The sequence below is a fragment of the Cucurbita pepo genome, chromosome 10, assembly GCF_057944985.1.
Source record: "Cucurbita pepo subsp. pepo isolate OVF chromosome 10, ASM5794498v1, whole genome shotgun sequence".
In the NCBI taxonomy this organism is placed as follows: Eukaryota; Viridiplantae; Streptophyta; class Magnoliopsida; order Cucurbitales; family Cucurbitaceae; genus Cucurbita; species Cucurbita pepo.
Genome location: NC_141807.1, coordinates 15,934,980 through 16,007,068, shown reverse-complemented (window position 1 = coordinate 16,007,068; position 72,089 = coordinate 15,934,980). Strand labels below are relative to the sequence as shown.

Here is a 72,089-nt window from a genome sequence, read left to right as displayed (position 1 = left end):
CAGTTCATATTAGTTAAGCTTTTTGCAAAATCACAAGTTAAAAGACAACAACCATGAACCTAGGTCTATTAGTCAATTCAAAGACAATTTCTTTCTCCATCTTATCGATAATAATAGTTCAACTAAATCCATATGATGCAAAGAAACAAGTTTACTACTCATAAAAATAACTACCTAAATTATGTCCTAAAAATTTGAAAACATAAGTTGTAGTTGATAATTATACAAAAATTTCCCTAAATCCATGAATTCATGTCCAATTAGTCAATCCTAAAGATTGTAACTAGCATATAGTAATTGAAGCTCCACATGAAGTAATTTAAAGTTCCCCTTACCTAACTAAAGTTCATCTCATCTTTAATGAAGCACGAATTGCACTGAAGTTCATGAAATGCTTATAGACTCCAACTCTGAGTACTATTAATGCAATTATGTTTCATATGAGTTTGTCATAAATGAAACTAAGGTGCATTCAATACAACTTTATTTTCTTGTCATACGAGGCAAAATAGAAAAATTAAATCAAACAAACTGATGAACTGAACCGAATCAATCCAACCAAAATTGATTAGTTTGTTTATTTTGTTGCGTTGTTGGTTTATTTGATAACCCTGGTATATTATAACAATTCAACTTTTCGTTTTATAGCCCTCCAACTACTAAGAGAAAAATATATTTTAGTAGAAGCTAAAAATATTAGGTGTTTAAGAAAAGGCATTTGGTTTAGTGGTATGATTCTCACTTGGGGTGCCAGAGGTTTTTGAGTTCAATTCATGAAATGCCCCTATCTCTAAATCTTTTCTTATCTAAGCATTTCATATTCGAAATCAACCTAACTTCATATTCGACATTTTATACTTACCATCATGCTCTTAACACTCATAGTCTTCATATTCGACATTTTATACTTACCATCATGCTCTTAACACTCATAGTCTTCATATTCGACATTTTATACTTACCATCATGCTCTTAACACTCATAGTCTTTCTTAACATCCCATCCCAAGGCTTTATTCTCCGAGACAAATTCTACATCCGAGGACTTCACGTGTTTCCTGCAATACGACAAAATATGACCTTAATACCTAGGCCTAAGGCTTCATACATATGTTTCAAGTGGTATAACAAGGGCATTTGGTCTAGTGGTATGAAAGTTCGATTCTCAAAATGCCCCTTCAAGAGATTGTAGTATGAAAGACATTTACCAAGTAAATAAACACATGAAAATAACACAAGTGACACATATGTAAACTATGTTATTAATATTTTATTTATATTACATCTTTCCTTATTTATGAAATAATGAGCGGAGATATTTTTCATTTTCACAATTACTGATGACCGGAGGTTTAAGATTTTTTAATGTAAGAATCGTGGGGATGTAGCTCAGATGGTAGAGCGCTCGCTTCCGATGTGGAAAGTACGGAGATCGATACCTTGCATCTCCAAATGAATCGATCACTAAACTTATGAAATAATGAGTGGAGATGTTTTTTCATTATCACTAAATATATTATTCCATCTTTCCTTATTTATGAAATAATGAGCGTAGATATTTTTTCATTTTTACAATTATTGATGACGGGAGGTTTAGGGTTTTCTAATGTAAGAATATGGGGATGTAGTTCAGATAGTAGAGCGCTCACTTCTGATGTGGAAAGTACGGGGTTGATACCTTGCATCTCCAAATGAATCGATCACTAAATATATTATTTCTTGTCAATTTTTTCTTATTTACGACATAATGAGCAAGGATAGTTTTTCATGTCACTATTATTGATGACGAGACGTTTAGGATTTTGTGACATAAGAATTGTGGGGATGTAGCTTAAATGGTAGACCGCTTGCTTTGCATGCGAGAGGTACGGGGATAGATACCACGCATCTCCAAAATAAAACTATCTATTATTAAATATATTATTGAAAATTATTTCTTTTCAATTTTTCCTTATTCATGACAGGTTGAGTAGCGATATTCTTCATTTTCACTATTATTGATGATGGAAAATTTAGGGTTTTGTGATGCAAGAATTGTGGGGATGTAGCTTCGCTTAGCATGCGAGAGGTATGGCTTAGCATACGAGAGGTACGATGATCGATACCTCGCATCTTCAAAAGAAACTATTTATTATTAATATTTTATTTCTATTAAATATTTCCTTTTTTATGACATACTTGATGGTGTTAATATAATACATGCGGAAGCAATTTGGATCTTAGGCACTTTTAGAACATCAATTATAGTAAATAACTAGCATGTTCATAAGTATTAAAACTTAATGAGTTTAGATACTAACCTTTTGTAGTTCAAACTCCTTTTTCCTCACGAACCGGTTTCGAACCACCACTAGTGTCTTCTCCACTATCCTCCGACTTTAGAACGGGATTGTGGAATCCAGTGAGTGACTAAACTTGGATCCACTAGATGGAATCCAGTGTTTGTGAGAGGTTTTTCTCAAGGTTTTTCACCAATAAGTAGAAGACCTTCCATGTACCATGATCACTCTATTTAAAGAGTCATGTTTGCATGTTAATGCAAATTTGAGATCACCGAATTTTGACACTCAAAATTTCACTCAAATGTTTGGGATTATGTGGCAAGCATGCATGTTTGAGTTAACCAAATTTTGACACTCAAAATTCCACTCAAACTTGTGGGGTTTATTTGATGCAAGTTTGGTTAAACCAAATTTTGACACCTCAAAATTCTACTAACATGTATTTTTCCATTGAATGAAGTCAACATTTTGACTTTCTTCATTGTAATTGAACAATTAATTTGAATAATGAATTTCAAATTAAAGTAACATTAAATGATTAATTAAACTATTTAATTAATATTTAATATTAATTCAAATGTAATCCCAATCAATTCCGACACATAATTGATTAAGATTTAAATATCTCATATTCTCTCTTTTTGTTTAATTCGTAAATAAAACAAAAATGCGGTTAAATATATCGTATATATGTAGCGCATATTCCCTAATTTGAATTCGAACACTTCAAACTCACTCGTCACACTGTTCTATGGTTTAGTCCGATATGAGCTAGCAGAGGGACCTAATGGACCTATAGATCATGGGCTCCAACGATCCAAGATTAACCGGCTAAACTCATCAACCTTGTAACCAACATTCGTTAACTACTAGGACACTCCACTATAGCCTAGTAGTTGCACTCCCCTCACTATAGATATATTTCTGTCCATTTGATATAACCATGATTAGTAAGTCGATCCTTCACAGGGTGTTCGTAACTAGAGCTGGGTCAATTTACCGTTTTACCCCTAAAGTTACTTCTTGTTCCTTATGTCTCACTGATCCTCTAATGAACAATTGGTTTGTGGTCCAACCAGTAAACCGAATCCCTCTCAGGACAATGAGAGGGTGGGGCCCCTTGTTCAAGACCTGGAGTCAGTGCTTAAGGGAACTACCTTTCTTCTATCCCTAAAAGTGGGTAGGAGTGAATTCCATCTTGCACCCCACGTCCCCAGCCATTCACCCAGTCTTACCCCTGAAATGGGAGGCCTATTTAGTCGGCGAACTAGAGCCACTCTCACCCGTGCAAATCTAAGGATAATTCTGAATAAACAGGAGTTCATGGTTAGCTCAGGATTAAAACCGAGTTACCTAGGTTATCGAATGAAAAGAAAATCAGTCTCAACAGTAAACGACATTATAAAGTGAGAGTGGTTTTCTTCATGGTCCGATCTTATGCAATACTCATTGCATAGGACGCCCCCACTCACATGTCTCCACATGTACAATTTAGTGATCACATTGTTTATGTCATATACAAAATTGGGCCGCATCCATAGTGTCCCTAGAATAAGGTACTCAGCCTTATCCTTATACTATAAATCATTTTGACCATATACTTGAATTTGATCCACTCTTATGTCTCTACATATAGTTCAAGTAATCATACTATAGCCAGAGTGTTCTTAGTTTATTGGATTTAGATTAATGATCGTAAAGTTCACTTTATTCAATAACAATCTTTACTGAATAAACAACAATAATAACTTTATTGAAAATAGAATATGTTTTTGTTTACAAACTATGAGTTTTAGAACATAAAACCCAACATTTGCATCGTCCATGAGATGCATTGCGGCTAACGTAACTCTCAGGTCGTATGAGAAAGTTCCTGTAGCGCTAAACTCTCAGGTCGTATGATAGAGTTCTTAGAGCTACCGCGACATTTCGAGGTGTTCGATCGTGTGACTTTTTCTTCAAAAGAGTCAACATCAAACGTCAGGTCTTTAATTGGCAACCCATCAAGGGGAGCGTCGATTGCATCGATTCCATCAACGGCCTTCCCATGAGTTTATGGTGCATGACCCATTTTTTATATCATCCACCTTCAAGCGCCACCGTCCATGAGATGCATTGTTGCCAACGTAACTCTTAGGTCCTATGAGCAAGTTCCTGTAACCTTCAAGTATTGTTCTACGTTAAAAATAAAGTTTTTTAATTCCTTAGCATCCCGGTTCCCATTTAAGGGTTTGTGTTTTTGGATTTTCAGTTTCTTAAGCCAAACATGAGCTTGGCTTGGGGTGTGGTTCTCTACGACCCTCCTTGTCAAACTCACTCTGGTGCTCATCTCAATCATCTCAGCCATGATGGCGTTCAACAAAAAAGACCTTGAAAATGACCGGATTATCACATTAACCATTTGAATGACCTCAACCTCACTTGTTGAAATCGAACCAAATATGTATGACATAACAATATTTAAGGTTCAAAGTTTATAAAAGTGTTTTTAATCTAGGATACTATTGAACTTGACCATTATAGTGCCTCTCAAACCAAGTTCATAAAAGTCTTTTGAATTTAAGATACTATTGAACTCATCCATTATAGTGCTTCTCAAACCTAGGTAAAGTTTAAATATAATTGGTGACAAAAGATGAAACTATAAAATAAAAGAAACAAGAAAATAAAATTTCATTGTTGAGAATCAAACTCGGGTCTCCTCGATGAAAGCCAGATCTTCTGTGTAATGTCTAACTCTTCGACACGTTTTTTTATGTGTGTGATAGAGTTCTCAGAGCTACCGCCACGTTTCTTGTTGTTCGATCCTGTGGCTCTTTCTTCAAAAGAGTCAACATCAAACATTAGGTATTTGATTGGAAACCTATCCAGGGGAGCGCCGATTTCTTCAATTCCATCAATGGTCTTCCCACGATTTTTTGGTGCATGACCAGTTTTTTATACAATTCACCTTCAAGCGCCACCATAGTTTTGCATCGTCCATGAGATGCATCGTGGAGCAATGTAACTCTCAGGTCCGCTGAGCAAGTTCCTGTAGTTTTGAAGTATAATATCCAAACATATTAACGTATTTGATATTTTAAATATTAAAATAATTGATGTGTATCATAAACATTAAATAAAAATATATATTTGAAATTTGATGGAGATTCATATTAATTAAACATGTATTATGATATTCTACGACATTTTAATATTATTTAAATAAGATATTATATCTTAATGTATTAGGTATTCAAATATATAATTTGACAAAAATTATCATAAGTTCACTGTGTAAATAGAACCTTAAGGTTAAGTCAAAAAGCATCAAACACTAAATACTGTGACATTTTAGGTGATATTTTGCAGAGGAAGCTGATAAGGTCTTCAAAGAGCATGTGGTCATGTTTGACATTTTAGGTTAACAACATGGTGAAAAGAAACCAGAAATTTTGATACTCGTAGTTAACTACAAACCTTTGAATAAGGTTTTAGAATAAATAAGATATACAATCCAAAACAAAAATGATTTGATAAAAATAATTTAGATTCAAATGTTTTTATAAAATTGGACATGAAATTGGGATTTCAATTCTAATTTTCTAAAAGGACAAATATAAAATAGCATTTATGTCCAATTTAGAAAATATGAGAGGAACGTTATGCCATTTAGGCGAAAAAACGCTTCATCCGAATTTCAGAAGATTATGAATGATATTTTCAATCTTTTCAAAAAACTTCTATAGTTTATATTGATGATGTGTTGATATTTTCTAAAACCATTAAGATCAAGACTTTAAACATCTACATACATTCATTAATGTAATCAAAAGAAATCAGCTAGTTGTGTCCATACCCAAAATCAAATAATATCAAACTCAGATCCGTTGTCTTGGATTTTAAATTTATTTGAGCCTTATTAAAACCCATCCAATGGTCTTTGTCTCAAACTTTGGTGATGACGTATCCTAGAAAAGCCAACTTTAAAAAAATTTGAGGTTCTCTCATTTACGTGTCTTATATCCTTCAAGATATCAGGCACATTTACAAATGTCTTGATGAGTGTCTTCAAAATAATACAAAGAATTTATTGGTAAGGGATATCTCTAAAACCCAAAAAAAATCAAGTCATTAGTCAAATAAACTCTTTGCTTAAGTCATATTGACCCAATGGCAGATCTCATAATGAAACGTGACGCATCAAATATCGGATATGGAGGTATCTAAAATTGTCAAAGAGGACAGAGAATCAATTATCATATTTCATTCAAAAGCCTCGAATAATACCATACAAATTACAAAATATTAAAAAAAAAAAAAAATAATAAAGTATTATTTCCATTATACTCTAGGTACAAAAAAAAAAAAATTAAAGAAAATTTAATTAACAAAACTATTAAAATCTATTCAAGAGTCAAATTTAGTTTTAGAAAAAGAAGGGAATAATCTTGTTTCAAAGAAAAAATTATTTTGCTGAATAGAAGTAAATTTTGTTGTGGTTTGATTTTAAAATTCTACCGATAAAAGAAGTTGAAAGCACATTGGGAGAGTTTCTAACAAAGTCTCTCTTCTCTTCTTTGTCTTCTCAAACTGATACTAATCCAACCAATCATTTGCATGGACTCAAAAGTTCAATTACCTATAAAAGAAGTTGAAAACACCTTGTGAAAGTCTGTAAGGATACTACGACTTCTAGCTTTGCAAAATCCAGCGTTGTTGGCGCTTATCAAAATCGGTGCCAGAATAAAGTTTAACAAGTGGTTCTATGGTGTAGTGGTTAGCACTTTCGACTTTGAATCTAACAACCTGTGTTTAATTCCCGATAGGTAATCCGTCAATTTATACAAAATTGGTTCATAGCCGATTCGGTAGGGTCACTTTTGGATCGATAATCTGTAGAAGGGGTCACTAAGATTGAGATCATACAACATGGGTTCATAGCTCAATGTTAGAGCATTTGATTGCACATCAAGAGGTCAGCAATTCGAACCTAGTTGGGCCCTTCTATCTTGGATAGAAATTTGTTACACTTTTTGGACCGACATTATGTCTAAGGGGTCACTAAGGTTAAAATTCTACAAAGTGGATCCATGGCTCAGTGGTAGAGAATTTGACCGGTCACCCGTTTGAACTTGGTTGGGCCCTTTTATTTTGGACAGACACTTTTTACACTTTTGGACTGACACTCTGTAGAAGGGGTCACTTAGGTTGAAATCATTCAAAATGGGTTCATAGCTCAATGATAAAGCATTTGATTGTAGATTAAGAGGTCATCAGTTCGAATTTGGTTGGGCCTAACCTAAGGGCCACTATTCTCGGACAAGAACCAAGAAATCATTAAGAAAAGAGTGTTGTATCCAAGCACCCACTATGAACATGGTTAAAAACCTAGGACCACTATTCTCGGACAAGAACCAAGAAATCATTAAGAAAAGAGTGTGGTATCCTCCAAGCACCCTCTTTTAACTTGTAATCCGTGCTTCGAGAACCCACCGAAAATGGGTCATGACTCCGTTTTTGTTTTCACTTACTCCTCAATCTATAAAATGTCTCCTATTTTTATTCATTTTCTTTTTACTTAAATATCAAAATCTTAAATAAAAAGGAAGAGCTCTCTAGAATATTCTTTGCCAGTAATTTCACATAATTTAACATTTTAAAAATCGGTATATTCGTAATTTCATGTAGTCTTCCTAAGTTTTTCGGCGACATTGTTTGTTGTCCAGCTTGATAATGTGAGTTTGTAACCCATCCGTTAGGGTTCTTGGAATGATTCTCTAGATTATCCCTTCCATGTTGGGAGTTGGGCCATGGGTCTTGGGTGAAGGAACCGTTGGTTTACCGCCCCTAAGAGTTAAGTTGATGCTAGTTTCACATAGTATCATTGTCTTTGAGATAACAATTCTTTTCTATTTTATCTAAATTTTTTAAATATGGGTTCATTTCCAAATGCATGCGTACACCCTTATTGTTGAATAAATGACATGAAACTAGTTTCACATAGTAACGTTGCCTTTTTCTCCTATTGGTGGAAGGATAATAGGTCGATTATACCAATAGGGTAGTTTTAAGCGTGACAACCAGACTAATTTTTTTTTAGTTAAAAATTAGAATTATAACAATCTGCCTAAAACCCTCAGACTAATTTTGCTTCATTTCTAAATGCAAAGTAGAAAAATAGAAAACTTCATGTCTCCATCTTGTAAAGCCAATAAACCAAAGGGCCTAATATAGTAGAGAAATAAAAAAATGTTACCCTCATCTGTGTTGTGCTGTGCCATAAGTGATCCATGGATGTTGACTTTGACCAAATCTTACTATTCTTTTTTCTATATTTTGAAACTATTTTAAGCACTTTTCTCTCGTGCTCCTTGTAATTTTACCTTTTAAGGTTGTAAATATATACGCACGGTGACGGATTATCAGTCAACTGAGTTAGGTGGAAATAAATTTTGAAGATGAAATTAAAGTATTAATTTCGATGTCATCTTTACCTGAGTTGTGGGTAATCTTGTTGAGAAACGGTAAGAATAAGTTTGAAGATAAATGGTGGAGGATTTCTCAAGAATTTGAAAGAAATCTGAGGGTAGGAGACCCATAATCTAAATGCTTATTGTCATCGATTGGGGGATCGACCTTTTTCGATTCTTATTCCGCATTGTTGCTCCTACTTCAGACTTTATAGGAGGAACTTAAACCAACATTGAGAGCTCCAGAATCTTCGTTATTTAGAGATCCAACTTCCTAGATAATTTCTCGAAGATATCAACTCCGATCATATCCTTACCGACCTTGGCTTTGAATACTAGTCGTTGGATGTGATGATCCGTGCGTGTTCATTCTAGATCATATCAAATTTTGGAGGAGATCCGACGGTTGAAATTTGAGTTTGAAGGATTTTGTTCGGATGGTCACGGTAGATGCTCTGATTCTAATTAGAGTGGCATTTCTGTAATTATCCATTCTTCTAGGGGTATTGTGGTAACTTGCCACTTTTCGAATATTTTATTATTATTTTTCTCGAAAAATCCATAATTTTTCTACAAATTGCTCATCCCTTTTTTATCATTTTTCGCTTATTTTGAATATTGAGATTCATTCTAGATAAGGAATTACAAATCCGGAAAGATTCTTGATAATTGATAAAATGACTTTTTTGCCCTTTTCATTTACTTTTTCCTTTCAAATCCTTCTCAAAAGGCCTTTAACTCCTTGAAATCACTTGTTAGGGTACACAAGTGACTTGACTAAGTCCTTTGTTCTTGCTTAATTCTTTAATTTTTTTCCTTTCTATCCTTTCTATCCTTTGGGTCTTTCATGAGTGGCTTATTCTTATGGGAGCTAATTTCCTTCATTTTTTGGATGTTACATATACATACTCGTTACAAACACAAAATAAGAAGCACACTCAAAAGAAGAACAAAAAATACTATATTAAAAATAGAGGTTAGTCCATGGCCCACACTCCAAAGTCCACTCTCATCCACGACCAACTCTTAGTTACTTGAAAAAAAAATGATAAATATGGAGTAAGTAAAACTTAGTAAGTAGCCTACTAGTAGGTTCTTAATCGCGACCTTAAGCTAGGATATTACTTCTTGTTATGTTTTCAGGATCTTAGAACTTAGAGGTCATCATGTCATGTATCATATACTGATCCTGAAAACCTTCCCCTAAAATAACCTTCAATTTTCTCCCCATGAACACATGAATGGTGTCGTCATAATCATGTAATCCTACTGGTAAATCGTGGTGCAGGACATCTCGTTTAGCTGATGGGAAAGGTAGGCCTATCATAACATCCAGCTCATGATACATATTGCAGGACATCCTACCTAAAGAGGAATAGGGGCTTTTTAGTACACATTGTATTGCATATAATGGTTACTTATGGGTATGGATCCTCCTGACTTATTTAGCATGTTATTCACATAGTTCTAGGTACTTGGTACATGGATTATTGATGAACCTAGGTTTATACATAATGTCATGGGTTAGGCTTTAGGAGTTGAGGTTTTAGCTTAGGAAAACATTAGAGGGTAACCTAACGTGGACTCATTCGTGTGAAAATCTACTAGCACTTTCAGGACCTCTTTCCTTCACCAAACTGATGGGTAAACTTATTTAGAAGGTGCAGGAACAAGTTTGTTAATGAACAATGGACTATAGTTCTCGAATTCGAGGTAAACCCATGAACACGATACCCCAAAACAAAAAACTTGTATCTCTCGATTGGGTACTCGATTAAGCTTGCTTCTTGCCCCTAATAGTCTACCCTAATTCATAATTTAGAGACAGATTTTCCACTACCATTGAAACGTCTAGAATTTCTATAATTTCATTCCTGATTTTTCTGAATCTTCTGCCAGAAAAGTCTTCTCCGATCAGAGCTTCCTTTTTTAAGCACCTTGTAATTCTTATTCTATAAAAAATTTAATGATTCGGGAAGTTTATAAAAATTAGAAAATGTACCATTTTCTCAATGTTTTTTCAATTTTACTTGTTCTTTGCTTCTAGATACAACCTAGTAGGGATTATACACTGTCTCTTATTAGAGACCTTGAGTGTTGCAAATTCTCCTCTCCTTTGAAAACTTTCGGTCATCGAAACTGCTTATACTAAAATAGGTCAGGGTACAAGGTTCATATTTGCCTTCTGTTTCCCAAGTGGCTTCTTTTACTCTATGATTCTTTCACAGGACCTTAACAAGAGAGATTTTCTTGTTTCTCAATCATTTGACTTTCTTGTCTATTATTTGAATCGGGTGTTCTTTATATGTTAGGTCATCTCTCAAGAAGAGAGTTTCATGAACCAGTACGTGCGAACGATCTAGGGTATACTTCCGTAGTATGGATACATGAAAGATATTATGTACGTGCGAATGATCTAGGGTATACTCCCGATTCTATAGGCCACAGATCCAATCCTTTCTAATATCTCAAATGGACGGATAAACCTAGGGCTTAGCTTCCCCTTTTTACCCTACCTGATCACCCCTCTCATGGGGTGCTACCTTTAGGAATATATGATCCCCTACCTACAATTTCATGTCCTTGCGCCTTAGGTCTGCATAGCTTTTCTCTCGGCTTTGTGCGGTTTGTATCCTAGCTTTAATCTTCTGGACTGCGGCGTTGGTAATTTGCACCAGCTCTGGCCCAATAGTTGTCATTTTCCCCCCTTCTTCCCAAAAGATAGGGGATCGAAATCTTCGTCCATAGAGAACCTTGTATGTGGCCATTTGTATGGTGGCTTGGCAAGTATTATTATAAGCGAATTTCATAAGGGGTAGGTACTTATCCCAACTTCCTGCAAAATCCATCACATGTACCCTCAACATGTCTTCCAATATTTGCTTAAGCATTTCTGTTTGACCATCTTTTTATGGGTGGAATGTCGTACTACGTACCCAATGCCTTTTGTTGAATTTTCAGAAGTGTACCCAATACCTTTACTGATGAATATTTATTTTTAATGTTAGCAAGAGTAGCTCTGGGAGATTATTAGACTGAAGATTTGAAGGTCACACGTGTTTTATCCACGTTCAACGCACCTAATACAAGTTTATTACTTGACTATACAATCTAAAAACATAACTTGATTATTCAATCTAAAATTAGTGATTATTTCTTTTTTAAACATAATGAATTAGCGAAAATACCTTTACTTATGAATTTTCATTTTTAATATTAGCGGGGATAGCTCTGTTGGGAGAGCGTCAGACTGAAGATTTGAAGGTCACGTGTTTGATCTCCACGTTCACCGCACCTGATTCTAGTTGCATAACCCGAGTATTCAATCTAAAATTAGTCATTATTCTATTGTGAAATCTTAATGAATTATCGAAAATACCTAACGTGTTCTAGTTCACCGCACCTTATACAAGTTGGATAACTTGAATATCTTATTAAAAATTAGTGATTATTTCTATTTAAAATTTCAATGAATTAGCGAAAATACCTTTACTGATGAATTTTTATTTTTAATGTTAGTGTGGATAGCTCAGTTTAGAGAGCGTTAGATTGAAGATCTGAAGGTCTCGTGTTCGATCCACGTTCACCACACATGGTTCACGTTGCACAATTTGACTATTCAATCTAAAATTAGTGATCATTTCTTTCGAAAATTTTAATTAATTAGCGGAAATATCTTTACTTAAAAACTTTCATTTTTAATGTTAGCGGAGATAGCTCAGTTTGGAGAGCGTCAGATTTAAGATTTGAAGGTTACGTGTTCGATCTCCACGTTCATTTTTAATGTTAGTGGGGATAGCTCAGTTTTGAGACAGATTTAAGATTTGAAGGTCACGAACCACACCTGTTTCTATTTCCATAACCTGACTATTCAATAAAAAATTAGTCATTATTTCCTTTTAAAATCTCAATGAATCAGCGAAAATATCTTTACTGATGAATTTTCATTTCTAATGATTGCGGGGATAGCTTAGTTGGCAGAGCGTTAGACTGAAGATCTGAAGGTCACGTGTTCAATCCACGTTCACCGCATATTGCATAATTTGACTATTCTTTCCAAAATTAGTGATTATTTATGTTTAGAATATAATGAATTAGTGGAAATACCGTCACGTTCTTTATCCAACTATCAAACTCGTATAGGTAAGTAAGTTGCAACTTGACTATCAAATCTAAAACATAAACAGTATACCAACTATCAAACTAGTATAGGTTGACTAAGTTGCAACTTGATGTTTAGAATATAATGAATTAGTGGAAATACCGTCACGTTCTTTATCCAACTATCAAACTCGTATAGGTAAGTTGCAACTTGACTATCAAATCTAAAACATAAACAGTATACCAACTATCAAACTAGTATAGGTTGACTAAGTTGCAACTTGACTATCAAATCTGGGATGGCTTTATGTTATCTCGATGGCTTAGTTGGGGAGAGCATTATTATTTCTTTTTAAAATATAATGAATTAGTGGAAATAGCTTTACTTATGAATTTTTATTTTTAACGTTAGCAGGGATAGCTCAGTTGGGAGAGTGTCAAACTAAAGATTTGAAGGTCACGTGTTTAATCTCCACGTTCACCGCTCCTGTTTCCATGTGCATAAGCTGACTATTCAATAAAAAATTAGTTATTATTTATTTTTAAAATTTCAATGAATAATGAATTAGCGGAAATACCGCACTTGGTTGCATAAGTTCATTAAGTTGCATAACTTTATTCAATCTAAAATTATTGATTATTTCTTTTTAAAATATAATGAATTAGCAGAAATACCCTTACTTATGATTTTTTTTTTCAAATATTAGCGAAGATAACTCGATTTTGAGAGCATCAGACTGAAAATCTGAAGGTCACGTGTTTGATCCACGTTCATCGCACCTGATTCACATCACATAACTTGACTCCTGACTATTCAATTTAAAATTAGTGATTATTTCTTTTTAAAATATCAATTAATTAGCTAAATACCTTACTAATGAGTTTTCATTTTTAATGTTAGCGGAGATAGCTTAGTTGGGAGAGCGTCACTATAGATCTCAAGGTCACGTGTTTGATCCACGTTCACCCCACCTAATTCAAGTTGACTAACTTGCATAACCTAAATATTCAATCTAAAATGAGTGATTATTTCTTTTTAAAATTACTTGACTATTTAATCTAAATTTAGTGATCATTTCTTTATAAAATTTCAGAATTTTCATTTTCAATGTTATAGGGGATAGCTTAGTTGGGAGACCGTAATATTGAAGATTTGAAGGTCACCTGTTTGACTATAAATGCTCTATAAGAATTTCTTTATTTATTTGACTATAAATGCTCTATAAGACATTTAGGAAAATGACTCATTTTAGTGCATGGAACAATAAAATTGATGTTTCGGTAGAATTGTCAATACATTCTACTTTCAATGTTGCTAAGTTGAGTCCTTTTGATATAGGTGATGATTTTTCTGATTCGAGGACGAATCCTGAAGAGGGGGATTGTAAATGTTTCATTAATCCACCACACCTAAATGGTGTGAAAGTTATCTTATTTATAATTAAATAAATTACAAGGATATGGAAATAGTAATAAATGGAAATAACAATAAATGGAAAGATACCTATGGTAATAAGGCAAATATCTAATATTTGCCTTATAATAAAATATCAAATATAATGTATATGGTAAACTATAATTTATTACTAAATATCCTTAACACCCCACCGCAAGCTGAGCGTCGGATTTGAACGAACGTGAAGCTTGGATCTGAAAAATTCAAAGAGGTTGAGAAACACTTTTCGTGAAGATGTCAACAACCTGATTCAGAAGAGGCGTAGAGAAACACTTTCTTGGCCATCGAAAATTGCAGAGGGATCGCCATTCAGCGGCGATGCTGCCTTGGCTTCGGCGAGAATATGTCTAACCCATGAAGAGGGATTGTCGCTTAGCGACGATGCTGCCTTGGCTCTGGTGAGAATATGTCTAACCCCAAGAAGTACAAGGGGAAACCTAGAGCAAGGGACAAACACAATGTTGAAGCCGGAAGAGTCGCCACATTGGGCGAAGGAGCCAATTTTGGCAAGAAGGGCAGCCGGAAGAGTCGCCACATTGGGGCGAAGGAGCCAATTTTGGCGAGAAGGGCGGTGGCAACTTGGTTGGCGAAGATGCCAGTGCGGCGCCTAGATTCCAAAGGTAAATCTCTGCAAAAGGTCGATAGGCTTATCGAGATTCTGTATATTTCGAAGAGGAATGCTGATGAAGATCCTAAGATTAGAGTTTCTGTGAAGGATGAAGGATAAAGGGAAAATTGGGAAGAAAATGTAAGAGACTATGTTTGGAAAAGGTGAGATTGTATATACAGAGTATGGCGAAGGATGATTTGGAGGTCAAAAGGATGGAGTCGAAGAGTAATCAATCGGCTCTGCATGTGGCAGCCATGACGACTGCCCCTGCGGCGTCAAAGCCAGCAGTGGTGGTGGAGAAGAATAGTAGAAGATTTCAAAAGCCATTGAAAATAAGGGATCGGGGTTGTTAAACCGAAAGGGCTCTGATACCATGTAAATGTTTGATTAATCCACCACACCTAAATGGTGTGAAAGTTATCTTATTTATAATTAAATAAATTACAAGCATATGGAAATAGTAATAAATGGAAATAACAATAAATGGAAAGATACCTATGGTAATAAGGCAAATATCTAATATTTGCCTTATAATAAAATATCAAATATAATATATATGGTAAACTATAATTTATTACTAAATATCCTTAACAGGGATGATGATAAGAATCACGTGTACATTCTACTTTCAATGTTGCTGAGTTGAGTCCTTTTGATGTAGATGATGATTTTTCTGATTCGAGGACGAATCCTTTTGAAGAGGGAGATGATGATAAGAATCACGGTGTTCCAACTGGACCTATTACACAACCCAAGGCCAAGAAGATTCAACAAGCATTCATACTTCATCTACAAAATTGGATAGACTAGGTTCAACCATCATTTCATGTGTTACAAGTTGATTTGTTTGAGTCAAGACCATTTGGAGATTCAAAAGTAAATATTTGCACGGTTGAAGTAGTGGATGAAGTTGCAAGCATCATTTCATGAGTGGTTAGAAAACTTTATTTATTATTTTAATTTCATAAAGTTTGTAATGCTCAAATTGACTTCGTCTTCTGTCGAGATTTGAAGGGATCGAAATTAAATCATGGCCACTAACTTTTTTTTTTGGGAGAATATAAATACCCATAAATTATTATGGAAAAGCATATTTGTGATCAATGAAATTGATCTCTAAGTGGAGACGATCCCCCTTATAGAAATCTGAGCATATCTTTGTCATTTCTAAGTTTCATGCAATTCTTGTGGTAGATTGCATCTGAGTCATTCAATCAAGCCTTAATCAAGTTCGATTGTGAAGTGTCTCAATTTAGAAAAAGGTTCCAAATCTTGTTTCTCTTGGATCTCATCATCTAACTCTAGCTTTATCTCTTGGTTGATCCAAATTTGGTATAAGAAGGTGTTAATTTCTTTAATACAAGGGTTCTTGCTTCTACAAAAGCTTGGCTTGTTGGGCTGAAGATTATGGTTGGTCTATCATCCTTCAACGGGATCTTCTATCCCCATGACTAGCTCTGATGCGGTCGTTCTTCTAACGCCGATGACACGTCCAGTTGCCGAGATTGGTAATGTGAGTTTGTAACCCATCCATTGAGGTTCTTGGAATGATTCTATCCCTTATCATTTCCATGTTGGGAGTTGGATCATGGATCTTGGGTGAAAGAATCCTTGATTTACCACCCTTCGAGTTGAAGGAAGTGTCAAAAGGCTAGTTTTTTTTTTTCAATTTTTTTCAATTGTATTGATTGTTTTTAGTGATTTTATTTGATTTTATTTCAATTTTGTCAAACTCACTCACGTGCTCATCTCAATCATTTCAGCCTTGTTGGCGTTCAATAAGAGAGACCTTGGAAATAACCTGTAACTATTCAACTGGATTATCACATTAACAATTTGAATCAAATAAAGTGACATTAACCATTTGAATCACCTCAACCCCACTTGTTGAACTTGACCAAATGTCTTAACATAACACTAACAAAGGTACAAAGTAACACAAACAAAGGTACAAAGTAACACTAACAAAGGTACAAAGTTCATAAAAGTCTTTTTAATCTAAAGTACCATTGAACTTGACCATTATATTGCCTCTCAAACGTAGGTAAAGTTTAAATTCGAGTCTCCTTGTCAAACTTACTCGGGTGCTCATCTCAACCATGATGGCGTTCAACAAGAGAGACCTCGAAAATAGCCGGATTATCGCATTAACCATTTGAATCACTTCAACCTCACTCATTGAAATTGAAACAAATATCTATAACATAAACACTTACATAGGTACGATGTTCATAAAAGTCTTTTTAGTCTAAGATACTTTTGAACTTAACCATTAAAGTTCCCCTCAAAATGAGGTAAAGTTTAAATATAATTAGTGAGAAAAGATGAAACTATAAAATAAAAAGAAATAAGAAAATAATATTCAATTTCAAAGAATCAAACCAGAATCTCCTCGGTGAAAGCCAAATATCCAAACAGTTGGACAACAATGAATTTTTGGTGTAGTTGTCCTAAAGTCTTTTGTCTAATCGCTGAAGAGTTTTACTATGATGTTTTGGGTAGTGTCTAACTCTTCGACACGTCCTTTCATGTGTGTGATAGAGTTCTCAGAGTTACCGCGACATTTCGAGCTGTTCAATCGTGTGGCTCTTTCTTCAAAAGGGTCAACATCAAACGTCATGTCTTTGATTGCCAACCCATCCAGAGGAGCGTCGATTGCATCGATTCCATCAATAATCTTCCCATGAGTTTATGGTGCATGACCCATTTTTTATACCTTCACCTTCGAGCGCCACCATAGTTTTTCATCGTCCATGAGATGCATTGCGACCAACGTAACTCTTAGGTCCTATGAGTAAGTTCTAGTAACCTTCAAGTATTGTTCTACGTCAAAAATAAAGCTTTTTAATTCCTTAGAATCCCAGTTTTCATTTTGATTTTAAGTTTGTTAAGCCCACATGAACTTGGCTTGAGGTGTGGTTCTCTACTGCCCAACTTGTCAAACTCACTCGGGTGCTCATCTCAACCATGATGTCGTTCAACAAGAGAGACCTCGAAAACGACTGGATTATCGCATTAACCATTTGAAATTGAACAAAATATCTATAACATAACTCTAACAAAGTACGAAGTTCATAAAAGTCTTTTTAATCTAAGATAGAAACTGTAAAATAAAATGAAATGAGAAATTAATATTCCATTGTTGGGAATCAAACTCGGGTCTCCTGGGTGAATGCTAGATATCCTAACCGCTGGACGACAATAGATTTTTGGTGTTAATGTCCTGAAGTCTTTTGTCAGATCGCTGAAGAGTTTTAGCATGATCTTTTGCTTAATGTCTAACTCTTCTACACGTCCTTCCCTGTGTGTGTTAGAGTTCTCAGGGCTACCGCGAAGTTTCGAGCTGTTCGATTGTGTAGCTCTTTCTTCAAAAGAGTCAATATCAAATGTTAGGTCTTTGATTGGCAACCCATCCAGGGGAGCGTTGATTGCATCGATTCCATCAACGATCTTCCCATGAGTTTATGGTGACTGACCCATTTTTTATACCATTCACCTTCGAGCACTACCATAGTTTTGCATCGTCCATGAGATGCATTGCGGCTAACGTAACTCTTAGGTCGCATGAGAAAGTTCCTGTAGCCCTCAACTCTCTGGTCGTATGATAGAGTTCTTAGAGCTACCGCGACATTTCGAGGTGTTCGATCGTGTGGCTTTTTCTTCAAAAGAGTCAACATCAAACGTCAGGTCTTTAATTGGCAACCCATCAAGGGGAGCGTCGATTGCGTCGATTCCATCAACGGTCTTCCCATGAGTTTATGGTGCATGACCCATTTTTTATATCATCCACCTTCGAGCGCCACCGTCCATGAGATGCATTGTGGTCAACATAACTCTTAGGTCCTATGAGCAAGTTCCTGTAACCTTCAAGTATTGTTCTACGTCAAAAATAAAGTTTTTTAATTCCTTAGCATCCCGGTTCCCATTTAAGGGTTTGTGTTTTTGGATTTTCAGTTTGTTAAGTCCAACATGAGCTTGGTTTGGAGTGTTGTTCTCTACGACCCTCCTTGTCAAACTCACTCTGGTGCTCATCTCAGTCATCTCAGCCATGATGGCGTTCAACAAATGAGACCTTGAAAATGACCGGATTATCACATTAACCATTTGAATGACCTCAACCTCACTTGTTGAAATTGAACCAAATATCTATTACATAACACTATTAAAAGTTCAAAGTTCATAAAAGTCTTTTTAATCTAGAATACTATTGAACTTGACCATTATAGTGCCTCTCAAACCAAGTTCATAAAAGTCTTTTAAATTTAAGATACTATTGAACTCATCCATTATAGTGCTTCTCAAACCTAGGTAAAGTTTAAATATAATTGGTGACAAAAGATGAAACTATAAAATAAAAGAAACAAGAAAATAAAATTTCATTGTTGAGAATCAAACTCGGGTCTCCTCGATGAAAGCCAGATCTTCTGTGTAATGTCTAACTCTTCGACACGTTTTTTTGTGTGTGATAGAGTTCTCAGAGCTACCGCCACGTTTCTTGTTGTTCGATCCTGTGGCTCTTTCTTCAAAAGAGTCAACATCAAACATTAGGTCTTTGATTGGAAACCTATCCAGGGGAGCGCCGATTTCTTCAATTCCATCAATGGTCTTCCCACGATTTTTTGGTGCATGACCAGTTTTTTATACAATTTGAATGATTGATGTGTAAATATCCTTAACACCCCACCGCAATGGTCTTCCCACGATATGGTAAATTATAATTTATTACTAAATATCCTTAACACCCCACCGCAAGCTGAGCGTCGGATTTGAACGAACGTGAAGCTTGGATCTGAAAAATTCAAAGAGGTTCAGAAACACTTTTCGTGAAGATGTCAAAAACCTGGTTCAGAGGAGGCGTAGAGAAACACTTTCTTGGCCATCGAAAATTGCGGACGGATCGCCGCTCAGCGGCGATGCTGCCTTGGCTTCAGCGAGAATATGTCTAACCCATGAAAAGGGATTGTCGCTTAGCGACGATGCTGCCTTGGCTCTGGTGAGAATATGTCTAACCCCAAGAAGTAGAAGGGGAAACCTAGAGCAAAGGACAAAGACAATGTTGAAGCCGAAAGAGTCGCCACATTGGGCGAAGGAGCCAATTTTGGCGAGAAGGCCAGTCGGAAGAGTCGCCACATTGGGCGAATGAGCCAATTTTGGCAGGAAGGGAGGCAGCAACTTTGTTGGCGAAGAGGTCAGTGCGGCACCTAGATTCCGAAGGTAAATCTCTGCAAAAGGTTGATGGGCTTGTCGAGATTCCGTATATTTCTGAAGAGAAAACTAATGATCATCCTGAGATTAGGGTTTCTGTGAAGGATGAAGGATGAAGGAAAAATTGGGAAAAAAATGAAAGAGACTATGTTTGGAAAAGGTGAGGTTGTATGTACAGAGTATGGCGAAGGATGATTTAGAGGTCAAAAGGGTGGAGCCGAAGAGTAATCAGTCGGATCTGCATGTGGTAGCCATGACGACTGCCCCTGCGGCGTCAAATCCAACAATGGTGGTGGGGAAGAACAGTGGAAGATTTCAAAAGCCATTGAAAAGAAAGAATACGAGTTGCTAAACCGGCTCTGATACCATGATAATGTTTGATGAATCCACCCCACCTAAATGGTGTGAAAGTTATCTTATTTATAATCAAATAAATTACAAGGATATGAAAATAGTAATAAATGGAAATAGCAATAAAAGGATACCTATTGTAATAAGGCAAATATTAGATATTTGCCTTATAATAAAATATCAAATATAATATATATGGTAAATTATAATTTATTACTAAATATCTTTAACAGTAATTGTTACTTGTACACTTTTACTCATAATCTTTATATTTTTTATGTAGCAATAAGAAAGGGAAGGATAGAAAAGATACTCATAATATCATTATGACTATGCCATATTTCATTAATAAAAGAGAGTAATACATCCACAAACACACACATATATATTTCGAGAGAGAGAGGGTTTATTATAAGTAGAGATAGCATTCTAGTAGTTGTATTGCTACTTGGGGACAAGGAACTCGAGAACTTCTTTAAAAGATGAGAGCTATGAGTAGGTGGCCATGGATATATCACATGCACAAAATGAAAGTTCTGCACCTTTGTAATAAAAGACCAAGGAATATCATCATTATTTATAACTTCTATCATAATAATATAAATTCTACGAGGACGATGTTCTCTGGTCATACCAACCAGACCGTTCACCACACGCTTGTAGATGAAACGATGCCCACTATTCTCGTTATTCTTTTCAACTATGAATGTTCCTGCATTCCGCACTACTAGGATATTGACATCCTTAATTGGTACTAAAGCATCTAAAGGCAACCCTTCCACAAGGCTCATTCTAACACCTTTAGTAAATAGTTCCAAGAGACATTGTTAGGCCGATTTTGTTCATGAATACTTAAGAATTTGATATTTATAGTTGTAGTTGAACGCTACTTAAATTGATGAAGTGAAATCTTCCAATAGAGTCTAATAAAGCGTTTGTCCATTAGAATAGGTTGGAATTAAATTCTTTATACTTCGAAATAATAGTTGTATTTTAAGTCATTGAGACTAGTGTTATTAGTACTTGTTAGTATATTTGAGTATAAATATTAAAATGATTAGTTATTAAATATTGTTTGAATTAAAGCGTTTATAATTCAAATGATCTTCATAACCTAATTCATAAAAAAATAAATAAAATAATTAGGAAGCATTTATGTGCTATATCAAAATAAGATGCATAAAAAGAACTTGCTGTAATTACTTTATTCATCGACCTTTAAGCTTAAAAGTAACTTAAAATATTGCAATATTGTCATTCAATCGCCTATTATGAAATTAGGCCCGAACTAAAAAAATAATATTTTTAAAAGATGGAAAAATTATGTATTCAAAGATGAAGAATTCACAACAACAATCACAAACAATATTAATTAGCATCTTGTCTTTTGGTTTGTCACATTTTCAAATATGAACAAACCTCAATTTTGAGTCAGGTGAGTATTATGGATCATAATCGACAGTATTTTGCAAGTAGCTTTGAGCATTCACAAAAGGTCGAAAGTTGAATTTCTTTAGAATGGTAACCATGTAACCGATGATTATTGTTGAATTTCCAAAAAATACACCACAAATTTCATTTATAGATATAAATGGAACCATTGATATAAAAACCTGATTATATAATTGCATCTTCACTAACAAATCCACCTCGGAGTGATCATCTTCATAAGAGGCTGCAAATTAAGAAGCCTTCCAGGATTACTCAAAAGTGAACTTTTAAGACAAATGAAGCTATATTTGAGCAAGAAAAATCATGTTACGTGTGGCTGGGATACCACGGAGACACCAATGCAAGCAATCACTACCACCTGAAGTTTCTTTGATATTGTAGTTGGATCTATGAGACTCATCCCTCAGATGTGAAAGAGTAGTAATATCCAACATTCTTACTTGTCCTTCTCGTACAGTACTCTCAACAAATGGATCGCTTGATCTATTCTACTCTACTTTACTTCCTCTTGATAAGGGTGGGGTATTGACACAACTCATATTGTTGATAATCATCACTTATATCCAAAACCAGAGTATAGCGGTCGACTATCATCAAGGACCCATTCACCATTTCCATTCCTACCGACGGAAAAGTATTACATTCATTTCTTCCTCCTTTCTAACTTCTTCATTCTCACATTAAACTTTTTTTATTTAAAAAAAAATTAAACATTAAAGGGAGAAAGAAGGAAGAATAAAAAAGAAAACCCTTAATTTTGAAAGCTTATCAAATACTCTTTACCGATGTAAAGAAAGCTTGAGAATAATTTATTCTCACGTCCCTCTTTGACACTTGTTGGATATATATCCGTCCTCCACATGTCGTATCATAATCATATCATATCGTAAAAACTTTGTGGTTATATCCTTCCCTAATTTATCATAGCCTTAACGTCCTTAGACATATCATAGTTGTGTCGTTACCTGAATGTACCTTAGTCATAACGTTACAGGAACGTATCCTAACGCTATCGTTCTATCAATCTATCATAATCCTATCCCTTTCTACCCATAACCTAATCGTATTGTTTTATGAATCCATCGTGACCATATCGTTTTTATCAATCTGTCATACCCATAGCACTTCGATACGTAACCAAACCATAACGTTTCATGAACATCTCATACTTCTATCGTTACATTACGTTTAGTGCATCCTTCTCGTATCCTATCTCAAATATACCATTGAACACATGGTACCGTAAGTATTATCATACAATTCACATATTATAACATATCATAAGCATATCGATTCACAAACATTTCACACATATCAATATATATGACACTTGCAGAACCACGGCACAGTCAACATCAAATATAACCATACGGATGGTAAGGCCACCTACCTGATTAGCTTAGGCTGGTGTCCCCAATTTATCCTTCAGAAAGTTCGATTTGTCCTTCGTATTAAAGTCAACCTATATGAACATGACATCAATTTCAATCATTTCTCTAAATTTTATAATGCTGTAGTGTTATATTTCATGGGAATATTGCATGAGTAAAGTCTTGAAATGTCCATATGTTAAAACTGTTTAACACTTTCCAAATCTTGATTTTTGGCTGTTTTTTTTTTTTTACTTGTGTTCCTAATCTTACTTTGGTGTGTTTCTTACATTTTTTTTTTTAATTATGTTACCAATTCGCCAATTTAATCAATTCATCATTTATGTTTTTTTTTTTAATTATGTTAGTCATTACTTTTGGCTAATTTAATCTATTCTATTTATTTATTTATTTATTTATTATTTTTTTGCTATTGATGGACGTATCTTTCTAAAACATACTAAATAAAACTAAATAATTGGTTAGGGGAGGATATGAGATATAACTTAAGGTTAAATCTCTTTTTTCCATACGAGAATAACTCATTCTCATGTCCATCTTTGCTACCATGTACTAAATTAAGGATTTTATTTCTCTTGGGTCAAAACCATACTTAAGCACAAAATTGAAGTTGTAGTTAGTCAATTATAATATTTGACATGCTAATTTTCAAAATACTTTAAATGGGTGTAAAGAAAGCATGAAAATAACTTAGTGTCACTAATCTGACACGTGTTGGGCATGTACTGAACACTTGTTAATACAATGGATACATTACAAAGTTATAATCCATCGTATCAGACACTTGACTTTGAATATATTTTGAGAGTGAAACGTACATTAAGCTTGTTTTTAAGTATACAAATATATGAACTTATTTATATGAATTTATTTCTAATATAAAATTGATAAATTTTTTGAAATAATTCTTTTTAATTAATGTATCATTGTCACATCGGTGTCTAGTTTTTTAAGAATGACATGTTACTGTTACGAACAGAAAAAGAAAACTGTAAAGATCAGAAGAATTGGGAGAAATCTCTCATCCAATTGAAGAATGACTAAATCAAATCTAATTCAAATAACTAGATCAAATCTAATCCAAATAACTCAATCAAATCTAATCCTAAGAGTTACCTATCTATTTGGTATCATATTTAAGTCGCGTATCTATATCTCATTTTTATTTTCGTGACTCTGAGATATTTTTCTTTTATAAATAGATATTTTCACGAAAATAAGTTTAATTTATGTTGAGATGGAGAATAAAAATTGACACTTAAAGGAGGTTGATACTTGGGACTTTGATTCCTCTTAGTGTGAAACTTGCATCTTGCAATTACTTGGGGTAGAGAGTGTGTTTCACTTAAAATTCACTCAATAGAAAATAATCAAATAACGAACCATACTTGAGAGATGATAACTTTTTTTTTTTTAATCTTTGAGAAATAAGAAAGAATAAAAATTAAAACATGGCATGAATCACATCTTCTTCAATCTTTGTTTTGTTCTCCTAAATGTAAAAAACAAAAAAAAAATATATTATATATTTTTAGATATAATTTAAGATGACCTATTTAATAAAACTCCATCCAAACTTCTTCTCATAAATTTAATTATTATTTGTATACAATTGTTAATATGTAAGAAAATAGACGTACAGAATGTTTATACTATTGGTAATACACTAGTCTCGGTTGTTTGACTAAAACAATGCAACCATTGTCCAAACTAAAGAATTTGATTCCAAGCTATCTCCTAATAGAGGGAGGCTCAATTAGACTTTGTTGTAAGATTCGACCCTATCAATTTGAATAGCGTTCTCCAACTATAAATATTGAACTCCAAAGTATTAACGAGCAAAGTAAGTTTGTTGAAACTATCTATAAAAGTGTTCCAAAGTGAGTCGTGGAGAAGATTTGCCTTAAAATCTAGTTCCAATTAAGGATGTCAATGACGAAAAAGTGCAAGCTGTTGGAAGGTTTGCCATGAAAAATTTCAGAGGTGGTAGATATAATTTAATTTACAAGCGTGTGGTGAATGGTCTTTTCAATCACATATAGGCTTTAACCCCAAATTTTATATTATTGTGATAGAAGCTATAAATGACAATAATATTCATTAGTCAGATATTACAATTGTGAAGAAGTTTCGTCATATGCATCGGACTACCGCCATCCTATAAGAAGCTATAAATGACAATAATATTCATTAGTCAGATTCCCTCTCCACAAGTAGCAGTATAAATCAAACATTAAACTTTTTTAAACAAAAATCTGTTTTCTTGGATTTGAAATTTATTTGGGTCTAATTAAACCCATTGAAAGGTCCATGGAGTCTGCCTCAAATTTTTTGAACCAAATTACAGATAAAACCCAACTACAAAGATTTTTGAGATGTCTCAATTATGTGTCTGATTTCCTTCAAAATATGAGACCCATTTGCAAGCCACTTTATGAAAGGCTAAAAAAGAATCCAAAGCCGTGGACAGAAGAACACATCAAAACAGTCCAAAAAATCAAATCCCTTGTCAAGTCAATTCTGTGTTTATCGCTGATAAACCCAAGGGCTAGTTTAATAGTAGAGACCGACGCATCCGATATTGGATATGGAGGAATCCTGAAACAGTCCCTTGACAAGAAAGAATCTATTGTCCGTTTCCATTCGGGAATATGGAATTCTACTAAAAAAAATTACTCAACAGTAAAGAAAGAAATACTTTCAATAGTACTTTGTGTACAAAAATTTCAAAGTGATTTAATTAACAAAAGCTTTGTTATCAAAACAGATTCAAGGGCATCTAAATTTGTTTTAGAAGAAGATGGCAAGAATCTTGTGTCTAAACAAATTTTTGCTAGATGGCAAGCCATTTCATCTTGCTTCGACTTCCAAATTTTGCCTATAAAAGGGGTCAAAAACCCCTTGGCAGATTACCTCTCAAGAGAGTTCTTACTCTCAAAGAAAAATTCTCCCCAACACCAATCTCCTTCTCCCAGTAATGACCGGAAAGAAAGTGATCGAAAATTGGAAGAAGCCCAATGCTTCTTCAAGCACACCTACTCCAATGACATCTGACAGCTATGCAATGGATGCTGGTTTCACCTTGGTGACCAAGTCTAAAGCAAAGCTTTCTAAAAAACAAGCGGAGGTTATCACTCCAGCAAGACCATCTGCCTCTTCAACACGGCCATCTGCCGTTACTCCATCGAGACCTACTGTCTCTTCCACTTCAAAGGGACCTTCTGTACCCTCAACCTACTCGGATGCGGTTGTTCCCGTTCGATTTTCTCTAGTTCCTGAAATCAGGACCTATCCATCGGGATTCTTTTATATCCCAGAAGATCTTCATAAAACCAGAAGGTTTTATGAATTTATTCTAGTCGACACAAAGTCAGTTGAAATTACTCATATTCCGAGTCGCGATGATCCTTCGAAAATCGCGTATTCAAAATTAAAAATTTTTAAAGTCATGAACCCGACGTATTGGAATCAAGATCCATACACGGAGAAGACTTTTTCAAAACCTTTTGATCCTCATTCTTACTCATACAGAGACTATCAGATGACATGGTTCAATGTCATTTGGTATTAAAATTACGAGCACTCGTGGTTTATTCAATTCTGCCAGAATGCTCATAAAATTCATTACCCATTTTGGTTTATCAAATGGTGGAAAATCTTTGGATCAGCCAAAGATATATTTCCAGTCCCAATACCGGAATCGTACCACTACTTCATTCAAAATATATTCAAAACCCCATTTCCATTAACCATGCGCTTTTGCGTATACTTTCAAATTCCTTGGATTTTAACTTAGAATTTTCAAATTAAAGAAACCGAAGACCAAATAAAACAAGTCTTCAAAACTGTCAAAATCAAATTGTAGGGTAAATATACTTATACCCACGCAGACATCAAAGCGGTAAAGGTCTGGCTATCTGAGAATGGCCACCTTAAGGATTTATCCAAGAAGAGGACCTCCGAATTCCTTAATTCAAAGTCGAAGCTACTCGCTGCATTAGCCCAGACAACTTCAGAAGCTGATTTTCAAAAGCTTCTTCAAGAGGTCGCATCAGTCGGTTCGACGTCTTCTCCTTCTATTGTAGAAGAAGAAGATGAAGACACGATTTATGATCTCAATAATCCATTTTTGGATTCTCAACCACCTTTGTAGATATCATCATCAATGACTGAATAGTCGTTAAACTATTTGTAAAAAAAATTAAAAAAATTCGTTCGTGAAATATGTCAGGATGAAACATTTCTCCTCACATATCTCATCATGTTTGTTTGTCTTGAATCTTTTCCTTTATTATTTTCACTTTTCCCATTTGTATTATTATTTTCACCTTTATTTTCACTTTTCCCATCATCACATTATTGATGATTATGGATTTCCACATTCGTCAAATTATTGATGAGTATGGATTTTCACTTTCATCTCATTATTGATGAAGTGAAATAAATAACCTATAAATAACCTTCAAAATAATAGAATTATTCAATCAATAAATGTATTAAATTATAAGGAAGAACAAATTTCTTTTTTAAAGGAAGAAATTTCATTCAACAGAATAGAAGATGTGGAGCTTCAATTACTCTATGTTTAGGATTTACTAATTAGACACGAGTTCTTGGATTTAGGGGATTGTTTTATGTAATTTTCAACTACAACTTATGTTTTCAAATTTTTAGGTCATAATTTAGGTAGTGGTTGTATATTATGGATGAACACTAGAGTTTCTATCCCGTTCACCACAACTACTCTAGTTTTTGTTTGAAGGCTATAATTGTCATCTATGTTGTATGGCAATAAAATTTGTTTAGATGAAATTTTAGTTAAAGTTGCATATTCTACTTCTTGCTAGTAAAAAATTTGTTTCTTACCATAATATGAATTTAGTTGCAGAGTTATTAGGAATAAGATGGAGAAAGAAATTTTCTTTAAAATAATAAACAGACCCAAGTTCATCTTTGTTGTTGTGTAATTGTGATTTTACAAAAAGCTTAACTAATATGAAATATCAAGGTAAATCAAGAATATGTCCTACACGTCATTCAAGGTAAATCAAGAATATGTTCTTAATCGCGACCTTAAGCTAGGATATTACTTCTTGTTATGTTTTCAGGATCTTAGAACTTAGAGGTCATCGTGTCATGTATCATATACTGATCCTGGAAACCTTCCCCTAAAATAACCTTCAATTTTCTCCCCATGAACACATGAATGGTGTCGTCATAATCATGTAATCCTACTGGTAAATCGTGGTGCAGGACATCTCGTTTAGCTGATGGGAAAGGTAGGCCTATCATAACATCCAGCTCATGATACATATTGCATGACATCCTACCTAAAGAGGAATATGAGCCTTTGAGTACACACGTAATGCAGATAATGGTTACTTATGGGTATGGATCCTACCAACTTATTTAACATGTTATTCACATAGTTCTAGGTACTTGGTACATGGATTATTGATGAACCTAGGTTTATACATAATGTCATGGGTTAGGCTTTAGGAGTTGAGGTTTTAGCTTAGGAAAACATTAGAGGGTAACCTAACATGGACTAATTCGTGTGAAAATCTACTAGCACTTTCAGGACCTCTTTCATTCTTGATTTTTCTGAATCTTCTGCTAGAAAAGTCTTCTCCGATCAGAGTCTTCCTTTTTTAAACACATTGTAATTCTTATTCTATAAAAAATTTAATGATTCGGGAAGTTTATAAAAATTAGAAAATGTACCATTTTCTCAATATTTTTTCAATTTTACTTGTTCTTTGCTTCTAAATACAACCTAGTAGGGATTATACACCATCTCTTATTGGAGACCGTGAGTGTTGCAAATTCTACTCTCCTTTGAAAACTTTCGGTCATCGAAAGTGCTTATTCTAAAATAGGTCAGGGTACAAGGTTCTTGTTTGCTTTCTGTTTCTCAAGTGGCTTCTTCTACTCTATGATTCTTCCATAGGACGTTAACAAGAGAGATTTCCTTGTTTCTCAATCATTTCACTTTCTTGTCTATTATTTGAATCAGGTCTTCTTTATATGTTAGGTCATCTCTCAAGAAGAGAGTTTCATGAGCCAGTACGTGCGAACGATCTAGGGTATACTTCCGTAGTATGGATACATGAAAGATATTATGTACTGCAGACAAGTTTGGGCATTGCCCGATTCTATAGGCCACAAATCCAATCCTTTCTAATATCTCAAGGGGACGGATAAACCTAGGGCTTAGCTTCCCCTTTTTACCCTACCTGAGCACCCCTCTCATGGGGTGCTACCTTTAGGAATATATGATCCCCTACCTACAATTCCATGTCCTTGCGCCTTAGGTCTGCATAGCTTTTCTCTGGGCTTTGTGCGGTTTATATCCTAGCTTTAATCTTCTGGACTGCGGCGTTGGTAATTTGCACCAGCTCTGGCCCAATAGTTTTCGTTTGCCCCCCTTCTTCCCAAAAGATAGGGGATCGAAATCTTCGTCCATAGAGAACCTCGTATGTGGCCATTTGTATGGTGGCTTGGCAAATATTATTATAAGCGAATTTCATAAGGGGTAGGTACTTAACATGTCTTCCAATATTTGCTTGAGCATTTTTGTTTGACCATCTTTTTATGGGTGGAATATCGTACTATAACTGCGTACCCAATGCCTTTTGTTAAAATTTTCAGAAGGGAGATTTAAATCTGGCATCTCGGTCTAATACTATTGCCTTTTGTTGAATTTTAAGAAGTGTACCCAATACCTTTACTGATGAATATTCATTTTTAATGTTAGCAAGAGTAGCTTAGTTGGGAGATTGTTAGACTGAAGATTTGAAGGTCACACTTGTTTTATCCACGTTCACCGCACCTGTTTCAATTTGCATAACCTGACTATTCAATAAAAAATTAGTCATTATTTCTTTTTAAAATCTCAATGAATCAGCGAAAATATCTTTACCGATAAATTTTCATTTCTAATGATTGCGGGGATAGCTCAGTTGGGAGAGCGTCAGACTGAAGATCTGAAGGTCACGTGTTCGATCCACGTTCACCGCACTTGGTTCACGTTGCATAATTTGAATATTCTTTTCAAAATTAGTGAAATACGGTCACGTTTTTTATCCAACTGGTATAGGTTGACTAAGTTGCATAACTTGACCAACTTGACTATGGAATCTAAAACATGTTATTTGGACATGTTATTTGGGATCACTTAGTTGCGATTATAACACCTTATAGTTTAGTTGATTATTATTTCTTTTTAAAATATAATGAATTAGTGGAAATAGCTCTACTTATGAATTTTTATTTTTAACTAAGTTGCATAACTTGACCAACTTGACTATGGAATCTAAAAAATGTTATTTGGGATCTGCAATTATAACACCTTATAGTTTAGTTGATTATTATTTCTTTTTAAAATATAATGAATTAGTGGAAATAGCTCTACTTATGAATTTTTATTTTTAACTAAGTTGCATAACTTGACCAACTTGACTATGGAATCTAAAAAATGTTATTTGGGATCTGCAATTATAACACCTTATAGTTTAGTTGATTATTATTTCTTTTTAAAATATAATGAATTAGTGGAAATAGCTCAACTTATGAATTTTTATTTTTAACTAAGTTGCATAACTTGACCAACTTGACTATGGAATCTAAAAAATGTTATTTGGGATCTGCAATTATAACACCTTATAGTTTAGTTGATTATTATTTCTTTATAAAATATAATGAATTAGTGGAAATAGCTCTACTTATGAATTTTTATTTTTAACGTTAGCAGGAATAGCTCAGTTGGGAGAGTGTCAAACTACAGATTTGAATAGTTGATTATTATTTCTTTTTAAAATATAATGAATTAGTGGAAATAGCTCTACTTATGAATTTTTATTTTTAACGTTAGCAGGGATAGCTCAGTTGGGAGAGTGTCAAACTACAGATTTGAAGGTGACGTGTTTGTTTAATCTCCATGTTCACCGCACCTGTTTCCATTTGCATAAGCTGACTATTCAATAAAAATTTAGTTATTATTTATTTTTAAAATTTCAATAAATAATGAATTAGCAGAAATACCTTTACTTATGATTTTTTTTTTCAAATATTAGCGAAGATAACTCGGTTTCACCGCACCTGATTCACGTCACATAACTTGACTCCTAACTATTCAATTTAAAATTAGTGATTATTTCTTTTTAAAATATCAATGAATTAGCTAAATACCTTACTAATGAGTTTTCAATTTTAATGTTAGTGGGGATAGCTTAGTTGGGAGAGCGTCACTATAGATCTCAAGGTTACGTGTTCGAGTTGAAGGAAGTGTCATAAGGCTAACTTTTTTTTCAATTTTATTTGATTTTATTTCAATTTTGTCAAACTCACTCAGGTACTCATCTCAATCATTTGAGCCTTGTTGGCCTTCAAGCCTTGTTGCGTTCAATAAGAGAGACCTTGGAAATAACCTGTAACTATTCAACTGGATTATCACATTAACAATTTGAATCAAATAAAGTGACATTAATCATTTGAATCACCTCAATCCCACTTGTTGAACTTGACCAAATGTCTATAACATAACACCAACAAAGGTACAAAGTAACACAAACAAAGGTACAAAGTAACACTAACAAAGGTACAAAGTTCATAAAAGTCTTTTTAATCTAAAATACCATTGAACTTGATCATTATAGTGCCTCTCAAACGTAGGTAAAGTTTAAATTCGGGTCTCCTTGTCAAACTCACTCAGGTGCTCATCTAAACCATGATGGCGTTCAACAAGAGAGACCTCGAAAATAGCCGGATTATCGTATTAACCATTTGAATCACCTCAACCCCACTCGTTGAAATTGAAACAAATATCTATAACATAACACTAACATAGGTACGATGTCCATAAAAGTCTTTTTAATATGAGATACTATTGAACTTGACCATTAAAGTTCCCCTCAAAATGAGGTAAAGTTTAAATATAATTGGTGACAAAAGATGAAACTATAAAATAAAAAGAAATAAGAAAATAATATTCAATTTTAGAGAATCAAACCAGAATCTCCTAGGTGAAAGCCAAATATCCAAACCGTTGGACAACAATGAATTTTTGGTGTAGTTGTCCTAAAGTCTTTTGTCTAATCGCTGAAGAGTTTTACTATGATGTTTTAGGTAATGTCTAACTCTTCGACACGTCGTTTCATGTGTGTGATAGAGTTCTCAGAGTTACCGCGACGTTTCGAGCTATTTGATCGTGTGGCTGTTTCTTCAAAAGGGTCAACATCAAACGTCAGGTCTTTGATTGGCAACCCATCCAGAGGAGCATCGATTGCATCGATTCCATCAACAGTCTTCCCATGAGTTTATGGTGCATGACCCATTTTTTATACCATTCACCTTCGAGCGCCAACATAGTTTTGCATCGTCCATGAGATGCATTGCGACCAACGTAACTCTTAGGTCCTATGAGCAAGTTCCAGTAACCTTCAAGTATTGTTCTACGTCAAAAATAAAGCTTTTTAATTCCTTAGCATCCCGATTTCCATTTAAGGGGTTGTGTTCTTGGATTTTAAGTTTGTTAAGCCCACATGAACTTGGCTTGAGGTATGGTTCTCTACTGCCAAACTTGTCAAACTCACTCGGGTGCTCATCTCAACCATGATGTCGTTCAACAAGAGAGACCTCGAAAACGACTGGATTATCGCATTAACCATTTGAATCACCTGCTCATCTCAACCATGATGTCATTCAACAAGAGAGACCTCTAAAACGACTGAATTATCGCATTAACCATTTGAAATTGAACAAAATATCTATAACATAACTCGAACAAAGGTACGAAGTTCATAAAAGTCTTTTTAATTTAAGATAGAAATTGTAAAATAAAATGAAATAAGAAAATAATATTCCATTGCCAGGAATCGAACCCGGGTCTCCTGGGTGAAAGCCAGATATCCTAACCGCTGGACGACAATGGATTTTTGGTGTAGATGTCCTGAAGTATTTTGTCAGATCGCTGAAGAGTTTTAGCATGATCTTTTGCTTAATGTCTAACTCTTCTACACGTCCTTCCCTTTGTGTGTTAGAGTTCTCAGGGCTACCGCAAAGTTTCGAGCTGTTCGATTGTGTAACTCTTTCTTCAAAAGAGTCAACATCAAACGTTAGGTCTTTAATTGGCAACCCATCAAGGGGAGCGTCGATTGCATCGATTCCATCAACGGTCTTCCCATGAGTTTATGGTGCATGACCCATTTTTTATATCATCCACCTTCGAGCGCCACCGTCCATGAGATGCATTGTGGCCAATGTAACTCTTAGGTCCTATGAACAAGTTCCTGTAACCTTCAAGTATTGTTCTACGTCAAAAATAAAGCTTTTTAATTCGTTAGCATCCCGGTTCCCATTTAAGGGTTTCTGTTTTTGGATTTTCAATTTGTGAAGCCCAACATGAGCTTGGCTTGGGGTGTGGTTCTCTACGACCCTCCTTATCAAACTCACTCTGGTGCTCATCTCAGTCATCTCAGCCATGATGGCGTTCAACAAAAGAGACCTTGAAAATGACCGGATTATCACATTAACCATTTGAATGACCTCAACCTCACTTGTTGAAATTGAACCAAATATCTATGACATAACACTATTAAAGGTTCAAAGTTCATAAAAGTCTTTTTAATCTAAGATACTATTGAACTTGACCATTATAGTGCCTCTCAAACCAAGTTCATAAAAGTCTTTTAAATTTAAGATACTATTGAACTCATCCATTATAGTGCTTCTCAAACCTAGGTAAAGTTTAAATATAATTGGTGACAAAAGATGAAACTATAAAATAAAAGCAATAAGAAAATAAAATTTCATTGTCGAGAATCAAACTCAGGTCTCCTCGATGAAAGCCAGATCTTCTGTGTAATGTCTAACTCTTCGACTCGTTTTTTTATGTGTGTGATAGAGTTCTCAGAGCTACCGCCACGTTTCTTGTTGTTCGATCCTGTGGCTCTTTCTTCAAAAGAGTCAACATCAAACATTAGGTCTTTGGTTGGAAACCCATCCAGGGGAGCGCCGATTGCTTCAATTCCATCAATGGTCTTCCCACGATTTTTTTGTGCATGACCAGTTTTTTATACAATTCACCTTCAAGCGCCACCATAGTTTTGCATCGTCCATGAGATGCATCGTGGGCCAATGTAACTCTCAGGTCCTCTCAGCAAGTTCCTATAGTCTTGAAGTGTAATATCAAAACATATTAACGTATTTGATATTTTAAATATTAAAATAATTGATGTGTATCATAAACTTAAATAAAAATATATATTAGAAATTTGAATGAGATTCATATTAGTTAAACATATATTATGATATTCTACGACATTTTAATATTATTTAAATAAGATATTATATCTTAATGTATTAGGTATTCAAATATATAATTTGACAAAAATTATCACAAGTTCACTTTAAATAGAACCCTAGGGTTAAGTCAAAAAACATCAAACACTAAATATTGTGACATTTTAGGTGATATTTTGCAGAGGAAGCTGATAAAGTCTTCAAAGAGCATGTGGTCATGTCTGACATTTTAGGTTAACAACATGGTGAAAAGAAACCAGAAATTCTGATACTGGTAATTAACTACAAACCTTTGACTAAGGTTTTAGAATAAATAAGATATCCAATCCAAAACAAAAATGATTTGATAAAAAGAATTTAGAGTCAAATGTTTTTATAAAATTCGACATGAAATTGGGATTACATAAAATTCTAATTTCCTAAAATGACAAATATAAAATAGCATTTATGTCCAATTTAGAAAATATGAGAGGAACGTCATGCCATTTAGGCTAAAAAATGCTCCATCCGAATTTCAGAAGATTATGAATGATATTTTCAATCCTTTCAAAAAAATTCGATAGTTTATATTGATGATGTGTTGATATTTTCTAAAACCATTAAGGTCAACACTTTAAACATCTACATACATTCATTAATGTAATCAAAAGAAAACAACTAGTTGTGTCCATACCCAAAATCAAATAATATCAAACTCATATCCATTTTTTTGGATTTTAAATTTATTTGAGCCTTATTAAAACCCATCCAATGGTCTTTGTCTCAAACTTTGGTGATGACGTATCCTAGAAAAGCCAACTTAAAAAAAAAATAGGTTCTCTCAATTACGTGTCTTATATCCTTCAAGATATCAGGCACATTTACAAATTTCTTGATGAGTGTGTTCAAAATAATACAAAGTCTTGATTTGTAAGGGATATATCTACAACAAAAAAAAATCAAATCATTAGTCAAATAAACTCTTTGCTTAAGTCTTATTGACCGAAGGACAGATCTCATAATGAAACGTGACGCATCAAATATGGGATATGGAGGTATCTAAAATTGTCAAAGAGGACAGAGAATCAATTATCATATTCATTCAAAAGCCTCTAATAATACCATACAAATTACAAAATAGTAATAAAAAAAAAATACTATTTCCATTGGACTCTGCCCAAAAATTTTAAAGAAAATTTAATGAACAAAACTATTAAAATGCATTCGAGAGTCAAATTTAGTTTTAGAAAAAAAAAGGGAATAATCTTGTTTCAAACAAAAAAAAAATTTTGCTAGATAGAAGTAAGTTTTGTTGTGGTTTGATTTTAAAATTCTACCTATAGTTAAAAACACCTTCGAGATTACCTATGGGAGAGTTTCTAACAAAGTCTCTCTTCTCTGTCTTCTCTGTCTTCTCAAACTGATACTACCTATAAAAGAAGTTGAAAACACCTTGTGAAAGTCTCTAAGGATACTGCGACCTCTAGCTTTGCAAAATCCAGTGTTGTTGGTGCTTATCAAAATCGCTGCCAGAATAAAGTTTAACAAGTGGTTCTATGGTGTAGTGGTTAGCACTTTCGACTTTGAATCTAACGACCTGTGTTTAATTCCCGATAGGCAATCCACAAATTTATACAAAATTGGTTCATAGCCGATTCGGTAGGGTAACTTTTGGACCGATAATCTGTAGAAGGGGTCACTAAGGTTGAGATCATACAAAATGGGTCCATAGCTCAATGTTAGAGCATTTGATTGCAGATCAAGAGGTCACCAATTCGAACCTAGTTGGGCCCTTCTATCTTGGATAGAAAATTGTTACACTTTTTGGACCGACACTATGTCTAAGGGGTCACAAATGTTAAAATCCTACAAAATGGATCCATGGCTCAGTGGTAGAGAATTTGACCGATCACCCGTTTGAACTTGGTTGGGCCCTTTTATTTTGGACAGACACTTTTTACACTTTTGGACTGACACTCTATAGAAGGGGTCACTAAGGTTTAAATCATATAAAATGGGTCCATAGCTTAGTGGTACAGCATTTGACTGCAGATCAAGAGGTCATCAATTCGAATCTGGTTAGGCCCTTTTATTTTGGACAGACACTTTGTTCGATTTACTCCCGACCATCGAGTGTCTAAAGGAAAAGAAATAAGAATAATTACCGATTCCAAACCTTATTCCAAAGTCCTAGTGTGGTATCCAAGCACCCACTATGAACATGGTTAAAAACTTAGCACCACTATTCTCGGACAAGAACCAAGAAATCATTAAGAAAATAGTGTGGTCTTAGCGCCGCTATATAATATGGTAGAGAAATAAAAAAATGTTACCCTCATTTGTGTGGTGCTGCCATAAGTGATCAATAGAAATATTCTAAGCACTTTTCTCTTGTACTCCTTATAATTTTACCTTTTAAGGTTTTGTACTCCTTATAATTTTACCTTTTAAGGTTGTAAATATTTATAAGTGATCAATAGAAATATTTTAAGCACTTTTCTCTTGTACTCCTTATAATTTTACCTTTTAAGGTTGTAAATATTTGTGGGTTTTAAGCACTTTTCTCTTGTACTCCTTATAATTTTACCTTTTAAGGTTGTAAATATTTGTGGGTTTTAAGCACTTTTCTCTTGTACTCCTTATAATTTTACCTTTTAAGGTTGTAAATATTCGTGCACGGGTGACTATTATGATTATCAGTCAACTGAGTAATAGAAATATTTTAAGCACTTTTCTCTTGTACTCCTTATAATTTTACCTTTTAAGGTTGTAAATATTTGTAGGTTTTAAGCACTTTTCTCTTGTACTCCTTATAATTTTACCTTTTAAGGTTGTAAATATTTGTAGGTTTTAATCACTTTTGTAGGTTTTAATCACTTTTCTCTTGTACTCCTTATAATTTTACCTTTTAAGGTTGTAAATATTTGTGCACGGGTGACTATTATGATTATCAATCAACTGAGTTAAGTGAAAATAAATTTTGAAGATGAAATTAAAGTATTAATTCTGATGTCATCTTTACCTGAGTTTTGGGATATTGTTATTAATGAGGTTCAATCTAATGCCATTAGTAATTCACAATGATAATATTCAAAATACTTGACAAAAAAGAATGGTCAACATAAGATATTTGAAACAAATAAATATTTTGTCCTATGTCAAATCACTCATTTGAAATTCCTTAATAATAAACCTCAAGTCTTACATCTTTTATAGAGAAAAGTTCCTTAAATAGAAGTCTTATTAGATACTTCTAAGCATTTAGAGATCAACTAGACACAAAGCTAAACATTCTAAAAAAATTAGGTGTTAAACTTTCCGGTTAACTTAATTTAAGAAACTTATGATTTTTATATTCTCAAGAGTTTAATTGAGCTAGGTCAATTCAATCTAGTGGACCCAAGAATTGAACCGAACCAAACCAACTAGTTAGTAACATGATTTAGTGTAAGCATTTTGACGCAAAGTAGAAGCAATAATGGAGGGTTTGCAATAATATAGTTTTCACCCCTTGTTTCTCGAGTGAATATTGAAATAATATGGTTTTCCTGTTAAGTTTTGCACGGAAGAAAGAAAGACTGGGATGTAAAGTATTATTTCAATTTCTTTGTAATATACAACAATATATAAATTAATTATAAGAAATATATAAAATTACATGTTCTCCAAGGGCTTCAATCAACACTAGAGGGTTACTTTTGCAATCACTCTAAAGGTGCTCAAGATCACAACGAGTTAGATAAAATAGCTCTAGAACTTTGAATCCAATAACTTGAGTTTGACTCGTGATAGAATCTCTCTTCTTGTGGAATCTGCATAAAATAGAAAAACCATTCCAAAATCAATTTTTACAAGGGGTTCTATGGTGTAGTGGTTAGCACTTTGGACTTTGAATCCAACGACCTGGGTTCAACTCTCGGTAGGACCTTTTTAAGAAATGACCTTGATGCGAAAACACAGAATAAGGAACGACAACACAAGACATTTTAAAACAAAAGGGTGTTTCCTAGCATTCGATGCGAAAACACAAATTTTCTCGAGGCATAAGGTGTAACATTCTTGAGTTATTCCGAACTTGCTCCGCTATCATTTGAGCCCATAATAACTAGCATGAGTTTTCGGTTCCGAACTTGCTCCGCTCCGCTATCATTTGAATCCATAATAACTAGCATGAGTTTTCGGTTCCGAACTTGCTCCAAACAATATCATTTGAACCCATAATAACTAGCATGAGTTTTAGGTTCCGAACTTGCTCCAAACAACTTGAAATCTTGAATTTATTCTCATGTCATATAAAATAGACCCTTACAGAAAATAGTTGGTAATTTGGAGTATGTCTAAACCTTGAGCTAGGATATGACTTCTTGTTTTGTTTGGAGCATGTCTAAACCTTGAGCTAGGATATGACTTCTTGTTTCGTTTTCAGGAACTAAACCTTAGAGGTTGTCATGTCATGCATCGTATTTTAACCATGAAAACTCTTGCGAAGTAACTCTTAATTTTCTCCCCATGAGTGCATAGGTGGCGTTGTCATAATCGTGGCATCCTGCTAGCAAATCGTGGTGCAGGGCATCTCATTTAGGTGAGGGAGATAATAAGTTCATCATGGAATCCTGCTCATGGTACATATACCAAAGCATCCCACCTAAAGAGAAATAGGGGCCTCGCGGCAGTGATGAGCATTTTCTCCCATATCTTGGTTTCGCTAACTAAAGTTTTCCAATAACTCCCAAACTTCATTACCTTATATAACCTCTCGGGATAAGGATTCATACAACATTTCATAAAATAAGATCTACTGAGAAAACTCGAGAAAAGGTCAAATTTTGAGTTGACTTGGACAGTTTAGTTGAACTGGACGTATCATCATTTTCTTCCTCTGAAAAGGAAGAAGATGCGCATTTTTCGCATTGCCACCATCTGAAACTCGGCCTGTATAGCCACATTTACAGCGTTTCTCTCCTCGATTTCTTCGTGAAACTTACAAATGGATGTTACAAGAAAGGGTTAGGGATTTATTTGATAACTTCTCGTGGATCGTAGCCTAAGATATTCGTTACCAAAGTTCATCCAAAATCTGATTTATCGCTGGAGATAAAACAAAGGATTTCTTATTGGGTAGCCGATTCTAGGGGTTTCAAGGCCCTATTTCTTCATTGAACCCCTTCCATGTCCTATCTTCAGGCTAAAGGAATTGGTTTGGATGAACGTCTTTGAGTGTAGGACCTTAATTTCCAAAAATTGTTCTCGGTATGCAACTCACTCGAAACGCTAGATTTTCGATCTCATGGGTAGCTTGTTCTATGATGTCTCAACTCTCGATTCCTTCATCAAGTTTACTCAACATCTTCCTCTGAAGCTAGAGGAATCCTTAATTTGAAGGAAAAGAGATCGTAGATAGGAATTTTGACTCTTATCCCCAATTTAATTTCGAAACCTATTTTCTTCAATTTGGCACGCTCTCGAGGTTATTTTTCTTCGTGGTCTTCTATGGAAGCATTCCTTGGAGGTGCAGAAACTGATTGGAATCATTCTTGCTTGACGAGTCATCATGTATCCTCGAATTGGATTCCAAGTTTTTCTTGAAGTTCTTCAATGGCGGATTGAATTGGGGGAATGGTTTCTGGGCACTTTCAGCACTCTATTCCTTCATAGAACTTGTGGGTAATCTTGTTGAGAAACTGTAGGAATAAGTTTGAAGAGAAATGGTGGAGGATTGCTCTCGAATTTGGAAGAAATCTGATAGTAGGAGACCCATAATCTAAACACTTATTGCCTTCGATTTGGGGATCGACCTTTCTCGATTCTTATTCCGTATTGTTGCTCCTACTTCAGACATTATAGGAGGAGCTTAAACTGACATTGAGAGCTCTAGATTCTTCGTTATTTAAAAGTTTGAAGAGAAATGGTGGAGGATTGCTCTCGAATTTGGAAGAAATCTGAGAGTAGGAGATCCACCATCTAAATGCTTATTGCCTTCAATTGGGGGATTGAACTTTCTCGATTCTTATTCCGTATTGTTGCTCCTACTTCCGACCTTATAGGAGGAGCTTAAACTGACATTGAGAGCTCCAGAATCTTCGTTATTTAGAGTTCAAACTTTATGGATAATTTTTTGAAGATATCAACTCCGATCATAGCTTTACCGACCTTGGCTTTGAATACATGTCGTTGGACGTGATGATTCGTGGGTGTTCGTTCTAGATCATATCAAATTTTTGACGAGATCTGACGGTTGAGATTTGAGTTCGAAAGATTTTTCCCGGATGGTCATGGTAGATGCTCTGATTCGAATTAGAGTGGTATTTCTGTAATTATCCAGTCTTCTAGGGGTATTTTGGTAATTTGCCACTTTCTAAATATTTTATTATTATTTTTCTCTAAAAATCCATAATTTTTCTACAAATTTCTCATCGCTCTTTTATCATTTTTCCCTTTTTCTGAATCTTGAGATTCCTTCTAGATAAGGAATTACAAATCGGGAAAGATTCTTGATAATTGATAAAATGACTTTTTTGCCCTTTGTATTTAGTTTTTCCTTTCCAATCTTTTTCAAAAGGCCTTTTAACTCCTTGCAATCACTTGTTAAGGTACGCGGGTGACCTGAGTAAGTCCTTTGTTCTTGCTTAATCCTTTAATTTTTTTCCTTTCTATGCTTTGGGTCTTTCATGAGTGGCTTATTCTTATGGAAGATAATTTCCTTCATTTTTGGGGTGTTACATATACATACTCGTTACAAACACAAAATAAGATGGAGACTCAAAAGAAGAACAAAAAATACTAGATAAAAAACAGAGGTTAGTTCATGGCCCACACTCCAAAGTCCGCTCTCATCCATGACCAACTCCTAGTTACATGAAAAAAAATGATAAACATGGAGTGAGTAAAACTTAGTAAGTAGCCTACTAGGTTCTTAATCGCGACCATAAGCTAGGAGATTACTTCTTGTTATGTTTTGAGGATCTTATACTGATCTTGAAAACCTTCCCCTAAAATAACCTTCAATTTTCTCCCCATGAACACAATCTTCTACCCATCTATCTTTTTTAAACACTTTTGAAAGTTAAAAGAGTAGTTTTGAAGTTTTTTTTTGGAAAATTTAACTGTATTTTTTTTAAAAAAAATTATGAGTATTTTTTTTAGATTAAAGTGCAAAGTTCAATGGTATTTTTATTAATTTAGATTATAATTTTAAAAAAAATACAAATTTTTGTTGATTAAGTTAATATTAATTTTATTAAAATACATAACACCACATCAAAATTAATTTATTGGGACTAAAATTAAAACTAAAAAATTAATTTATTTTAAAACTAAAAAGTATATTTTGTTTCTTATCCTAACTATAAAGAATTTAATTCCAAGCTCTCTTCTAATAGACAAACGATTTATTAACCTCTGTTGTAAGATTTCATTTCATCAATTTAAGTAGCGTTCAACTATAAATATCGAATTTTAAAGTATTCCTTGGCAAAGTAAATCGGTTGAAACTATCTATCAAAGGTGTTCCATAATGAGTTGTGGAGAAGTGTTTCCTTCAATTCAAATTTCAATTAAGGATGTCAATGACAAAAAAGTGCAAGAGGCTAGAAGGTTTGTAGTGGAAGAAAATAACAAGAGTCATGGACATCGTTTCATTTACAAGCTGTATCATGTGTCTTATTCATGGTTACTTAAATCTCGTTTAATTGGTGCGCCTTTCACATCAGAGACATTTGAGCCTTAAACCGAGCTCTTTGCAATAGCGAACTTATTAAAAACTCTTTGCTTGCTGCAACATTTTCTTGACATAATTGGACCAAAGGACGGTATGGACGACCATAGCTCACTGTATTTGTCTCCAATCATGAAGTGTGACGTCAGATCTTTGTTCATACCCTATTCATTAACTATAACATGGCAAGAAATTTTTTATGTTTTGACTGGGCATGCCATATTCTGTTGTTCTTATATATCTTTAGTTACTTGTGATTAAAGCAAAGAAGTATAGACATGGTTTCCAACCAACCCTTCCTTTATAAGTTAGTTCGACGAATGGGTTTTTGCTATCAATTTATTGTTAACCCTTCCGCTCGATTTTGTGTTATGATATCATGCAAGGAATGAGAATCGACCTTACTTGGACAAAATTATATACTATTTGATAATTATTGTTGATAACAAAGATAAATTGAATTATAAGCATTTTAAGTTAAAAAATAACTAATAATGTTTGATTAATCCACCACATCTAAATGGTGTCAAAGTTATCTTATTTGTAATCAAATAAATTATAAGGATATGAAAATACTAATAAATGGAAATAACAATAAATGGATACCTATGGTAATAAGTATATATGGTAAATTATAATTTATTACTAAATATTCTTAACACCCCACCGCAAGCTGAGCGTCGGATTTGAACGAACGTGAAGCTTGGATCAAAAAAATTCAAAGAGGATCAGAAACACATTTCGTGAAGATGTCAAAAACCTGGTTCAGAGGAGGCGTAGAGAAACACTTTCTTGGCCATCGAAAATTGCAGACGGATCGCCGCTCAGCAGCGATGCTGCCTTGGCTTCAGCGAGAATATGTCTAACCCATGAAGAGGGATTGTCGCTTAGCGACGATGTTGCCTTGGCTTTGGTGAGAATATGTCTAACCCCAAGAAGTAGAAGGGGAAACCTAGAGCAAGGGACAAAGACAATGTTGAAGCCGAAAGAGACGCCACATTGGGCGAAGGAGCCAATTTTGGCGAGAAGGCCAGTCGGAAGAGTCGCCACATTGGGCGAAGGAGCCAATTTTGGCAGGAAGGGAGGCAGCAACTTTGTTGGCGAAGAGGCCAGTGCGGCACCTAGATTCCGAAGGTAAATCTCTGCAAAAGGTTGATGGGCTTGTCGAGATTCCATATATTTCTGAAGAGAACACTAATGATCATCCTAAGATTAGGGTTTCTGTGAAGGATGAAGGATGAAGGAAAAATTGGGAAGAAAATGAAAGAGGCTATGTTTGGAAAAGGTGAGGTTGTATGTACAGAGTATGGCGAAGGATGATTGAGAGGTCAAAAGGGTGGAGCCGAAGAGTAATCAGTCGGATCTGCATGTGGTAGCCATGACGACTGCCCCTGCGGCGTCAAATCCAGCAATGGTGGTGGGGAAGAACAGTGGAAGATTTCAAAAGCCATTGAAAAGAAAGGATACGAGTTGCTAAACCAAAATGGCTCTGATACCATGATAATGTTTGATGAATCCACCACACCTAAATGGTGCGAAAGTTATCTTATTTATAATCAAATAAATTACAAGGATATGAAAATAGTAATAAATGAAAATAGCAATAAAAGGATACCTATAGTAATAAGGCAAATATTAGATATTTGCCTTATAATAAAATATCAAATATAATATATATGGTAAATTATAATTTATTACTGAACACTTGTTAATACAATGGATACATTACAAAGTTATAATCCATCGTATCAGACACTTGACTTTGAATATATTTTGAGAGTGAAACGTACATTAAGCTTGTTTTTAAGTATACAAATATATGAACTTATTTATATGAATTTATTTCTAATATAAAATTGATAAATTTTTTGAAATAATTCTTTTTAATTAATGTATCATTGTCACATCGGTGTCTAGTTTTTTAAGAATGACATGTTACTGTTACGAACAGAAAAAGAAAACTGTAAAGATCAGAAGAATTGGGAGAAATCTCTCATCCAATTGAAGAATGACTAAATCAAATCTAATTCAAATAACTAGATAAAATCTAATCCAAACAACTCAATCAAATCTAATCCTAAGAGTTACCCTATCTATTTGGTATCATATTTAAGTCTCGTATCTATATCTCATTTTTATTTTCGTGACTCTGACATATTTTGCTTTTATAAATAGATATCTTCACGAAAATAAGTTTAATTTATGTTGAGATGGGGAATAAAAATTGACACTTAAAGGACGTTGATACTTGGGACTTTGATTCCTCTTAGTGTGAAACTTGCATCTTGCAATTACTTGGGGTAGAGAGTGTGTTTCACTTAAAATTCACTCAATAGAAAATAATCAAATAACGAACCATACTTGAGAGATGATAACTTTTTTTTTTTTTAATCTTTGAGAAATAAGAAAGAATAAAAATTAAAACATGGCATGAATCACATCTTCTTCAATCTTTGTTTTGTTCTCCTAAATGTAAAAAAGAAAAAAAAAATATATTATATATTTTTAGATATAATTTAAGATGACCTATTTAATAAAACTCCATCCAAACTTCTTCTCATAAATTTAATTATTATTTGTATACAATTGTTAATATGTAAGAAAATAGACATACAGAATGTTTATACTATTGGTAATACACTAGTCTCGGTTGTTTGACTAAAACAATGCAACCATTGTCCAAACTAAAGAATTTGATTCGAAGCTATCTCCTAATAGAGGGAGGCTCAATTAGACTTTGTTGTAAGATTCGACCCTATAAATTTGAATAGCGTTCTCCAACTATAAATATTGAACTCCAAAGTATTAACGAGCAAAGTAAGTTTGTTGAAACTATCTATAAAAGTGTTCCAAAGTGAGTCGTGGAGAAGATTTGCCTTAAAATCTAGTTCCAATTAAGGATGTCAATGACGAAAAAGTGCAAGCTGTTGGAAGGTTTGCCGTGAAAAATTTCAAAGGTGGTAGATATAATTTAATTTACAAGCGTGTGGTGAATGGTCTTTTCAATCACATATAGGCTTTAACCCCAAATTTTATATTATTGTGATAGAAGCTATAAATGACAATAATATTCATTAGTCAGATATTACAATTGTGAAGAAGTTCCGTCATATGCATCGGACTACCGCCATCCTATAAGAAGCTATAAATGACAATAATATTCATTAGCCAGATATTGCAATTGTGAAGAAGTTCTTATCTTTTGAGGAATTCATCAAATTCCCTCTCCACAAGTAGCAGTATAACTAGATTGCTTTCTTTAGACTTATAAGTCCTCTCTCTATATGTGCTTGTGGGAAACTAGATTGTTTTCTTTACTTACAATAAGTCCTCTCTCTATAGACTTATAAGTCCTCTCTCTATATGTGCTTGTGGGAAACTAGATTGTTTTCTTTACTTACAATAAGTCCTCTCTCTATATGGGACATTACTCTGTTTTATCTATAAGAATGGCATAGCCAAAGTCCTATATGTGCTTGTGGGAAACTAGATTGTTTTCTTTACTTACAATAAGTCCTCTCTCTATATGGGACATTACTCTGTTTTATCTATAAGAATGGCATAGCCAAAGTCCTCTCTATATACTCTCTTTTACCCCGTACCTCTCACATGCTAAGCAAGCACTCTACCATCTGAGCTACATCCCCACAATCTTTGCATCACAAAACCCTAAATTTCTAGTCATCAATAATAGTGAAAATGAAAGAAATATTACTACCCAACATGACATGAATAAGGAAAAATTGAAAAGAAATAATATATTTAATAATAGATAGTCTTATTTTTGGAGATGCGGGGTATTGATACCCGTACCTCTCACATACAAAGCGAGCGCTCTACCATCTGAGCTACATCCCCATAATTTGTTCATCATAAAACCCTAAATGTCCCATCATCAATAATAGTGAAAATAAAAAAATATCAAAATATTAATAACAAATAGTTTGGTTTGGTGATGCGGGGCATCGATAATTGTGAAAATGAAAAAATATAATAACAAATTAAATACTTTCTTTTGGAGATGCAGGCTATCAATCCCCGTATAACTCGCATGCAAAGCGAGCGCTCTACCATCTAAGCTACATCCCCACAATTTTTACGTCACAAAACCCTAAACGTCTCGTCATGAATAATAGTGAAAATTAAAAAAATATCGCTACTCAATATGTCATAAATAAGGAAATATTGAATAGAAATAAAATAGTAATAACGAATAGTTTCTTTTGGAGATGCGAGGTATCGATCCCTGTATCTCTCGCATGCTACATTCCCACGATTTTACATCAAAAAACTCTAAACTTCCAGTCATCAATGATATTGAAAGTGAAAAACTATCCCCGCTCATTATGTAGTAAATATGGAAAAATTTAAAAGAACTAATATATTTAGTAATCGTTTCCTTTGTTGATGTCTGGTACCAAGGCCAGTACTTCTCACATGGGATGCAAACGCTCTACCATCTAAGCTATATCCTCAAGATTCTTATGTCACAAAATCCTAAGCATCTCGTCATCAATAATAGTGAAAATAAAAAAATAACGCTATTCATTATGTCATAAATAAGGAAAAATTGAATAGAAATAAAGTAATAACGAATAGTTTCTTTTGATGACATGGGGTATCGATTCGATCCCCGTACCTCTTGCATGCTAAGCAAGCAATCTACCATCTAAGCTACATTCCCACAATACTTATATCAGAAAATCCTAAATGTCCTGTTATCAATTCTAGTGAAAATGAAAAAATATCTCCGCTAATTATGTCATAAATAAGGAAAGATTGAATAGAAGTAAAATATTAATAACAAATAGTTTCTTTTGAAGATGTGGGATATCCCCTTACCTCTTGCATGTTAAATGAGCTCTAACATCTAAGCTACATCCCCACAATTCTTGCATCATCAAACCCTAAATTTCCCATCATAAGCTACATCCCCGCAATTCTTGCATCATAATACATTTCCCATCATAAGCTACATCCCGAGCTACATCCCCACAATTGTTGCATGATAAAACCCTCAAATTCCCATTCTTGCATCATAATACATTTCCCATCATAAGCTACATCCCGAGCTACATCCCCACAATTGTTGCATGATAAAACCCTCAAATTCCCATCATCATCTAAGCTACATCACCACAATTCTTGCATCATCAAACCCTAAATTTCCCATCATAAGCTACATCCCCACAATTCTTGCATCATAATACATTTCCCATCATAAGCTACATCCCGAGCTACATCCCCACAATTGTTGCATGATAAAACCCTCAAATTCCCATTCTTGCATCATAATACATTTCCCATCATAAGCTACATCCCGAGCTACATCCCCACAATTGTTGCATGATAAAAACCCTCAAATTCCCATCATCAATAATAGTGAAAATGAAGAAAATCTAGAGATGCAGGGTATCGATCCCCATACCTCTCGCATGCAAAGCGAGTGCTCTACCATCTAAGCTATATCCCCACAATTCCAATGTCACAAAGTCCTAAACATTTTGTCATCAATAATAGTGAAAATGAGAAACTATCCTTGCTCATTATGTCCTGAATAAGAAAAAATTGAAAAGAAATAACATATTTAGTAATCGATTCAATCGGAGATGCAAGGTATTGATCCCCGTACTTTCCACATGGGAAATGAACGCTCTACCATTTGAACTACATCCCTATGATTCTTACATAAAAAAACCCTAAATGTCGCTTCATCAATAATTGTGAAAATGAAAAAGTATCTCTGCATATTATGTCATAAATAAGAAAATATTGAATAGAAATAAAATATTAATAATAAATAGTTTCTTTTGGAGATGCGAGGTATCGATCCTCGTACCTCTCACATGCTAAGTCGTACCTCTCGCATGCTAAGCGAAGCTACATCCCCACAATTCTTGCATCACAAAACCCTAAATTTTCCATCATCAATAATAGTGACAATGAAGAATATTGCTACTCAACCTGTCATCAATAAGGAAAAATTGAAAAGAAATAATTTTCAATAATATATTTAATAATAGATAGTTTTATTTTGGAGATGCGTGGTATCTATCCCCGTACCTCTCGCATGCAAAGTAGCGGTCTACCATTTGAGCTACATCCCCACGATTCTTATGTCACAAAATCCTAAACGTCTCGTCATCAATAATAGTGACATGAAAAACTATCCCTGCTCATTATGGCGTAAATAAGAAAAAATTGAAAAGAAATAATATATTTAGTGATCGATTCATTTAGAGATGCATGGTATCAACCCCGTACTTTCCACATCAGAAGTGAGCGCTCTACTATCTGAACTACATCCCCACGATTCTTACATCAGAAAACCCTAAACCTCCCGTCATCAATAATTGTAAAAATGAAAAAATATCTACGCTCATTATTTCATAAACAAGGAAAGATGGAATAATATATTTAGTGATAATGAAAAAATATCTCCGCTCATTATTTCATAAGTTTAGTGATCGATTCATTTGGAGATGCAAGGTATCGATCTCCGTACTTTCCACACCGGAAGCGAGCGCTCTACCATCTGAGCTACATCCCCACGATTCTTACATTAAAAAATCCTAAACCTCCCGTCATCAGTAATTGTGAAAATGAAAAATATCTCCGCTCATTATTTCATAAATAAGGAAAGATGTAATAGAAATAAAATATTAATAACATAGTTTACATACGTGTCACTTGTGTTATTTTAATGTGTTTATTTACTTGGTAAATGTCTTTCATACTACAATCTCATGAAGGGGCATTTTGAGAATCGAACTTTCATACCACTAGACCAAATGCCCTTGTTATACCACTTGAAACATATGTATGAAGCCTTACCCTTGTTATACCACTTGAAACATATGTATGAAGCCTTAGGCCTAGGTATTAAGGTCGTATTTTGTCGTATTGCAGGAAACACGTGAAGTCCTCGGATGTAGAATTTGTCTTGGAGAATAAAGCCTTGGGATGAGACGTTAAGAAAGACTTGAGCCAAATAAAGCCTTGGGATGGGATGTTAAGAAAGACTTTGAGCCAAATAAAGCCTTGGGATGGGATGTTAAGAAAGACTTTGAGTATTAAGAGCATGATGGTAAGTATAAAATGTCGAGTATGAAGTTAGGTTGATTTCAAATATGAAGTCCTTAGATAAGAAAAGATTTAGACATAGGGGCATTTCAAGAATTAAACTCAAAACCTCTTGCATCCCAAGTGAGAATCATACCACTAAACCAAATGTTTTTTCTTGAACACCCAATATTTTTAGCTTCTACTCAAATATATTTTTCTCTTAGTAGTTGTTGGGCTATAAAACGAAAAGTTGAATTGTTATAATATACCAGGGTTATCAAATAAACCAACAACGCAACAAAATAAACAAACTAATCAATTTTGGTTGGATTGATTGGGTTCAGTTCATCAGTTTGTTTGATTTAATTTTTCTATTTTGCCTCGTATGACAAGAAAATAAAGTTGTATTGAATGCACCTTAGTTTCATTTATGACAAACTCATATGAAACATAATTGCATTAATAGTACTCAGAGTTGGAGTCTATAAGCATTTCATGAACTTCAGTGCAATTCGTGCTTCATTAAAGATGAGATGAACTTTAGTTAGGTAAGGGGAACTTTAAATTACTTCACGTGGAGCTTCAATTACTATATGCTAGTTACAATCTTTAGGATTGACTAATTGGACACGAGTTCATGGATTTAGGGAAAATTTTGTGTAATTATCAACTACAACTTATGTTTTAAAATTTTTAGGACATAATTTAGGTAGTTGTTTTTATGAGTCCTAAACTTGTTTCTTTGCATAATATGGATTTAGTTGAACTATTATTATCCATAAGATGGAAAAAGAAATTGTGTTTGAATTGACTAATAGACCTAGGTTCGTCGTTGTTGTCTTTTAACTTGTGATTTTGCAAAAAGCTTAACTAATATGAATTGTCATGTCACAAGAACTTTAAGGTAAATCAAGAATATACCCTACACATCATTCAAGATGGCAATAAAATGGAGTTGAATTGAACGCACTTTAGTTTCATGTTTGGCATGTTCAAGATAAAACATAATTGTATTAATGATATTGAGTGTGGAATCTATAAGAATTTAATGATCTTAAGAGAAATTCCTGTTTTATGAGAGGATACCAACTTTATTTAAGGTACTAGAAGTTTAAGAATTTGGATTTGAATCTAGTTAAGGAACGGTAAGATTTGAAAGTAAGTTTTGAATTCTAGACCAAATTTGTACCTAATTATTTCTTTTTATGACTAGTTATAAATTAAGAGAAAAATATTTTTGTAAATATAGATTTATCTCTAAAGCTTTCTGACGAAACCATGTTCAGACTAGCCGTTTAAAGTCAGGAGATGCGGTCACAGGTGTGATTATTTTGGATGGGTTCGTAATGGAACTTACCGTTGAGATGAGGGAGCCTTCAAACGTTGTGCACTCACAGATGGGGTTGTTATGTAGCATTAGTCTGTCTTTGTGTTTGAATTCTTTTGTATTTATTTTTTATTTTTTTTATTTTTATTTTTTTTTTGTTTTGTAATTGTATCCCAAACATTTTTTTTTTTGTTTGGATAAATTTGAACAACACCGTCTTATAATTTTATTTTATTTTATATTTAATGTTGTGTTACTCAATCTCATTTTAATTTTACAACATTTTCTTATTTTATATTAATTTACTTTTATTTTTATTTTTTTTCACTCTCAATTTTAGTTTCTATTTGAGTTTTGAACCCTTGAAATTTGGGTTGTGACAGATTGCTACCAGAGCAGCCAGATTTTAAATTATATAGATTTTTTCTTAGGATAAAGAGTTGTATATCTCTATGACTCAACTCGATGACACGTCTCTCCGCGACCAAGTATGCAGTCTAACCCTATTTTTTATTATATGATATGTTGTAAAACTTGTATGAATTTATTGTATGTTTTGATTTTTGTGGTAGTTATAAAATGTTCTTGGACGTTAAAGAGTGAACGTTAACTATATAAGGCAATAGTGGATCAACGTTATAGTGTCTAGATATGGTGGGGAGGAAAAGAGTGGTCATGAGATATCTGACTAGCCTTAGGAAAACAGAGAGTTGTCGTTGCACAGTGCGAGACATCTAATCCATGAAATTTTGGTACTAGAAATGAAGAAACTGGAGATGGTCCCAAAACGTCTGTATGGACCATTTCCAATCGCACTTTCTTTGGTTCCTTGGCAGCGTCAACCAGATTAACCCTACGGCGTGACAATCCTTGAGCTTCCACTCCTCCGTGGTCATGGTATCCAGCTTCACCCCCAAAATGGGTTCCTGAATATCTTTCTCGTATAGGTAGTCTTCAATCTGCATCTTCTAGATACTGATATCGAATCCATCAAACTTTTCAATTCCAGTCTTTGAACTTTCCATCTTCACAGATCGTGGTGAATCTCTCCTCGCTCTGATACCAGTTATTAGAATAACACAACAATGCACACACTTGATCTAAATGAACACAAAGAACATGATAGAGAAAATGTAAGAAGAAATATTGACCTGCAAAGGCTCTTTTCAGTGATCACTCAAATGCTTGGCAAAGACACCAAGCCAACACCTCTACTGAAGAAGAGAGACAAAAACAAACCACTAAAGCAACACATGTTCACGCAGAAATACCATCCAGACGGTTGAAGAGAAGGGTCGACCACGATAATTTCAAAGAAAATAGAGAGTTATGATAAGTTAAGGTCAAATCAACTTTGAGTTCAAAGCAACAAGAACCAAAGACTGGTGGGAAAATTCTATGGACTAGTCGAAGTTGTCCACAAGATTAGGAAGACATCATATAGGATCCAATTGCTCCTATGGATACAGACTAACCCTGTTGTCCACGTCAGTAACTTGAAACGTTATTATTCTGACCAAGAAAACATCAAGTAAAAGCAGGTGGTATGACATCATGCAAAGAAGAAATTGTTTCAAGCGAAGAAAGTAGGAAAGACACCAACAGAGAAGACTTGAAGAGTTAACAAACCGAGAAGTTATTTTCAACAGGTCCTAGTAGGTTGGAAAAGACTCCTCAATACTGAGATCAGCTAGAAGCGCATCGCGAGACCTAAAGTCAGCCTCATCCTACAACGTTGATTTATGAAGAGCCGGTTGATAGAGATATTGACAAATTGTGTAAGGGCAGATGTCGCGGTCATGATTGGCCAAGGCGTGTTGCCTGTGGCTGCATGTTAGATGTCTCAGCTATTCTTGTAAACGATTTGTGGTTCATGGTGGCATGATCATTCCAAATCCCTTTTACTTGCTTTCATCTTAGATAGGCCTTTACTATTATTGTTGTGCCAATACGGGGTGTATGATCAGTTCTCAAAAATATTATCTACACCCATCAGGACTAAAATGTCCCAAAATGTACTATAGGAGAACGTGACCAGTTGTTGTTTCTTCACTTTTAGCTTATAACATTGCTTTATTTGAAATTATTTTTAACGTATTTTCTCGCTCACGTTTTCTGAAATATTAATTTCTAAATGTGATTCGAGCATACATTGCTATTGTTCATTCAGTCTAAATTTTGCATGGTTGACTTGTTCATTGGATTAGAACAAATGTCACATAATCATTGTCTCACTACTGCAAGAGTGCGATTGTGACACTTGTCTTCCATTCAGTTGTGGGCCGCATCTTCTAACTAGTTACGTGAGTTTGGCCTGGAGCATACGTGTAGGTTGAAAAGGAAATGGTTGGATGCGAACTGCGAATAAGGGTTGGGCCATGGAAGGTTTTTTTTTTTTTTTTTACCACATATGGACTTTGGGCTAGTGAGTCTTAAATTTGTGTTCGTTTTTTAGTTCAAACGAACTCAAATTAAACCTACTAGTTCCTTGTTCCTTGCACGACTCACTTCTATTCTCTGTTCTGCCTCTTCTTGCTCTCTGAAACTTCTTTAAAGGCTATTGTTCACCGATTATTTGGGAGAATCTTCCTTAAAAGAATTGTGACCACAGATGACCTATGTAGAAAATTTGTACCCCCTTTCCTAAAACCATTAGCAGACAACATACCCAAAACTGATGCGCTGACCTGACTACGCTACACCTCGTCTCACCCCCCCCCCCCCCGGAGTATATGGATCCACCTAATCGATGAACACTCAAACCAAACTCGCCCATCCTTTTTGGCACAGGGACACGAGAACCAATCCGAGTAGTCTACAGTGGGGAGACCCCTTAAATCAACAAGCAAGAATGGCTAGGTTGATAGCAGAGTTAAAGAAAAGACGAGTATGAAAAGACGTATCGCGTAACTGTCCCTGTAAGCAGCTTCATTCTTTCTTGATCTATGAACCGACTTTATGAAAAAAATCAGTCTTTTAGCTGAAAGTGTGACTGTTGGGTATGGATAAGCAGGACCTCTTGGTTCGGGGGAAACCAGAGATGTTGGCTAAGAAAGCTAAGCAGGCAAGTACAGGACGGACAAAATGCACATACAAATTGATTGACATGATCCCTCTCCCTCTATCTTTGGCTAGTTGGCTAGTTGCACGATAATCGGGAAAGCATACCAGGTAGGGAAAGAAAGGCTGCTCGATCTCCTGTAAGGCCAACCCTCAACGGCGAGCTCACCAGGCAATGCTATACGTCCGATAGAAGTCCAAGGTTTCATCTACTACCGACCAGGAAGCTCTTCGAAGAGCTATCGTGAAATGAGAAATACATTCGATTATGGAAACTAATAGATAGCAAACTTTTTGGTAGAAACTGAATGATCCCTTGGCTCGGGCAACAAAAGGAAAAGGTAGTCGTACTCCTACCTTTTCCGTCGGACGATAGGAAAGTTTGAGCTGAAAGATTGAATCATACCTGATAAGAAAGGCAGGCTTAGCAGGTTTCTCTAAACATATAAACAAAAAGAGGAAGCAACCGGTCCTAAAGAAGATACCGATATGCATACATTCTCGCATGGAAGAACCTAGATGAACCAGATCAACGGTCCTAACCTAGTCCGACTAACCTTCTTTGGCTGGCCCCCGCCCCTTGTTACAAGGTCAACCCGTACGTGCTTTTTCCTTTCGTTTAGCGAGATGGCTTACCAGCTCTTTCGGCTCATAGCAGCAGTATGAAAAGCGGAATCCTCATCCTGAGTCGAGTGCGCATTGCCATAGGAATCGACATCGGCCAAACCAAGAGCTCCTATTTTTTCTTTAACGAAAGTGGATCTAACAGTTTCGATAAAACCAACCTCTTTTAAAGAAGGAGTCGCTCTGCCTTGATCACCGTGGACATATGCAGCTCCCGTTTTACCTTTGCCTACCGTGAAAAGGAAAGTTCCCTCACGATAGGCCCTCCCAGCTCCCGAACGTCTTTCTATCAATCGAGAGAGGTATAGAATAGTACAACAAACCAACAAGACAAGAATGGACTCATAAGATGGGCGATTAGGGAAGCGATTTCATTTGTGTTATTCGCCAAGGAAATGATCAAGGAATTCTCTATACACGGCTGAGAGATGACCATATTGTTGCACATCCTGAATAAAGTACCGTAGGCAAGCGAAGCTTTTGAAAATGAAAGCGTGTAGAACTCATATCCACTTTCTCTTCGATTCGTAAACTTCAGATATCTTTCTTTCGTCTTCGGTTGACTGAGAGAGAATTTAGACCTGGCGTGCATCCGATTCGGTCAACAATAAGGTACAGATAGGATTGATTAAATGGACTTGAAGTTCCATTATCGTTAGGTCGAAGATCTCTACTAGGTTTAGTGCACTTTGGTAGTTGCGAATGTTGTCGTAATCGAATGTCTTTCTCATTTAACATTCTCTCTTACCAAGCACTCATACTCGCCAGGGTTGAGAAGACAGTCCGTCAGCTAATTGGGTTTCAAGATTGCGTATACGCGAAAAGATCTCACTTTTGGTTTAGACACAACTAAGCCGGTTCTGGTTCACGAAAGGGCCTGATCTCTTTCATTGGAGCACATTGATGCCGAAGGAGTCTTCGGAACCGGTGGAGAGGCTATGATGACTTCAGGCTATTCAAATAGCATGACTGATATCACAAAGAAAGGGTATCTAAGTCACACTAGTGGAATAGCTTTTAACCGACTCAGAACAATCCAACGAGGGAGAAATCCTCGAACTCCAAGAAGAATCTGATTCATATTCTAGCACAGAATACGAATCAGAACAAGAAGGAAAAAGGACGTGCGAAGGATGCATAAATGTCCTTACAAAGGATCAAGAAATTCTACTCAAAGTAGTAGAAAAAGTTCAAGATCCAGAAATTCAAAAAAAATTGTTATGACAATCTCTAAGCCACCTGAAAGGGAAGAAAGAAATCCCTACAAACTCCAATCAGTTCTCCAAAGATTTGAAAAACCGAGAGAACTCACTACTCATTACAAAGAGAGATTAATAATCTGAAACAAGAGGTACAGGCGTTAAGATCTGAAACTAGGTCAGAATCTTATATGCTTCGTCAAGAAATTCTCAATCTTCAGGAAAGGCTGCCCGAACAAAGGGAAACGGCCCAACCGAACCTGGACGAAGAAGATTTTCAAAGTTCCTTCATTGGAGCCATCACCACTTCTCAATATCAAAAATGGTACGCTCTCGTTACCTTAAAAATTTATGATTTCAAAATCACACTAAAGGCTCTCATAGATACTGGAGCCGATCAAAATTGCATTCAAGAAGGCTTAATACCTACAAAGTATTTTGAAAAAACTAGTATGGTCTTAGAGGTGCAAACAACAACAAACTCAAAATTAATTACAAACTATCAAAAGTTCATGTTTGCAATGATGGAATTTGCTTCGTAAATTCCTTCCTTTTAGTAAAGGACTTAGGACAAGAGGTAATCCTAGGTACTCCTTTCGTTACTCAATTATATCCTTTTAAAATAAATGAAAAGGGGTTACCGTCAAAGGCCTTAGGAAAGAAGATAAAATTTAACTTTCTTTCCCCACAAGGATTAGTGAAATAAATGACCTTAAAAAAATAGAATTATTCAATCAATAAATGAATTAAATTATAAGGAAAAACAAATTTCTTTTTTAAAGGAAGAAATTTCATTGAAAAGAATTAGAAGAACAAATTCAAAATAAGACTGTCCAGTCTAAAATCAAAACTTTACAAACTCAAATAGAAAGGGAAATTTGTTCAACTATCCCTAATGCGTTTTGGAATAGGAAGCAACACAGTTGATCTTCCTTATGTCAAAAACTTCGAGGAGAAAAATATTCCTACGAAGTCCCGACCTATTCAAATGAATAGAGAATTACTAACATTGTGCAAAGCAGAAATCAATGATCTTTTACAGAAGGGTCTTATTAGACCGTCAAAGAGCCCCTGGTCATGTGCGGCTTTTTACGTCAACAACCAGGGAAAGAAGGAACGTGGAGTCCCGCCACTGGTAATAAACTACAAACCCTTAAATAAGGTTTTGGAATGGATTAGATATCCAATTCCAAATCAATCAGATTTAATGCAAAGAATTTCAAATGCAAAAATAATTTCAAAATTTGATATGAAATTAGGATTTTGGCAAATCCACATCTCAGAAAAAGACAAGTACAAAACGGCTTTCAATGTCTCTTTCAGACAATACGAATGGAACGTTATGCCATTTGGGATAAAAAAACGCTCCATCCAAATTTCAAAAGATTATGAATGACATTTTCAATCCTTTTCAAGACTTTTCAATTGTTTATAGTGACGATGTTCTGATTTTTTCTCAAAACATCGATCAACACTTTAAGCATCTTCAAACATTTTTTACGGCAGTCAAAAGAAGCGGTTTAGTTGTGTCTAAACAATAAAATTAAACTTTTTCAAACAAAAATCCGTTTTCTTGGATTTGAAATTTATTTGGGTCTAATTAAACCCATTCAAAGGTCCATGTAGTCTGCCTCAAATTTTTTGGACCAAATTACAGATAAAACCCAACTACAAAGATAAAACCCATTTGCAAGCCACTTTATAAAAGGCTAAAAAAGAATCCAAAGCCGTGGACAGAAGAACACATCAAAACAGTCCAAAAAATCAAATCCCTTGTCAAGTCAATTCTGTGTTTATCGCTGATAAACCCAAGGGCTAGTTTAATAGTGGAGACCGACGCATCCGATATTGGATATGGAGGAATCCTGAAACAGTCCCTTGACAAGAAAGAATCCATTGTCCGTTTCCATTCGGGAATATGGAATTCTACTAAAAAAAATTACTCAACAGTAAAGAAAGAAATACTTTCAATAGTACTTTGTGTACAAAAATTTCAAAGTGATTTAATTAACAAAAGCTTTGTTATCAAAACAGATTTAAGGGCATCTAAATTTGTTTTAGAAAAAGATGGCAAGAATCTTGTGTCTAAACAAATTTTTGCTAGATGGCAAGCCATTTCATCTTGCTTCGACTTCCAAATTTTGCCTATAAAAGGAGTCGAAAACCCCTTGGCAGATTACCTCTCAAGAGAGTTCTTACTCTCAAAGAAAAATTCTCCCCAACACCAATCTCCTTCTCCCAGTAATGACCGGAAAGGAAGTGATCGAAAATGGGAAGAAGCCCAATGCTTCTTCAAGCACACCTACTCCAATGATGTCTAACAGCTATGCAATGGATGCTGGTTTCACCTTGGTGACCAGGTCTAAAGCAAAGCTTTCTAAAAAACAAGCGGAGGTTATCACTCCGGCGAGACCTTCTGCCTCTTCAACACGGCCATCTGCCGTTACTCCATCGAGACCTACTGTCTCTTCCACTTCAAAGGGACCTTCTGTCCCCTCAACCTACTCGGATGCGGTTGTTCCCGTTCGATTTTCTCCAGCTCCTGAAATCAGGACATATTTTCAAAAATCTGTGTCGATACCAGAAGCTATGGTAGAACCAGAATACGACGACCCAAAAATCGGCGAAGTCGTTAAAAAAGCCTATCCATCGGGATTCTTTTATATCCCAGAAGATCTTCATAAAACCAGAAGGTTTTATGAATTTATTCTAGTCGACACAAAGTCCGTTGAAATTACTCATATTCTGAGTCGCGATGATCCTTCGAAAATCGCGTATTCAAAATTAAAAATTTTTAAAGTCATGAACCCGACGTATTGGAATCAAGATCCATACACGGAGAAGACTTTTTCAAAATCTTTTGTTCCTCATTCTTACTCATACAGAGACTATCACATGACATGGTTCAATGTCTTTTGGTATCAAAATTACGAGCACTCGTGGTTTATTCAATTCTGCCAGAATGCTCATAAAATTCATTATCCATTTTGGTTTATCAAATGGTGGAAAATCTTTGGATCAGCCAAAGATATATTTCCAGTCCCAATACAGGAATCGTACCACTACTTCATTCAAAATATATTCAAAACCCCATTTCCATTAACCATGCGCTTTTGCGTATACTTTCAAATTCCTTGGATTTTAACTTGGAATTTTCAAATTAAAGAAACCGAAGACCAAATAAAACAAGTCTTCAAAACTATCAAAATTAAATTGTGGGATAAATATACTTATACCCACGCAGACATCAAAGCGGTAAAGGTCTGGCTATCTGAGAATGGCCACCTTCAGGATTTATCCAAGAAGATGACCTCCGAATTCCTTAATTCAAAGTCGAAGCTACTCGCTGCATTAGCCCAGACAACTTCAGAAGCTGATTTTCAAAAGATTCTTCAAGAGGTCGCATCAGTCGGTTCGACGTCTTCTCCTTCTATTGTAGAAGAAGAAGATGAAGATACGATTTATGATCTCAATAATTCATTTTTGGATTCTCAACCACCTTTGTAAATATCGACTGAATAGTCGTTCAACTATTTGTAAACAAAATTAAAAAAAATTAGTTGGTGAAATATGTCAGGATGAAACATTTCTCCTCACATATCTCATCATGTTTGTTTGTCTTGAACCTTTTCCTTTATTATTTTCACTTTTCCCATTTATATTATTATTTTCACTTTTCCCATCATCATATTATTGATGATTATGGATTTCCACATTTGTCAAATTATTGATGAGTATGGATTTTCACTTTCATCTCATTATTGATGAAGTGAAATAAATAACCTATAAATAACCTTTAAAATAATACAATTATTCAATCAATAAATGTATTAAATTACAAGGAAGAACAAATTTCTTTTTTAAAGGAAGAAATTTCATTCAAAAGAATAGAAGATGTGGAGCTTCAATTACTCTATGTTAGCTACTATGTTTAGGATTTACTAATTGGACAGGAGTTCTTGGATTTAGGGGATTGTTTTATGTAATTTTCAACTACAACTTATGTTTTCAAATTTTTAGGTCATAATTTAGGTAGTGGTTGTATATTATGGATGAACACTAGAGTTTCTATCCCGTTCACCACAACTACTTAGTTTTTGTTTGAAGGCTATAATTGTCATCTATGTTGTATGGCAATAAAATTTGTTTAGATGAAATTTTAGTTTAAGTTGCATATTCTACTTCTTGCTAGTAAAAAATTTGTTTCTTAGCATAATATGAATTTAGTTGCAGAGTTATTAGGAATAAGATGGAGAAAGAAATTTTCTTTAAAATAATAAACAGAGCCAAGTTCATCTTTGTTGTTGTGTAATTGTGATTTTACAAAAAGCTTAACTAATATGAAATATAAAGGTAAATCAAGAATATGTCCTACACGTCATTCAAGGTAAATCAAGAATATGTTCTTAATCGCGACCTTAAGCTAGGATATTACTTCTTGTTATGTTTTCAGGATCTTAGAACTTAGAGGTCATCGTGTCATGTATCATATACTGATCTTGGAAACCTTCCCCTAAAATAACCTTCAATTTTCTCCCCATGAACACATGAATGGTGTCGTCATAATCATGTAATCCTACTGGTAAATCGTGGTGCAGGACATCTCGTTTAGCTGATTGGAAAGGTAGGCCTATCATATCATCCAGCTCATGATACATATTGCATGACATCCTACCTAAAGAGGAATATGGGCCTTTGAGTACACACGTAATGCAAATAATGGTTACTTATGGGTATGGATCCTACCAACTTATTTAACATGTTATTCACATAGTTCTAGGTACTTGGTACATGGATTATTGATGAACCTAGGTTTATACATAATGTCATGGGTTAGGCTTTAGGAGTTGAGGTTTTAGCTTAGGAAAACATTAGAGGGTAACCTAACGTGGACTAATTCGTGTGAAAATCTACTAGCACTTTCAGGACCTCTTTCATTCTCGATTTTTCTGAATCTTCTGCCAGAAGTCTTCTCCGATCAGAGCCTTCCTTTTTTAAACACCTTGTAATTCTTATTCTATAAAAAATTTAATGATTCGGGAAGTTTATAAAAATTAGAAAATGTACCATTTTCTCAATGTTTTTTCATTTTACTTGTTCTTTGCTTCTAGATACAACCTAGTAGAGATTATACACCATCTCTTATTGGAGACCTTGAGTGTTGCAAATTCTACTCTCCATTGAAAACTTTCGGTCATCGAAAGTGCTTATTCTAAAATAGGTCATGGTACAAGGTTCTTATTTTCCTTCTGTTTCCCAAGTGGCTTCTTCTACTCTATGATTCTTCCATAGGACGTTAACAAGAGAGATTTCCTTGTTTCTCAATCATTTCACTTTCTTGTCTATTATTTGAATCACGTGTTCTTTATATGTTAGGTCATCTCTCAAGAAGAGAGTTTCATGAGCCAGTACGTGCGAACGATCTAGGGTATACTTCCGTAGTATGGATACATGAAAGATATTATGTACTGCAGACAAGTTTGGGCATTGCCCGATTCTATAGGCCACAAATCCAATCCTTTCTAATATCTCAAGGGGACGGATAAACCTAGGGCTTAGCTTCCCCTTTTTACCCTACCTGAGCACCCCTCTCATGGGGTGCTACCTTTAGGAATATATGATCCCCTACCTACAATTCCATGTCCTTGCGCCTTAGGTCTGCATAGCTTTTCTCTGGGCTTTGTGCGGTTTATATCCTAGCTTTAATCTTCTGGACTGCGGCGTTGGTAATTTGCACCAGCTCTGGCCCAATAGTTTTCGTTTGCCCCCCTTCTTCCCAAAAGATAGGGGATCGAAATCTTCGTCCATAGAGAACCTCGTATGTGGCCATTTGTATGGTGGCTTGGCAAATATTATTATAAGCGAATTTCATAAGGGGTAGGTACTTAACATGTCTTCCAATATTTGCTTGAGCATTTTTGTTTGACCATCTTTTTATGGGTGGAATATCGTACTATAACTGCGTACCCAATGCCTTTTGTTAAAATTTTCAGAAGGGAGATTTAAATCTGGCATCTCGGTCTAATACTATTGCCTTTTGTTGAATTTTAAGAAGTGTACCCAATACCTTTACTGATGAATATTCATTTTTAATGTTAGCAAGAGTAGCTTAGTTGGGAGATTGTTAGACTGAAGATTTGAAGGTCACACTTGTTTTATCCACGTTCACCGCACCTGTTTCAATTTGCATAACCTGACTATTCAATAAAAAATTAGTCATTATTTCTTTTTAAAATCTCAATGAATCAGCGAAAATATCTTTACCGATAAATTTTCATTTCTAATGATTGCGGGGATAGCTCAGTTGGGAGAGCGTCAGACTGAAGATCTAAAGGTCATGTGTTCGATCCACGTTCACCGCACTTGGTTCACGTTGCATAATTTGAATATTCTTTTCAAAATTAGTGATTATTTATGTTTAAAATATAATCTATTAGTGGAAATACGGTCACGTTTTTTATCAACTGGTATAGGTTGCTATTTTCCCACTCGCCCTGCTACAAGATGTCACCCTTAAAGGATTGGGATCACTTAGTTGCGATTATAACACCTTATAGTTTAGTTGATTATTATTTCTTTTTAAAATATAATGAATTAGTGGAAATAGCTCTACTTATGAATTTTTATAGTGGAAATAGCTCTACTTATGAATTTTTATTTTTAACGTTAGCAGGGATAGCTCAGTTGGGAGAGTGTCAAACTACAGATTTGAAGGTGACGTGTTTGTTTAATCTCCACGTTCACCGCACCTGTTTCCATTTGCACTATTCAATAAATTTTTGACGTGTTTGTTTAATCTCCACGTTCACCGCACCTGTTTCCATTTGCACTATTCAATAAAAATTTAGTTATTATTTATTTTTAAAATTTCAATAAATAATGAATTAGCAGAAATACCTTTACTTATGATTTTTTTTTTTTCAAATATTAGCGAAGATAACTCGGTTTCACCGCACCTGATTCACGTCACATAACTTGACTCCTAACTATTCAATTTAAAATTAGTGATTATTTCTTTTTAAAATATCAATGAATTAGCTAAATACCTTACTAATGAGTTTTCATTTTTAATGTTAGTGGGGATAGCTTAGTTGGGAGAGCGTCACTGTAGATCTCAAGGTTACGTGTTCGAGTTGAAGGAAGTGTCATAAGGCTAACTTTTTTCAATTTTATTTGATTTTATTTCAATTTTGTCAAACTCACTCAGGTACTCATCTCAATCATTTGAGCCTTGTTGGCCTTCAATAACAATCATTTCAGCCTTTTTGGCGTTCAATAAGAGAGACCTTGGAAATAACCTGTAACTATTCAACTGGATTATCACATTAACAATTTGAATCAAATAAAGTGACATTAACCATTTGAATCACCTCAACCCCACTTGTTGAACTTGACCAAATGTCTATAACATAACACTAACAAAGGTACAAAGTAACACAAACAAAGGTACAAAGTAACACTAACAAAGGTACAAAGTTCATAAAAGTCTTTTTAATCTAAAATACCATTGAACTTGATCATTATAGTGCCTCTCAAACGTAGGTAAAGTTTAAATTCGGGTCTCCTTGTCAAACTCACTCGGGTGCTCATCTAAACTATTTTTTTTTCTATATTTTGAAACTATTTTAAACACTTTTCTCTTGTACTCTTTATAATTTTACCTTTTAAGGTTGTAAATATTTGTGCATAGGTGACTATTATGATTATCAGTCAACTGAGTTAAGTGGAAATATATTTAGAAGATGAAATTAAAGTATTAATTCTGATGTCATCTTTACTTGAGTTTTGGGATATTGTTATTAATGATATTCAATCTAATGCCATTAGTAATTCACAATGATAATATTCAAAATACTTGACAAAAAAGAATGGTCAACATAAGATATTTGAAACAAATAAATATTTTGTCCTATATCAAATCACTCATTTGAAATTCCTTAATAATAAACCTTAAGTCTTACCTCTTTTATAGAGAAAAGTTCCTTAAATAGAAGTCTTATTAGATACTTCTAAGCATTTAGAGATCAACTAGACACAAAGCTAAACATTCTAAAAAAAATTAGGGGTTAAACTTTCTCGTTAACGTAATTTAAGAAACTTATGATTTTTATATTCTTAAGAGTTTAATTGAGCTAGGTCGATTCAATCTAGTGGACCCAAGAATTGAACCGAACCAAACCAACTAGTTAGTAACATGATTTAGTGTAAGCATTTTGACACAAAGTAGAAGCAATAATGGAGGGTTTGCAATAATATAGTTTTCACCCCTTGTTTCTCAAGTGAATATTGAAATAATATGGTTTTCCTGTTAAGTTTTGCACGGAAGAAAGAAAGACTGGGATGTAAAGTATTATTTCAATTTGTTTGTAATATACAACAATATATAAATTAATTATAAGAAATATATAAAATTACATGTTCTCCAAGGGCTTCAATCAACACTAGAGGGTTACTTTTGCAATCACTCTAAAGGTGCTCAAGATCACAACGAGTTAGATAAAATAGCTCTAGAATTTTGAATCCAATAACTTGAGTTTGACTCGGGATAGAATCTCTCTTCTTGTGGAATCTGCATAAAATAGGAAAACCATTCCAAAATCAATTTTTACAAGGGGTTCTATGGTGTAGTGGTTAGCACTTTGGACTTTGAATCCAACGACCTGGGTTCAACTCTCGGTAGGACCTTTTTAAGAAATGACCTTGATGCGAAAACACAGAATAAGGAACGACAACACAAGACATTTTAAAACAAAAGGGTGTTTCCTAGCATTCGATGCGAAAACACAAATTTTCTCGAGGCATAAGGTGTAACATTCTTGACTTATTCCGAACTTGCTCCGCTATCATTTGAGCCCATAATAACTAGCATGAGTTTTCGGTTCCGAACTTGCTCCAAACAAGTTATTCCGAACTTGCTCCGCTCCGCTATCATTTGAACCCATAATAACTAGCATGAGTTTTCGGTTCCGAACTTGCTCCAAACAATATCATTTGAACCCATAATAACTAGCATGAGTTTTAGGTTCCGAACTTGCTCCAAACAACTTGAAATCTTGAATTTATTCTCATGTCATAAAAAATAGACCCTTACAGAAAATAGTTGGTAATTTGGAGTATGTCTAAACCTTGAGCTAGGATATGACTTCTTGTTTTGTTTGGAGCATGTCTAAACCTTGAGCTAGGATATGACTTCTTGTTTCGTTTTCAGGAACTAAACCTTAGAGGTTGTCATGTCATGCATCGTATTTTAACCATGAAAACTCTTGCGAAATAACTCTTAATTTTCTCCCCATGAGTGCATAGGTGGCGTTGTCATAATCGTGGCATCCTGCTAGCAAATCGTGGTGCACGGCATCTCATTTAGGTGAGGGAGATAATAAGTTCATCATGGAATCCTGCTCATGGTACATATACCAAAGCATCCCACCTAAAGAGAAATAGGGGCCTCGCGGCAGTGATGATCATTTTCTCCCATATCTTGGTTTCGCTAACTAAAGTTTTCCAATAACTCCCAAACTTCATTACCTTATATAACCTCTCGGGATAAGGATTCATACAACATTTCATAAAATAAGATCTACTGAGAAAACTCGAGAAAAGGTCAAATTTTGAGTTGACTTGGACAGTTTAGTTGAACTAAACGTATCATCGTTTTCTTCCTCTGAAAAGGAAGAAGATGCGCATTTTTCGCATCGCCACCATCTGAAACTCGGCCTGTATAGCCACATTTATAGCGTTTCTCTCCTCGATTTCTTCGTGAAACTTACAAATGGATCTTACAAGAAAGGGTTAGGGATTTATTTGATAACTTCTCGTGGATCGTAGCCTAAGATATTCGTTACCAAAGTTCATCCAAAATCTGATTTATCGCTGGAGATAAAACAAAGGATTTCTTATTGGGTAGTCGATTCTAGGGGTTTCAACGCCCTATTTCTTCATTGAACCCCTTCCATGTCCTATCTTCAGGCTAAAGGAATTGGTTTGGAGGAACGTCTTTGAGTGTAGGACCTTAATTTCTAAAAATTGTTCTCGGTATGCAACTCACTCGAAACGCTAGATTTTCGATCTCATGGGTAGCTTGTTCTATAATGTCTCAACTCTCGATTCCTTCATCAAGTTTACTCAACATCTTCCTCTAAAGCTAGAGGAATCCTTAATTTGAAGGAAAAGAGATCGTAGATAGGAATTTTGACTCTTATCCCCAATTTAATTTCGAAACCTATTTTCTTCAATTTGGCACGCTCTCGAGGTTATTTTTCTTTGTGGTCTTCTATGGAAGCATTCCTTGGAGGTGCAGAAACTTATTGGAATTATTCTTGCTCGACGAGTCATCATGTATCCTCGAATTGGATTTCCAAGTTTTTCTTGAAGTTCTTCAATGGCGGATTGAATTGGGGGAATGGTTTTTGGGCACTTTCAGCACTCTATTCCTTTATAGAACTTGTGGGTAATCTTGTTGAGAAACTGTAGGAATAAGTTTTAAGAGAAATGGTGGAGGATTGCTCTCGAATTTGGAAGAAATCTGAGAGTAGGAGACTCATAATCTAAACGCTTATTGCCTTCGATTTGGGGATCGACCTTTCTCGATTCTTATTCCGTATTGTTGCTCCTACTTCAGACTTTATAGGTGGAGCTTAAACCGACATTGAGAGCTCTAGATTCTTCGTTATTTAAAAGTTTGAAGAGAAATGGTGGAGGATTGCTCTCGAATTTGGAAGAAATCTGAGAGTAGGAGATCCACCATCTAAATGCTTATTGCCTTCAATTTGGGGATTGAACTTTCTCGATTCTTATTCCGTATTGTTGCTCCTACTTCCGACCTTATAGGAGGAGCTTAAACTGACATTGAGAGCTCCAGAATCTTCGTTATTTAGAGTTCAAACTTTATGGATAATTTTTTGAAGATATCAACTCCGATCATAGCCTTACCGACCTTGGCTTTGAATACATGTCGTTGGACGTGATGATTCGTGGGTGTTCGTTCTAGATCATATCAAATTTTGGACGAGATCTGACGGTTGAGATTTGAGTTTGAAAGATTTTTCCCGGATGGTCATGGTAGATGCTCTGATTCGAATTAGAGTGGTATTTCTGTAATTATCCAGTCTTCCAGGGGTATTTTGGTAATTTGCCACTTTCTGAATATTTTATTATTATTTTTCTCGAAAAATCCATAATTTTTCTACAAATTTCTCATTGCTCTTTTATCATTTTTCCCTTTTTCTGAATCTTGAGATTCCTTCTAGATAAGGAATTACAAATCCGGAAAGATTCTTGATAATTGATAAAATGACTTTTTTGCCCTTTGTATTTACTTTTTCCTTTCCAATCTTTTTCAAAAGGCCTTTTAACTCCTTGCAATCACTTGTTAAGGTACACGGGTGACTTGACTAAGTCCTTTGTTCTTGCTTAATCCTTTAATTTTTTTCCTTTCTATGCTTTGGGTCTTTCATGAGTGGCTTATTCTTATGGAAGATAATTTCCTTCATTTTTGGGGTGTTACATATACATACTCGTTACAAACACAGAATAAGATGCAGACTCAAAAGAAGAACAAAAAATACTAGATAAAAAACAGAGGTTAGTTCATGGCCCACACTCCAAAGTCCGCTCTCATCCATGACCAACTACTAGTTACATGAAAAAAAATGATAAACATGGAGTGAGTAAAACTTAGTAAGTAGCCTACTAGTAGGTTGTTAATCGCGACCATAAGCTAGGATATTACTTCTTGTTATGTTTTGAGGATGTTATACTGATCTTGAAAACCTTCCCCTAAAATAACCTTCAATTTTCTCCCCATGAACACAATCTTCTCCCCATCTATTTTTTTTAAACACTTTTGAAAGTTAAAAGAGTAGTTTTGAAGTTTTTTTTTTTTTTTTTTTGGAAAATTTAACTATATTGTTTTTTAAAAAAAAAAAATTATGAGTATTTTTTTTTTATTAAAGTGCAAAGTTCAATGGTATTTTTATTAATTTAGATTATAATTTAAAAAAAAATACAAATTTTTGTTGATTAAGTTAATATTAATTTTATTAAAATACATAACACCACATCAAAATTAATTTATTGGGACTAAAATTAAAACTAAAAAATTAATTTATTTTAAAACTAAAAAGTATACTTTGTTTCTTATCCCAACTATAAAGAATTTAATTCCAAGCTCTCTTCTAATAGACAAACGATTTATTAACCTCTGTTGTAAGATTTCATTTCATCAATTTAAGTAGCGTTCAACTATAAATATCGAATTTTAAAGTATTCCTTGGCAAAGTAAATCGGTTGAAACTATCTATCAAAGGTGTTCCATAATGAGTTGTGGAGAAGTGATTCCTTCAATTCAAATTTCAATTAAGGATGTCAATGACAAAAAAGTGCAAGAGGCTAGAAGGTTTGTAGTGGAAGAAAATAACAAGAGTCATGGACATCGTTTCATTTACAAGCTGTATCATGTGTCTTATTCATGGTTACTTAAATCTCGCTGAATTGGTGCGCCTTTCACATCAGAGACATTTGAGCCTTAAACCGAGCTCTTTGTAATAGCGAACTTATTAAAAACTCTTTGCTTGCTGAAACATTTGCTTGACATAATTGGACCAAAGGACGGTATGGACGACCATAGCTCACTATATTTGTCTCCAATCATGAAGTGTGACGTCAGATCTTTGTTCATACCATATTCATTAACTATAACATGGCAAGAAATTTTTTATGTTTTGACTTGGCATGCCATATTCTGTTGTTCTTATATATCTTTAGTTACTTGTGATTAAAGCAAAGAAGTATAGACATGGTTTCCAACCAACCCTTCCTTTATAAGTTAGTTCGACGAATGGGTTTTTGCTATCAATTTATTGTTAACCCTTCCGCTCGATTTTGTGTTATGATATCATGCAAGGAATGAGAATCGACCTTACTTGGACAAAATTATATACTATTTGATAATTATTGTTGATAACAAAGATAAATTGAATTATAAGCATTTTAAGTTAAAAAATAACTAATAATGTTTGATTAATCCACCCCCATCTAAATCGTGTGAAAGTTATCTTATTTGTAATCAAATAAATTACAAGGATATGAAAATACTAATAAATGGAAATAAAAATAAATGAATACGTATGGTAATAAGTATATATGGTAAATTATAATTTATTACTAAATATCCTTAACACCCCACCGCAAGCTGAGCGTCGGATTTGAACGAACGTGAAGCTTGGATCTGAAAAATTCAAAGAGGTTCAGAAACACTTTTCGTGAAGATGTCAAAAACCTGGTTCAGAGGAGGCGTAGAGAAACACTTTCTTGAGCGGCGATGCTGCCTTGGCTTCAGCGAGAATATGTCTAACCCATGAAGAGGGATTGTCGCTTAGCGACGATGCTGCCTTGGCTCTTGTGAGAATATGTCTAACCCCAAGAAGTAGAAGGGGAAACCTAGAGCAAGGGACAAAGACAATGTTGAAGCCGAAAGAATCGCCACATTGGGCGAAGGAGCCAATTTTGGCGAGAAGGCCAGTCGGAAGAGTCGCCACATTGGGCGAATGAGCCAATTTTGGCAGGAAGGGATGCAGCAACTTTGTTGGCGAAGAGGCCAGTGCGGCACCTAGATTCCGAAGGTAAATCTCTGCAAAAGGTTGATGGGCTTGTCGAGATTCCGTATATTTCTGAAGAGAACACTAATGATCATCCTGAGATTAGGGTTTCTGTGAAGGATGAAGGATGAAGGAAAAATTAGGAAGAAAATGAAAGATGCTATGTTTGGAAAAGGTGAGGTTGTATGTACAGAGTATGGCGAAGGATGATTTAGAGGTCAAAAGGGTGGAGCCGAAGAGTAATCAGTCGGATCTGCATGTGGTAGCCATGACGACTACCCCTGCAGCGTCAAATCCAGCAATGGTGATGGGGAAGAACAGTGGAAGATTTCAAAAGCCATTGAAAAGAAAGGATACGAGTTGCTAAACAAAAATGGCTCTGATACCATGATAATGTTTATGAATCCACCACACCTAAATGGTGTGAAAGTTATCTTATTTATAATCAAATAAATTACAAGGATATGAAAATAGTAATAAATGGAAATAGCAATAAAAGGATACCTATGGTAATAAGGCAAATATTAGCAATAAGATATCAAATATCAAATATAATATATATGGTAAATTATAATTTATTACTAAATATCCTTAACAGTAACAAATTACTTGTACACTTTTACTTATAATCTTCATATTCTTTATATAGCAATAAGGAAGGGAAGGATAGAAAAGATACTCATAATATCATTATGACTAAGCTATATTTCATTAATAAAAGAGAGTAATACATCCACAAACACACACATATATATTTCGAGAGAGAGGGTTTATTATAAGTAGAGATAGCATTTTAGTAGTTGTATTGCTACTTGGGGACAAGGAACTCGAGAACTTCTTTAAAAGATGAGAGCTATGAGTAGGTGGCCATGGATATATCACATGCACAAAAAGAAAGTTCTGCACCTTTGTAATAAAAGACCAAGGAATATCATCATTATTTATAACTTCTATCATAATAATATAAATTCTACAAGGACGATGTTCTCTGGTCATACCAACCAGACCGTTCACCACACGCTTGTAGATGAAACGATGCCCACTATTCTCGTTATTCTTTTCAACTATGAATGTTCCTGCATTCCGCACTACTAGGATATTGACATCCTTAATTGGTACTAAAGCATCTAAAGGCAACCCTTCCACACGGCTCATTCTAACACCTTTAGTAAATAGTTCCAAGAGACATTGTTAGGCCGATTTTGTTCATGAATACTTAAGAATTTGATATTTATAGTTGTAGTTGAACGCTACTTAAATTGATGAAGTGAAATCTTCCAATAGAGTCTAATAAAGCGTTTGTCCATTAGAATAGGTTTGAATTAAATTCTTTATAGTTCGAAATAATAGTTGTATTCTTTAAGAGTGTTATTAGTACTTGTTAGTATATTTGAGTATAAATATTAAAATGATTAGTTATTAAATATTGTTTGAATTAAAGCGTTTATAATTCAAATGATCTTCATAACCTAATTCATAAAAAAATGAATAAAATAATTAGGAAGCATTTATGTGCTAGATCAAAATAAGATGCATAAAAAGAACTTACTGTAATTACTTTATTCATCGACCTTTAAGCTTAAAAGTAACTTAAAATATTGCAATATTGTGATTCAATCGCCTATTATGAAATTAAGCCCAAACTAAAAAAATAATATTTTTAAACGATGGAAAAATTATGTATTCAAAGATGAAGAATTCACAACAACGATCACAAACAATATTAATTAGCATCTTGTCTTTTGGTTTGTCACATTTTCAAATATGAACAAACCTCAATTTTGAGTAAGGTGAGTATTATGGATCATAATCGAAGTATTTTGCAAGTAGCTTTGAGCATTCACAAAAGGTCGAAAGTTGAATTTCTTTAGAATGGTAACCATGTAATCGATGATTATTGTTGAATTTCCAAAAAATACACCACAAATTTCATTTATAGATATAAGTGAAACCATTGATATAAAACCCTGATTATATAATTGCATCTTCACTAACAAATCCACCTCGGAGTGATCATCTTCATAAGAGGTTGCAAATTAAGAAGCGTTCCAGGATTACTCAAAAGTGAACTTTTAAGACAAATGAAGCTATATTTGAGCAAGAAAAATCATGTTACGTGTGGCTGAGATACCACGGAGACACCAATGCAAGCAATCACTACCACCTGAAGTTTCTTTGATATTGTAGTTGGATCTATGAGACTCATCCCTCAGATGTGAAAGAGTAGTTATATCCAACATTCTTACTTGTGCTTCTCGTACAGTACTCTCAACAAATGGATCGCTTGATCTATTCTACTCTACTTTACTTCCTCTTGATAAGGGTGTGGTATTGACACAACTCATATTGCTGATAATCATCACTTATATCCAAAACCAGAGTATAGCGGTCGACTATCATCAAGGACCCATTCACCATTTCCATTCCTACCGACGGAAAAGTTTTATTATATTCATTTCGTCCTCCTTTCTAACTTCTTCATTCTCACATTAAACTTTTTTTATTTAAAAAAAAAATAAACGTTAAACGGAGAAAGAAGGAAGAATAAAAATGAAAACCCTTAATTTTGAAAGCTTATCAAATACTCTTTACCGATGTAAAGAAAGCTTGAGAATAATTTATTCTCACGTCCCTCTTTGACACTTGTTGAATATATATCCGTCCTTCACATGTCGTATCATAATCATATCATATCGTAAAAACTTTGTGGTTATATCCTTCCCTAATTTATCATAGCCTTAATCAATTCATACTTTTTGGTGTGTTTGTTACATTTTTTTATTTTATTATGTTACCGCCAATTTAATCAATTCATCCTTTATGTATGTTTTTTTTTTTTTAAATTATGTTAGTCATTACTTTTGGCTAATTTAATCTATTCTATTCTATTTATTTATTTATTTTATATTTTTTTGCTATTGATGGA

The 72,089-nt window shown here is 34.5% G+C and overlaps 6 non-coding genes across 6 annotated transcripts; 5 read left to right on the top strand and 1 right to left on the bottom strand.

Annotated features, from left to right (window-relative positions):
• Positions 1 to 12,692: 12,692 nt before the first annotated feature.
• Positions 12,693 to 12,765, top strand: TRNAF-GAA (transfer RNA phenylalanine (anticodon GAA)). The gene has a single exon. It is a non-coding gene; the product is annotated as a tRNA-Phe (tRNA).
• A 17,481-nt stretch (positions 12,766 to 30,246) lies between these two features.
• Positions 30,247 to 30,319, top strand: TRNAF-GAA (transfer RNA phenylalanine (anticodon GAA)). Its single transcript has one exon. It is a non-coding gene; the product is annotated as a tRNA-Phe (tRNA).
• Positions 30,320 to 33,159: 2,840 nt separating this feature from the next.
• On the bottom strand, positions 33,160 to 33,231 carry TRNAE-UUC (transfer RNA glutamic acid (anticodon UUC)). Its single transcript has one exon. It is a non-coding gene; the product is annotated as a tRNA-Glu (tRNA).
• A 5,204-nt stretch (positions 33,232 to 38,435) lies between these two features.
• TRNAQ-UUG (transfer RNA glutamine (anticodon UUG)) lies at positions 38,436 to 38,507 on the top strand. Its single transcript has one exon. It is a non-coding gene; the product is annotated as a tRNA-Gln (tRNA).
• A 23,350-nt stretch (positions 38,508 to 61,857) lies between these two features.
• Positions 61,858 to 61,930, top strand: TRNAF-GAA (transfer RNA phenylalanine (anticodon GAA)). Its single transcript has one exon. It is a non-coding gene; the product is annotated as a tRNA-Phe (tRNA).
• A 2,251-nt stretch (positions 61,931 to 64,181) lies between these two features.
• TRNAQ-UUG (transfer RNA glutamine (anticodon UUG)) lies at positions 64,182 to 64,253 on the top strand. Its single transcript has one exon. It is a non-coding gene; the product is annotated as a tRNA-Gln (tRNA).
• Positions 64,254 to 72,089: the final 7,836 nt, after the last annotated feature.